The sequence below is a fragment of the Sciurus vulgaris genome, assembly GCF_902686455.1.
Source record: "Sciurus vulgaris genome assembly, chromosome: 5".
Classification (NCBI taxonomy): Eukaryota; Metazoa; Chordata; class Mammalia; order Rodentia; family Sciuridae; genus Sciurus; species Sciurus vulgaris.
The window spans coordinates 41984526-42056614 of record NC_136465.1 but is presented as its reverse complement, the minus strand read 5'-3'; positions in this window follow the sequence as shown (position 1 = coordinate 42056614).

Below are 72089 nucleotides of genomic sequence, written 5' to 3'. Positions count from 1 at the left end.
TATAAACAATTCTATGTTTTCTCAAATTAATGTAAAACTAAAAACTACAAAATGACAAGTTAAGCAGTTTGGTGATGAAAATATGCAGTCTGAGACACAAGTATAAGACCCACCACAGACAAGGGATAGAAGATATGAGCAGGCTTGGCTCTAGTTTGATTGAATGGGAGAATCTGACTTTGCCCATTGAAGACAGAGCCAGCAGAAGCTGAGGCCAGAAGAGATGAGGTATGCGGTACAAACCCATGGACTTGATTATGACATCAATGACTAGCTCCAGACTTCAAATGCATGGCTATGGAAGAAAAAGAAGGTTTTGGCTAATGGTTCAATCTCTATTCCAGTATCAACATAAAGCAAAAAGAAAAAAAAAAAAAAAAAAAAGAAGTCTAAAAGATTAATAGGAAATGAATAGGATCAAAGAAAACGAAGGATGGAAAGAGTTTGAACACTAAGAATTCACCAGTGGCCTGCCAGGGAGCATGCAGGTTTTAATGCCACTTCAGGGCCATAAAAATGAAATGTCCCACCATCTTAAAGGTTTGGAACTTCTAATAGAATAAGCATTTGATTAATGAAACAACATGTACTATAAAGAAGAAGGGATCATAAAAAGCTGGTTTTTAACAGCCTAAGTACCTTTTGCAGCTTGAAGTCTTTTATCACCTTGTAAATCACCCCTGGAGAGAAATAACCAAAGTGAGAGAAGTCAGACATCCATTACCAGCCTGTCCACCTTGGGACCTTGGCTTGAGTTTCCCAAACACTCCATCTCTGCTAGCATTCTGTGTACTCTGCCTCTGTTATGGAGAAAGGGGGACTGGAGTATTGAGGTGGTCCATTTTAGTAGAGATCTCAGCACAAATATGGCCTCCCCAGAGGTGCTTCTGTTCTGCGGTCAAGCATGCCTCCATTAGTGGAAATTAACAGCCATACATTCCAACCACCCAGGGCCCCAAATCTTGTAATTTACAACAAAAAACACTAGGCTTTTCTAAGGTGGTGTGTCATTCAGCTGTGGTGGAGTTCAGGGCTGTTGTACATGATTTTGATTTCCAGATCAGGTAAAAGAGCAGCAGTAGAGGGATGTGCTCTTCTCATGGCGAGGGCTGAGAGTAAAGGAAGACAAAGGAAACCTACCTAATGAGCTCTTTTGGAGCCTCTGGTTGGACGTGATATACTTGAGGTCTGCTCAGGTGCCAGAAAGTGGGAGTGGGGAAGAGGAATTATTTTTACCCAGAGACCAGATCTGGACCACAATGAGGAAAGAAGGATTGGAATTATTCCATGGATCACATTCGAGTTGTCCAAGTAAATTGATCACATGGGCACCTGATTACAGGGCCTGGGTACCCAGGTGACTATCTCTGAAGTCCAAGTGGACTGTTTCATCCTCAGGAGATATGTGCTTAGACTTGGTATATTTTAGAAAAGTGTCAGAAAAGAGCTTCAATTTTCAGACTCTCTTAGATTTATAATCTTGACTTCAAGCAAATTCTGGATGAAATAGCTCTTGACTTGAGGTAAATATGAAAAACTCAGCTAAGAAGGTATACACATGACCTCACTTTGTTCTCATAACAGCGACTTAAGTTGGCTATTATGTCCAGTTTTCATCTGAAGGAACTGAAGTTTAGAAGCCACATTGTACAGGTATCATCAAACTAGGAAGCCCAGAGATGGGATTTGAGCCAATGCCTGTCTGACTCCAAATTACTGTTTCATGTCAGAAGAATGCTTCAGGGCTTAAATTTAGTGAGAACCTGACAATCAAAATACACATGTAAAATTTGGTTCCATGTTCATAACTTTTACACCAGCAATTCCAGGACCTCCAGAGACTCATCTTAGGGAAAATGTCTTTGATATATATATATAAAAAGATGTTTGTAAAGGATGCTCATGGCAGTATTATTTGTAATGGAGAAGCAATGGAAATAATCTAAAGGGTAAAACATAGGAATTTATTAAATAATTTGATACATCTGTACACAGTCTTAAAACTATTATTTAAATAAATATTTAATGACATTGGAAGTGTGCATAGTGAAAAGGGACCATAAAATCATATACATGGTATAACCTAAAATTTTTAGAAAGAATTCTCAAATATTAATAGAAAATAAAGTAATTCTGGAATGTGCTTTAAAGTGAATCATCCTCAACACACTAAGTTTGTGAAGTGGATTTATATACATATATGTATATATATATTTTTTATATATTAACATATATATAGAACTCTAAGTAAGCAAACATGTGCTGTGTAATTACAGGTTGCTTATTATGCTACTTATCATAAAACTTTTAATTGTCTTTGGTTTTAAATGGAAAGGGCCTTTCAAGGAGAAATACCAATGACTAAGAAAAACACTGGTTTTGGGATCTGATGGTTATATGAGTCAGCTTTTCATAGCTCTGACCAAAATACCAAATACCTAATATATACAACTTAAAGGAGGAAAGGAGGAAAAGTTTACTTTTGCTCATGGTTTCAGAGAATTCAGTGCCGAGTTGGTTGGCTCCATTGCTTTGGGTTTGAAGTAAGGCTGAACATCATGTTGGAATGGCAAGGCAGAGGAAAAGCTACTTAGATTAGGGCAGCCAGGAACAGGAGACAGAGAGAGAGAGAGAGAGAGAGAGAGAGAGAGGGGCCAGGAAAAGATATAGTCTCAGTCCTAGTCTAGGTCCTCAGTCATTTACTTCCTCCAAACATGCCCCACCTGCCTACAGTTTCCATCTCCTCCCTATAGTCTATTCAAATTATTCATCCATTAAATGGATTAATCCATGGATGAGGTTAAAGACTTCATGATCCAATCATTTCCTGAAAACCTCACCTTTGGATATTGCTGGACTGGCGACCAGACCTTCAACACACGAGCTTTTGAGGGACTTTCCAGATCCAAACCATAATAATGGTTAGTGTGTTAATAAAATCAAACCAAAACAACCCCCACCATAAAATTCAATATTGCCTCATTTAAAGAGTTTTTGAGGAAGGGGAATATCTTCCTCATAAGTAATTTCCTTTTAAAGCAAAACAAAGAAGAAATGAGAACTAAAAGTATTTACAAATGTATACTTATTGTTTGTTTGCCAAAGGTAAAAACTTCTCCAGTAGGAAAACAGAGCTTTGGGCTCTGTAATAACTGTACTTATGAGAGCTAACTTTTATGAGATTATACTATGTATATAAATCATTTCTCCATCCAAAACATATTTTGGGGTCATTTTGCAATAACTAATTTCTGCATTTAGTTGATCAAATTTGCTCATTAAACTCCCTGAAAACATTGGATTGTTTCAGATCTGGTTTCTTTTCCTTTTGAAAGAATATTTTGAAACTTAATTTTATTCATTGGGTGTTTTTTTTTTTTTTTTTTCCTTTTCAACTCGTGACCTATTGGATGATCCTAGTCATTCAATCTGTATTATTGTAATTTCTTCTTATGTAAGGTGGTAATATTGAGTTCATTTTTACCTCAGGACTTCAATTACTTTCAATGAGCAATTTAGGGCATCATTAGAGTGAGATAAGAATTTAACTTAAAGAGTAAGTAGATAATATCTGATCTCTAGGATGCTTATAAACAGCTATTAGCTTTTTAATACAATGCTGAAAGCTTTACCAAACTATTAACAAGTCACTGAACTTATGCAAATGTTCAAGGGAGTAACCTATTCACAACTCTTGAGAATATAAAAGTACCATCTCATTTAAACTTCTAAAGTTTTGAGAAAATATCTGAGTATTAGAGTTCTATATAGAGTAGAGACAGAGGGAGGTCAAGTGAATTTGATAAAAATTTCGGACTGGGCTTCTGATAGTCATATTTTATATTCATTGGAAAAAGAGCCATCAAATCCAAACAGATATTGTAATTCTTTTGTTCTTTTTAATAAAATTAAATTTTTTAGTCAAGGAACCACAAAATTTAAGAGCAGAAATTATCCATAACGTTATAGATGAGGCAGTGGAGATTCAGAGAGATGAAATTTATTGTGTTGAAAGTCACACAAGGGTGTTGTTCCAGTGACTTTTGGCTCTTAGTACATTGACTTCTGATACTTAATTAGGAAGTCATTTGAAGGAGACATTTTGAACTTTTATGAAAAGATCGCTGCTCTCTAATATTTACCCTTATTGAAAATGTCTTTATTTGGAGAACCTGCATTAACTTCCATGGCAGTGAAACTGGAGATCTTCAGAGTTAATGTTCCATGTGGAGTTAACAGCATCACATGCTGTTCCTGCACAGGTAATCCCTCTATAAGAAATAGGAGCAAAAAGAAAGGGATTAAGAAATAACAAGCATTATTCTCAAAGAAAACTGAGGGAATTTGTTGCTTTAGTCTAAAATAAACTGGATTTTATTAGTAACTACATTCACAGTGCAAAGAATAGCATAAAAAAGAAAATAGTTTTATTTGCCGATAGATATTGGCCCTTTACTAATCCTTATGGTCCTGATCTGATCATGCATTGTATAATCAGTGTACAATATCACTAGCCACCTCGCTTTTTAAATTTAGGAGAGTGAAAGTCATGATTTCAGGCCACCTCACCTTTCTCCTCATTTTTCTTGTCTTTGAAAATAAAAAAGTATGCAACTTCACAAAAAAATGTTCAAAGTGAGTAGCTGAAATCAGTGAGCATTTTCCAGCTATCTGGCTTTGTCCTCTTGGTAGAGAACACATGAGTGATATGGATGTGACTCATATATAATGCCCTCTTTTTTCCTGTTATGTAAACATTCCAAAAAGGGAAACAACATTAAAAATTGAACCCAAGAAAGACGCATCGTTATGAATTATGATTTAGTGGCAAAGTCACTGCGGAAGAAAGAGAACCTGTCTCTCTTACCCTGATGGTACTTGCGATAAAATACAGGAGGATGTGGTACCACTCTCCATGATAAATTGAGCACTAGAAAAGCCATGAATGTGAAATTATCTAGCACATGATAAATCTGCTGTAATAAATAAAAATCCAATAGTCAGAAGAAGTAGGAACTGTGTGAAGTAAACTTTTGCTTCAAACTCTGCCTCTCTAACTTTGGACATGAAGCCAGGCTCTCTGGGTACTGGATAATTAGTCTCTTTAGGTCATGATTAGCACCACAAAAACTCTTGTCAGAAAGGAAAAGTCATGGAGATGCAAGTTTCACCTTTAAAAATATACCCAAAGGACTTGTCAGGATGAAAATTTGTTGCTACTTTCAAATGAACAGGAGTGGCATGGTCTCTCAATTGACCTTCGGAGAAGCAAGCACAAGATGAGTCTTTTAAACCTGTTCTCCATTTGCCTCCAAAACACCTGCTTTATCTTCCAGGCAAAAATGAATGCTACATTTTAAACAATTTTGCAAAATTCTAGAAATCATTATCAGAAAACCCCAATTTGCCCCTTCATTATTAAGCTTATCATCAAAGAGGTATGGAACATCTCTAAGACTAGCAGGTCACTCATGTTTTCATAACAACAAACAGAGATTTTAAAATTCATTTAAATTAATTATAACAATTTGTGAACAAACTTCAAGATTCAGAAGTTTGCTCATAATATATTCTAGTTGTTAAAAATGTAACTCTCTAATAGATTGAGTTGAGTAAGAGTTAAACTAAGTGATAATCTTTGTTCTACAGGGATCTCCAATGCCTTAGGAAGTTGTTGAATGGATAGATCAATACTGAGTTGCTTCACACTTATTTTTGGCTTCCAAAAGTTCAGGTCAGCAAGAATGGCTAGGCCTGCAGGTAAAGCACAAATGGTTTAAGAAAAAGGGTAGGGAAGTTTAGTAAATAAGTACCAAAGTATTCATAAGTTATTAAATGTAAACTGTGGATGCTTGTTTAAAATCTTGCTCTATATCATGCTTTTAATGTAGTCAAAAATAATTACTTTTAAATATAATATTTGCCTTCCTGTGAGTCTCTTACACTCTTTTCTCATTCTTTATTGACTTTATTTTTGGTGATAAGCCACAACAGGAATGACTACACATAGTCATTTATGTCCATTATGACTCCTTCCCACTGCTGCTGAATCCAAGCCTGGGGACCATTCTGTGTTCTTTGCTTCAGTTGTGAGATATGACAGGGTGAAAAATATGGTCTTTCTTTAATGTTATTTTTAAATATAAATACTGTTAGGGAATCAGTGAAGACAGGAAAAACTAGAAAAGCTCATCTGAGTGGGGGTAGGGTTGGCTAGTATTAAAATGAGCCTTCTAGAGAGAAAAGTTTTTTTTTTTTTTCCCAGTCTCCCAGGCATAGTTTTGGATTGTCTATAAATCCTAAAAAAGCTTTGTGGGATCTAAAAGCAGAGAGGACCTACACCTAAAGAGAGCCATGAGAGGTGATGGAGAGGAAATGGCTGCAGAGAGAGAGTCCGGGAATGTAGTGTCATAGACGAAGTCACTAAATTTTCCATGGCACAGAAATATGGGATCACCTGCTGAGCTGTCATAATGACCTTTCATGGTGTGATAATAACCTACTGTGGTGTCATAATGACCTGCCACGATGTCATAATGACCTCCTAATGTGACATAGTGACCTGCAATTTTGTCATAGTGATCTCACACGATGGCATAGTGACTTGCTATGATGTCATAATGATCGGCAGATGTCATGGTGACCTTCTGTGATGTCATAATGACCTGCTATGGTGTCATAATGACCTCGCACAGTATCATAATGATATGCTATGGTGTCATAATTACTTTCCATGGTGTCATAATAACCTGCTATATTGTCATAATGCACTGCTCTGGTGTCATAGTGACCTCACATGATGTTATAATGACCTGCGATTTTATCATAATGACCTCACATGATGGCATAATGACTTGCTGTGATGTCAAAATGACCTGCTATGATGTCATAGTGACCTTCTAAGGTGTTGTAATGACCTGCTATGGTGTCATAATGACCTCACATGATGTCATAATGATCTGCTATGTTGTCATAATTACCTGCTGTGATACCACAATGACCTGCTGTGCTGTCATAACGACGACCTGCTATGGTGTCATAATGACCAGTCATGATGTCATAATGACCCTCTTTTTTGGAAAAATATCTTAAGATGCATAAGGAGAGGTCACACCCACAGCAAAGGAGAAACAGTTCTCCTTCCAGAAAATTCTTTCTTCCTGTTCCTGGAAAAAAAAAAAATTAAAAAGACCTCAGGCTCCTGTGATTGACGCCATTGCATTCTGGAGGTCCCTCCTTCTTGGTGAAAACTTTTCCTCAGATTTACCCCACTTCTCCTAGTGGCTCCTGCAGGGAAAAGCCCTTACTCTGGACCCCTGCTCTCCAGCAGTATCTAATCCATCTACTCCTCATCTGGAAAGATGAGACTTACTTCAGTGCCCCTGAGGCAGGCCGGAAGCACTCTCAGGATTGTGGCACCTTCCACCTCCTGGCAGTCCTGCCTGGAACTCAGGGCTCTTTCAGGGTTCTAAAGGCACCTTCCTCTGGCCTGATCACATTTTCTTTCCTAGGTGTTCAAGTGACTCCAGGGAGATAAAAGACACACACACACACACACACACACACACACACACACACACACACACTCCACATATGGCTAGAAAGGAAGCTGATAATGTTCAAACATTTATCAAAACATTTTTAAGACTGTTATGATGCAGAAATGTATCTGCTTCTTGACTAATATATTAAGTAACAAGAATCAGCCACAAGTTTGATGATTATTATTAAGTTTGAAGAGCTGGTAATCATAAATAATATTTTGAGATAGCTATAAAAACTATACTGCAATGCTTAAATGTCTGTAATTTATATTGGAACAAAATCACAAGTACTGCTAATAATTCTGTGGTTTATCACATATTCATAATTGGAGGAAGTACTATAAATTTTAATGGGAGATTATAGAAAACAAAGATGAATTTTACCATTTAAGTCCATGGTCTCTCCCATGGATTTTACCAGGGAACAAAGGCCCTGGAGATGAATGAATTGCCAAGATCACACTGTTGGTTCTTGGCCAAGTGGGATTCACTCTTGGGTCCCTTGATTCATTTCTGTTTTTTCCTTATGCTCCACTGCTTCTGTTTACTGAATTAGAACATGTACTTTGTTGGTGATTCTGCTTTATGATTCTCTCACAGTTCAGTTTTCTCTGTTACATTTGATTCTAACAATTCCATACAACTCCCTTTCTCTGCGGTACCTCAATTTTGTTTGAATATCTGTGCTGTATAAATGCTGTACTCGATTTTCTTTCTCTCAGGATATGATGGCAGATTCTCTAATATTTTTTTCATTGTGATCAATCAACATACCATACTACTTGTTTAGAGAAAAATAAGCAGAATCACAGCAAATAATCACAGTAAAAAAAATAAAAATAAAATGAAGAGCATCCTTCTTTGGGCAGTGTGAATCTGAGCTTGCTAGATTGAACCTTAAGTTTGAGAAAGATATGATACCTAGAGAGGGAATAGAAGAGATTAGTCACATTAATAAAGACTTTTGAAGACAGAAATTTTCTTCACTCATCTGAGTGAGTCATTGTGAAACCAGAGAAAGGTAGACTATGCTTGGCTCAATGGACCTCAATCTCTGAGTCTAATTAAATAGAGCTTTTATTTTTTTCTGGAAGAATATCTTATGAGGGACTATATCACTTGGGGTTTTATGCATTTGGATTTTGATTAGTTACTTCACTATTTTTGGAATATTTTTCAGAGTAGGGTAAAAAATAATACTAAGTCTTGAGATCTTATGTTGTTATTCAATTTTTCTCAGGTATAATTTTATTTCCTCAACTGGACAATATGCTTTTTGAGGTTAAGGAATAAAATAGTTTAGTTCTTTGCAACTTTCTTAGCTCTTGTGATTTTTCTCTAAGTATGTATATACAGTTTAGTGGTAAGAGCATCAACTTTCCAACCAGACAGACCAAAGTGTGAATTCCACCTTTGCTTCTTTATTTTCAACATTTTAATCTAGGTCAGTTATGTCTTAGTTTCCTTATCAAGTAATATCTACTTATTCATAGCTCTTTAGTGGGATACCAGGTAGAAGATGGTCAAGACAGTGCCTAGAACACAGCAGAGGTTTAAAAAGGCACCCGTTATTATTGCTATTATTATGATTCAACAAATATTTGTTTTATTTGATATTTTTTACCAGTTAGTATCTAAAACGTCTCTTGTATTTTTTATGATAACAGTCTTAGAAAATGAGAGCTAAGTAAGTGAATGCTTGTGGCTGAGAGCACATTCAGCTCACATATACATTTTAGTGACTGTTTATTGCAGATGTGTCACGTCTGTTTGTTGTCTTCTCTTTTCAAAGAATTGATCCCATCCAGTATGGGTCATGTTTTCACTTCAGCTTTTTACAGCCCTGTTTACTAAGTCAGTGAAATTGTTTATATTGCTTTTTGAGGGCTGAGTAGAGAAACTATTTGAAAAGAGAAAGAATTGTGTTGGGATTTCAGAAAGCTAATATATAACACCCAATTTTTTTTTTAATCTTGAGTTCAGAATATATTGAGAAAGGGCCCAGAAGACAGATGAACAGAGACTCAAATTTAAAATATACATCATAAGTTTAAAACGTTTTAATCATGATGGAAAAGATGACTGTAGCATTGTGGTTTAATATTTCCTCTAAACTTATGCTAATGAATCTCCAAACCAAAACAAAACCCAAGAAGAGAAGACTATTCCCTTGCACATGCAGACGGAGCTTGCCCTGATAAACTATTCTTACAGTGGATAAAAGGCTTCCTCTCTCCAGGTTCACATATCTGAAAAGAGAGAGAGGAAGTTGCTCTGCTAAGCATTCTCAAATTCTTCTCCCAAGCTCTATCTCTCCCAGAGGAAGGAATAGTTGCAATAGGCAGAAAAGGGCTAAGCACTTCTCAAGGTTAATGATTCTCAAAATGACCCAGGCCAGAAGCATCAGCATATACCTGGGAGTGGTCCCATGTCACATTCATACCTTTGCACTGCTGTGGTGGTCCAGAGGTCTGTGTTTTAGCATGTCTTCAAGTCTATTCTGATGCAAACTTAAGTTTGAACACTTGTTTTTGACTCAGTGGTCCTTAAATCTGGTTGCACGTTAGCATCTCTTGTGAACTTTAAGAATCATTCACATTTGGTCCCAATAGGCAGAACAATGTTATAAATCAGGATCTCTTAGGGGAGGGCTTTGGGGACTTATAAATTTTGAAAGCTCTGAAGATGATGCTAGTGTGCAGCCAGGACCCAGGGGTAGTGCACATTCCAGCTCAAGCCATGTGCTGTGTTTGGGGAGTGTCCCCCAAAGTCTTATGTGTTAAAGCCTTGGTCCCCAGCTCATAGCGGTGTTGAGAGATGGTGAAACCTTTAAGAGGTGAGGGCCTTGTTAGAGGACATTAGGTCATTGGGGGTATGTCTTGGAAAAGGATATTTGGACCTTGGCCCCTTTCTCTCTCTTTTTGCTTCCTAGTTACCATCAGATGAGCAACTCCTCTGCCACATGCTCCCTGCCATGATGTTCTGCCTTGTCACAGACCCAAAGTAATGAACCTAACTGACCATGGACTGAAACCTCTGAAACCATGAGGCAAAATAAACCTTTCCTCCTTGAAATTGATTTTCTCAGATATTTTGTCACAACAATGGAAAGCTGAGTCACATCATGGAGGTAGGAGTCCTGGGAAATATCACAAAGAACATAAGATAGTTGTGACTTCAAATTCTCACCCACTTGGGTGTTTTCTTTCCTTCTATCTCAGCACCTGATATTGTGACCATTATGAAGTTGCCAGAGATGCAATCTTGCCCACCTTGTGGGATCCAGTGACTAAGTGCCTTATGGAGTAGTGAGTGACTCAGATACAGGAAACTCACCATTGCTGACACCTCTAAACTTATTACTTAAAACGTGTACTGTATTGCTTCAAGGCTTTAAAAAAAATCCAAAGTAGGCAGAAACCTAATGTATTTTAAAATGATTTCTTACATCTTTGAAAGGAATTCAGACTTGAGACTTTCCTTGTTGGCACTTGAGATTATGCTTTGGAAGGCTAATAAAAAAAAAGTAGAAGAGAAAGAGAAACCTCTAGCTTTATAGGATGGTTCTATATGTGGAAGAACAAAAGTTCTTTTTGGAGATGGTTTCTGTTGGAAGTGCATCAAGAGGTCTCCTGAGGGTAATGTGGCTAACTTTTTGGTGGTCTTTCTTATGCATTGTTATACGCATGTTAAATTCATGAGTAGTTTCTCCCCTACAAATATGTGTTGTGAATCCATTCAATACATTGCTCCACCTAGAATGATTAGGAAGTGAAGTCATGTAAGCCTGTACCTCCTAACATTCTTCTGGGGACCCACCTGGCAAAGTGCCTGTGTCTGTCTGCATGGGGCCACCTCTAGAACAGCACAGTCCCATGGAAATATGTAAACTGCAAATAGGAGCCTCTGTATAATTCAAAAATTTCCAATAGCCACATTAATAAAAGTGAAAAGCACATGTACCGTTAATTTCAATAACATTTTATTCAATGCAATGTATTGAAAATATTTTTGCTTTAACATGTACATATTAGAAAAATGTAGTGAAATTATTATAAGCTGTTCTCTCTTTTTTTGTAGCAAATTTCAAAACACAGTGTGTGTTTTGCATTTACAACACTTCTCAGTTTAGCTTGAGCATGTTTTAAGCACTTGATAGCCTCTGTAGGTTACTTATGATTATATTGGACAGGGAGTTTTATTACCCCCTTCATTTTTTTGTAAGGTGCTGGAAGTTGAACCCAGGGCCTTGCACATAGTAGGAAAACACTCTATCACTGAGCTACATCCCCAACCCTGAACCAAAAATTCTAGAACTTAGTCCAGGCATCAAGTTTGCCTCTCTACCTTTCTCATAATTTGCTGCTCTGTCAATTGATACCATTTCAAGCTTGATTTTTAAAAAGTAGCTTAGTGTTTTCCCTTGGTATTCTTTATTTAGAATCCAAAGAACACCATCAACAATCATTTAAATTAGCATTAAGGAAATTTCTTTTAAAAATCCCATTTCTCTTTTGCATTTCTCATTTATTTTGAAAAAATTAGCATTCTATCATAGCAACTTGGACTGTATCTTAAAAAACAAATCAAAACAAAAACCCTTGCTGCCTCCAGCTAGACAAGAATAAGATTGCTTGATAATGCTAACTAGAAAGAAACCTGGAATTATTTTGAATACATCTAAAAATTGGTAAGCAGTAGCCCAGGAATTCTACAGATAAGGACTAGAATAATATCTGATATTGCAACATGGCATGAACTGGAAGAGAAATTGCTGCAGGAAGAAATACAGATGTTAATATGTTGTTTGATGTATGATAACAATAGCGGTTCCTTAATTATTGGTTGATTAATATGATATTGACTCTTGAGAAGAAATAAGCAAATTGGTATTGCAAAGAACTAACTCCAATGCCAGGAGCAAGCGCCCTTCAGGTAAGCTTTGTTTAAATTTTCACATCCTTTTTGACAGTTGACAATGATCTTGGATTTTCTCAAGAGTCGTGGGAATGAACTACTTACCATATTTCATGCATTTTAAACTACATGGGTCTTTTCCTCACATTTCTGTTTCTCTGTAATTTGGATGCGTCTTAGTGATTATAATTTAATATTAATTGCTGTTTTTCCCCTCTGTGTTGCATAAAATAATGGTGTATCTTACTGTCTTTTATGTACTAGACTAGATGAAATGCGATTATATTGAACGCTTGTTATGTGTTGTAGTATTCTGTGCTTCCCTCAGTCTAAGACATGTTCTAGAAATGTCAGTTTATCTTCATTATAGGTCCCTTACACAAACGAAAAAAAAAAATGGAGGCTAAAAATAAGTAGAATAACTCACTAATTTTCACATATTTAGAAAATTGTGAAATTCAAATTTCTGATGGCAAGTTCCATACGTCAAATGTCTCCAGATGTCTGTGTTCTCCTGACTTCTCATATTTGAACTATATTCTACTTATGTTCAAAAATATTTTCACCTTTCTGTTTGACCTCCTCATCTATCCTTTGAAATTTGGATAGATGTAACTTCCTTTAGGATGTTATCCCTACATATCTGAATTAGGAGCACTGAATTAGTAAAATTTTCCACTACACTCTGTTCCTGTCACAAGTTGCACTTTAAATTTTTATTTCTTGTCTACTCCACCAGAACATGGACACTGTTGTGTTCTTTCACACTTGGCAGAGGGCTTGTTATTGAGCAGAACTTCCGTATACATTTTCCTTCTAATATGTGGTTATTGTAGTAATTGGTGACTGTTCTGGCCCATCCATAGTCTTCTCTTTTGGTTTTATCCCTTCCTATTTAAGTTTATAAATACTTTGCATCCTTTTTCCATTAAGTCACTCTTTAAGGTTGTTGAAATTCTCATTATACTTTACAATCTACATTATATTTTTACTCCTCTGTCCACTGGTAATTTCTGCGTAAAATCTTGGATATTTCCATCCTTCCAAAAAATATCCCCCTATGGCTGTATAATACATGATTCCATTTTTCAAAAACTATATTAAATTTTTGATATCATGAAAGAGTTTTATTTAACTACTTGACCTCATGTTAGCTTTTCTACTTTCCCATTCATTATCAGCTTCTCAGAAGAAAAGCAAAGAATTCTTTGAGGCTATCCAAACAGGTAATTCTACAGTAAGCTTGTATTTCTAAAAGAAATGCTTTTAAAATATTTTTATTTCATATTTTAAGAAAAAGACAAGAAGATGAGATGTGCAGCCAAAGATAAGAATTGATTCTTTGTAGTATATTATAAAAAGAGGTGAGAGAGAGGTATTGTAGGGAGGTGCTGAAAGCATTTGGTTGGTGTCAATTAAGAGAAAATCAAGTCTTGATTCTCTGAGGGCCTTGAATAAAAAAATGCTTCAGATTGGTTGTTCCTCCTATAACAATCATTAACTCTAGGGAAGTAGCATCAAGAGCCTCATAGGAAGTTGTTTAATTCTTAAGACATATGTAAAAGTTTTCATTCGTTTCAATTCCTAAAGGAGTTGGACTCTACAACATACTTCAAAAAACACAACATGGTTCATACCCAAAGGACTTAAAATTAGCATACTACGGTAACACAGCCACATCAATGTTTATAGCAGCTCAATTCACAATAGCTAGATTGTGGAACCAACCTAGATGCCCTTCAACAGATGAATAGATAAAGAAACTGTGGTATATATACACAATGGAATATTATTCCGCCATAAAGAAGAATAATATTATGGCACTTGCAGATAAATGGATGGAATTGGAGAATATCATGCTAAGTGAAATAAGCCAATCCCCCCAAAAACAAAGACCAAATGTTTTCCCTGTTAAGTGGATGATGATATATAATGGGGGTGGAGAGGGTGGCGGGTAAGAGAAGAATGGAGGAACTTTAGATTACACAGAGGGAAATGAGAGGAAGCAGGGTATGAAAAATGGTGGAATGAGACAGACATCATTACCCTATGTACATGTATGATTACACAAATGGTATGAATCTACATCGTGCACAACCATAGAAACAAAATGATGTACCCTATTTGTGTACAATGAATCAAAATGCAGTCTGTAAAACATTAAAAAAAACCCCACAACATCTAGACATAAGTTCTATGTTACATAAAAAGGGGGAGAAGAATGAAGGAAAGAAGAAAAGGAAAAGAACAAAAAGAAATGGAAGAAAAGAGAAAGGAGAAAAGAAAGGAAGGAGGAAATGAGGATGATGAATAGAAAGAGGCACAAGGTCAGGAAGAGGAAAAAAAGGTAGAGGAAGGAGGATAGGAATAGGTGCCAGAAGGTGATTGAGTGGTCAGCACAGAGACATATTGACCTGGCTTCAGCCTTCAGTCGGTTACATATCTCCCAATACACTTGGAAATAATGAACTCTTTGGCCTGTTTTCAGAGATATCTTATGGCTCTTCATTTTTTAACTTTCAGAGGTGCTGCACTGAATGGGATATCTTGATGATCCCACAGAGTAGATGTTACTCCATGACAGTCCTTTCAATGATGACAGCAGTATTAATTGGAGGTCGGAGTGAAATCAAACAAAAGGTTAGCTCTACCTCTGTACCGAAGATTTCCAATTCTGACTCCGGTCTCTTGAGTTGGAATTTATTGATCATTTGTACAAGGAGTCATCTATAAATTCAATAGATCTCTGAAAAGAAAAAAAAATGAAATGACATTGCTATATACTGCTGCCAGTAAAATGCTGAGTGAACATTGATAGAATTAATGTGCATTCAAAAGGGAACAGAGGATGCCTTTCACCATCCTGAGGATCAGACCTAAATAGGGGTTGTTTCAGCAGTGTGAATGCCAGTTGTGATACCTGAGTTATGGTTCATTGCTAAGTCACTGTCCCTGCAGATTATTCTGGCAGCATACTTTGGAGTGGCAGGCTGAATCTAACCCATCTATCATGCTGCTGGGCCCAATTTTCCTTTTTGATTTCCTTGGCAGACTTTGGGTTCCCTTAAGGAAACTGTGTGACACTTGCTATCCTTGGGAGATTATTAGAGGTTGATGATCAATCTAGTTATCCCTGAGATATCTGATTTATGTGCTTGAAATTTTCTATTTCCTGGACCTCATGATTTGGTAGAATAAGTTCAAGGTAACAAGAGTTAGGAGATATATACAGCAATAACTTTTAGTGCTCCTGTGTTTATTTTATGAACATCAGATAAATTCTAAACACATATAGTTCATGTCTTATTCGAATGCTCTTTGGTATACTGTGTTTCCACTAATCATAGGCTCGGGAGTTGGTCCTATAAAGAATGTGAGGCTAAATGATCTGCTCACAGGTTTAGTGCTGGGAAGCAATCTTAGCTGCGATTTTCATCTGGAAAATCTAGATTAAATGCTGGCACTTTAAATAAAGTTACCATTCTGCCTCTGTATTCATTAACTCATCTATTTTGGAAGAAGATTCTGGAGGCTATGGAAAAGGGCAGAAATAATGTATATAAGGGGTTTAAAAATAATGAGTAGTACATAGTGGGCATTCAATATGTTATTGCTTTCCTTTCAATAACAGTTATATTGTTTTTTCCAGAATATGATTTAAAGCTTAAAAACCTATTTTAACTTCATTTATTCACAATTCTAAAAATTTTTCTTATGTAGTTTGTAAGCCTACTGATCAGAAGCAGAAAATTAGGATACAGAAGGGGTTTGTTACAGAAAAGAACAGTGATAATTTTAAGAACAGATAGCTAAAAGCCCCCAAACAACGAAATCATAAAATTACAAAACAAAACTAGGAAGAGCCTACTGAGACCACCAAGTATAGGAGTAAAATAAATTATTAATTCCATAATCCTTGAGGTCCACTTTGTAATAATGTTCATTTACCAAGCATATGTAACATTGAGGTGTGGTCTTCTAATAATAAATCATTTATGTTTTTGCCTGTAAAGAAGTTATTTCAATCGTTTAGGTTTTTTTTTTTTTTTTTTTTTTTAGTACTTCAAAAATTTTACTCCACTGTCTTCTCATTTGCAAAATTTCCAGTGAGAGAGAAGTTTTCATCCTCTCTTTTGGTCTTCTGTGTATGACTTTCTTCCTTCATATTTTCCGGCTGCTCTTCTGGTTTTATTTTTATCATTGATTATGAACAATTTGGTTATCATGTGCTTTGGTATAGTTCTTGTTCCTGGGGTTTGTTGACCTTCTGGAATCTGTTTTCCTTTTCCCATCTTTAGGGACCTCAGTTAGACCAGTTGAAGTAGTCCCACAGCTCACTATTTCTCTGTTCCTTCTTAAAAATTGTAATTATTTTTCTCCATGTTACATAGCTTTGACTTCCCTGCTTTAAAATGTACTAACATTTTCAAGGGATGGGGATATAACTCAGCTGGTAGAGTGCTTGCCTAGCATGCACAAGGCCCTACGATCATATCCCTAGCACCACCAAAAAAAAAAAAAAAAAAAAACTAACATTCTCTTTTGTAATGTCTAATATGCTGTTATTTGCATCTTGTGGTGTGTGTGTGTGTGTGTGTGTGTGTGTGTGTGTGTGTGTGTGTGTTTGGGGGCGGGATACTGGATTGAGTCCAGGGCTTCACCCATGCTAATACTCTATCACTGAACAAAATCCATACCCTACTCTTTTTTTTAAAGCCCCTCAGAAAATTGTGATTGTGATTTTAATCTCTACCATTTCAGTCTTAATGTTTTAAATATCTAGAATACATTGATAATAACTTTTAAAAACCAGCTTTTCTAGTAATTCTAGCATCTTTGTAAGTTCTGGGTCAGATTCATTTGTTTGACTTTTTTTCTTTCCTTTTTGAAATGTATTTTCCTGCTTCTTTAAATGTTTGGTGATTTTTGATTGAATGTCAGACATTGTAAATGTTATCTTTTTATAAATATTCTTGAGTTTTATCCTAGGACACAATTATATTAGTTAGAAACAGAATTTTTTAAAAACACAGATCTTGCTTTCAAGATTTGTTAAATGGGAACAGAGCAGCACTTAGTCTAGAGCTAATTATCTCATAATAGTAAGATAAGACCCCACTGAGTTCTCTGTTCAATACTCTGAATGATGATTTTCCTGCTCTGGCTTATAGAAAAAGGACTCTCCTTATCCCTAGAAGAGTGCTGGGTATTGTTCCCTGCTATTTGGGCAATTATTTTTTCTTATCTCAGGTAATTTCCTTTCACAAATGCAGATTAGTATTTTGCTGAAGGGAATGTGATGGTTCACCTTGTGGGTCAGCTTGACAGGTCTACAGGATACTTAGACATTTGATCCAACCCCATTCTGGGAGTGTCTGTGAGGATGTTCCTAGGTGAAATTAACATACAAATTTGTGAATTGAAAAATAGATTGCCCTTCCTAAAATGGGTGGGTGTCATTTGATCAACTAAAAAACTGAATAGAGCTGGGCATGAAGGGGCACACCTGTAATTCCAGCATCTAGGGAGGCTGAGGCAGGAGGATCCCAAGTTCAAAACCATCCTCAGCAAAAGTGAGGCACTAAGCAACTCATTGAGACTCTGTCTCTAAATAAAATACAAAATAGTGCTTGGGATGTGGCTCAGTGGTTGAGTTCAATCCCAGGTAATCCCTCCCCCCCCCAAAAAAAATAACCTGAATGGAACAAAAAGGCTTATAAAAGAAATTCTTCCTGTCTGACTGCTGAAGCTGGTATAATGGAGTTTTACAACCTCTGGACTTCCACTCTTCTTGGGTATTTAGTCTGTTGGTTCTTAGACCACACATCTCCTCTCCTAAGTTTTCAGCCTGCAGATTGCACATCTTTGGATTTTTCGTCTTCATATCCACATGAGCCAACTCCTTATAATAATGCATTAACACAAACACTCTTTTTCTTTTGTGCTCTGCTCTCTGTATATTATAGAATACACACCAATAACTCTCTCTCTCTCTCTACTGCTCTGTTTTCTGGAGAACCCTAACACAACAGAGTTCCTTCTGGGACCCTCCTCTTCAGTACTTTAGACACCTTGGTCTACATAGACACTTAGATCCATCTTCAACTCTTAGATTCTCCTGAAATCTACCTGAGGGCTCATTTCTTGGGTAGCACTATGATTTCTTAATTGGCTCAATATTCTGAATATTGTTTTATGTGTTTTTGTTTGTTTGTTTGTTTTGTTTTTGTTTTTTGGTTATTTCAGGTGGGAGGGCAAATCCATTTCATCTTGGCTAGAAGAAATTTTTGATCAGGGCAAATCCATTTCATCTTGGCTAGAAGAAATTTTTGATCAATGTTATAAATTATAATTAAGGGTCATCAAGAAAACTCTAAAAACATTTTCTATCAAATACAGTATTTATAAAGACAAGAGTTGGTAGTATATTTTACAAACTATTTGAATCTTTGTTCAAAAGAGAAAACCAGCACATAGAATTGTAAAACCTCAAATATTTGGAAGTCTGATCTATAACTTATTCTGGAAGGGTTTTGAAGGTGGAGAATATCTAGGGCAACAACACATTTGCAGTATTTGGGAGGTCTGTGTGTAGGTGTCTCTTAGGGGAAATCTTTCTGTTTAAGAAGTAGAATCCAAAGGTCGAATGTTTTCTCTGAAAAGTGCATAACAATATATAACAAGGGGAGGGGGTGGTGGGGGAGAGAGAAGAATGAAGGAACTTTGGAAGGTGTAGAGGAAAATGAGGTGGAAGGGGGTGGAGGACAGAAAGATAGTAGAATGAAACAGACAATGTTACCCTATGTACATGTATGATTACATGAGTGGTGTGAATCTACCTTGTGTACAACCATAGAATGTGTACAATGAATCAAAATGCAGTCTGTAAAAGTAAAGATTTAAATTTAAAAAAAGGTAGAATTCAGCAGAATGGCTATTGGGGATGGAAATCATGGTCAGAAAATGCATGGTGTGTGTGGGCTCAGCCTCTGAGAACATGTCCATCATCCCATAACCCTTAACTCCTAGGCTGAAAACTACTGTGAGACCCATTAATATGCATTTTCTCTTTGATGTACACACGACCACTGTACAGCTCAGTAGTTTTTATGTCTTACTATTTAAAACGAAGCCTTAGGAATAACTGTAGCTGACTGGTCCTGGGTGGCCTTTACAGATTCCAGACTGGTTTCATCTGTGCCCTTTCTCTCAAAGCTTCAGCCTGGATCAGCACACGTGCACATAAAACTGAAGAAGTCAGACATGCTTCTGCCTATTTCTTGCATCTAGTTAGTGGAGAGGCTAATATCTATAATCAGGTGGAAGAAGAGAAAATTATTTATATCTCAGGGTTTGTCTTTAGTTTAATGAGAAATACTTCCACAGGATATTTTGAGCCACTGAGAGTGACTGTAGCTAGGTCCACCTAATTCACTAGAGTCAACTAAATTGTGAATAATTCTGTGTTTTTCATGATGCGAATGCCTGACAGTATTTTATTTTTAGATATAATCTAAATCTCCTTGCATCTAGAATAATAGGTGTCATGTGCCTTTTAGAATATAAATAAATTCATATAAAATTGTGATCTATTCTTGGGGAATATTCAATGCATGTTATCTGTCATAGTCATTGAATTTAGAATTTTACAAAGACATGGACTGCATCTTTATTTCTTGGTAGTCTAGTGTTTGTTGACAAAAAATATTCGAACAAATATTTGTACAATGGACAAAAACATTCATGGGTTATATTCACACCAAAGCAGTGTATTAACACTGGTAATGTTCACTGAAAGGAGCAATATATGTCGCACCTAAATATTATTAAGGAGCAGGGTTAGATGCATAAATTTGGGGTCCAATGGAAAAATGAAAATATGAGGCACCTTTTCAAAAATTATGTCATTTTAAGACAATGGCAATAGGACATTAAACCAAGTGCCTTGCTCTGTGCAACTGCAGAGATTCTACATCCATGATGTCAGCCCTATTAAGAAGTCTTAAAGTGTAAAAGGGAAATCTTATTTTCAAGTTCAAAGAACAAAACCAAACCAAAACAAACAATACTGCACAGATTTCTAAATTACCCAGGTTTGGAGCTGATTTGAAAATAGAAGTCTAGTTGATTTCCTATATTTAATACCATGATTATAGAAAGTTAGTAGCTGATGTCTTATACTTTTAAAGTAAAAGATATGTGGATATTTTGATGGCAAATATTGGGCTTCATATCTGGAGAAGACTTGAAGTCATCTTTCACTGCTGATTGGATTTGTCATGGATATTTGAGCATCTTAAATTGGTCGCATTACTTTTATACTTTCATTTTGTATCCTATCAAAGCAAATACAAAAACTTAAAGCTTTAAACTTAAATTAAGTACTGTGGCTAAGACTATTAACTTGAACATATGAAACTAGGCTCCTTGAAATATTCCACATGAAAGATCTTTGCTTTGGGGTAGCTAAATAATTTTCTTGGACACATCTTTTCTTTGTTTGATTTGTTTGGTTCAAAAAGAGTATTCCTATTATGGGTTAATATGCCATAAAATTTTGATTTAAATCTTTAAAAGCCAGAATAAGACTATCTACAAAACTGTCAAGATGCATTTGGGCTGCCTCTCTCCTTCCATTTTTTCATTTCTTCAAAGGATTTAAATGCAATTGGGATTATAAAAATCACATTAAGATTGAAAGACTGTAGGATAAGTTTCACCTGGGGTGCTTGTTAAAAAATGCAATTTCTGGTGTTTCATTCCAGATCCATTCAATGAGACTCTGCAGGCAGACCCCTAGAATCTGCATTTTTTACACTTTCCAGATGTTTCTTACACATACCGAAGTTTGAAAATTACTGCCCTCAAATTTTAACTGCCTTTAAGTAGAACTTTTAATGAATACAACCATAATTTCTGAATTATTATTGATTAAGAGGACCTGCTTTTAATATACACTCACTAAAATCCATAGCTGCATGGGCTGAAATATACAGATGTGTTGCTTTGCAGAAAAGAGGAAGAAAGTCAATCCTCTGACTCATTTGAAGTTCAGCTGTGAAATTTGATGGCTTTTAGCTGAATCTAAATGCTGGGCAAAATTTGTCTATATTCTCCCCCCTCTTCTCTGACACCATTTCACTGTCTGGAGGCTAATCTTTATGCAGGAATGGCTTATCGCTGCTCCTTGGATTTCTACAGAAAGACATGGGCTACAAAGTCAAGAGCTGCTGACTTCTCTGGGTTTCTCATCTGAACAGTCAGTGACATAGAGCTGTGTCAGGCAGAGCTTGCCACTGATTTAATTTGATCTTTCCAGGGAGGATTAAAAATATTGTTCTCACCCCAGTTCGAATGGTGTTGTTAAATTTCGATATGTCAGAGGCTTTTTCATTTTCTCAGTGCCAATGCTGGCTACGATGGTAAGTGACAACATTGCAGTATTTGCATTATCTTCCTTAGCTTGCACATTTTTCAACCATGTCAAGAAGAAGTGATTTGAAGGAAAACTCACAGAGGAAATAAGAAGGGCTCCTGGCCCATGCTCTAAAGGATTGCTGATTGAGCTGAGAAATGCCCAAAGGAATGCATAAAGCCTTCTATCCTATTCCAGCACCTTGCTTCGATGTGATTTTGTATGCCACAGGTTGATGCCATGAATTTGCCTCAAAATTGGAGATCTCAGTTAGGACTTTTATAATCAAATCCTAAACTGAGCCCATGCTTAGCTGTTACTGTATCTCTAATTTAAGGATGGTTTAATAATGATCATCTCACATTTGTAAAAACACTTCAGACTTGCATTCACCTCATCTCATTTAATTCTTGACATGATTTTGTTTGGTATGCAAGGAAGGTACTATTATTTCTACTTTGCAAATAAGATAAAAAAAAGTGCAGTAGGTAATAATTAGAGGAGCCAGCGTTGGTCCCAATGATTTTGAACTCTGAGTTATAAAGGAATCATATCTTTGGAAAGAAAATTGTTGTAAACAGTACACCTGGTTTCTGCGGGGGTGGGGGGAGACTGTTTGGCATCTATTTTGTTCTTTTACATCAATATCAGCGTGCTCTTAACTATGCCCTGTTGGCAGGAGGGTGGCGTCACCTCTTTCTACTCCAGAGGCCATGGGGTGATGTTCTTCCAGAATTTAAAATGCATCTTGGCTGTTTCTTAGGGTGCAGCATTCATTGTTCTTATTTGTTCTTATTTGTTACAGAATGCGTGATTAGAATTTTAATGGCCTTATGTTCCAAAATTCAAAATGACATATTCTTAAAGTTCTTAAATGCTGGTCTGATGGACTGCTATCACAGTTCTCTGTTTACAGCTCTGTGGCCAATGGGACATCCCAAGAGATCTGAGTACCTTCCCTGTCCACAGCATAATATAATATTGGTGGAGATTTCTGTGATCAGAACTTATTAGGCATTATTTTTCTAATACCTCATGCTTGTGGCACAAGATGATAATAGGAATTGAAAAAGCCACAACGTGAATCTATGCTCACAGTCAAGGTTATAATGAGAATGGAGGAAGCTGCAGAAGGAATCCATTCTCATTATGTTCTGAAGCTGAATTTTCTGTCCTTAACATGAATTGTATTGTCTGGGCTCTTTCATCAAGAATGTTCCATTCAAAGGAGTGCCTTATCTAGCAGAAAACATATATTCCACCTTTGAGCACTGATTGTGGAAGGATCTGTTTTCTCATTCAGTTAACTGAATTGAAATAAAAACACTATTACAGAGGCCTCAATGTAGAAGATAAGCATGTGACTATGTGTCGATGATCATTGCTAATTAAAGATAATATTTGATGCAAAGTGTGGCTCACATTGCCCTTCACTTATCACACTATTTAAAAGGACCTGGACTATATGCTCTCTGCCCAAATTATTTTGTTGTATTTATCATGAGACTTCCAGCTGTGATTAGTGGAAAAGAATTTAGTAAATGTTGAAACAAAAATATTCCATTAATTTTTTTGTTGTTGTTTTTGTTAAGATTGCTTTAGGTATTTGTGATTTTTCTTTTCCTCTTTGGAATGGAGTCATTATTGAGAATAATGCCTCATGTCGCTTTAGACAATGATAAAACATATTATTTTATTTATTTTCCTTTCATTGGCATTTGAGAAAGTTGGCTGGTCAAACATTCCTGTAGGTTAGTTGGTGCCCTTTTGAAGCACCCAGGCTAACTGTGTTTTATAGTTGCAGATGTGATAAAGCAACCGATGGAATCCAACAGGAAGTGTCAGACCAAAGGTGATTCTGCCTGTCCTATAACTTTATAAATTGGCTTTCGGCTCCACTTTTGTGGGAAGATAATTCAATTCAGAGCAGTGCCACCTTTGAAGTTGCTTTAGGTATGATGACAATGAAGTATTGCAAAGTCAGATCATTGATATTTTTAATATCGTAGATAACGGATATTGTGAAGGATATTAAGTCCCAGCATGTCTAAGAAAAACTACATCATAATCGGTAGTTCTGTAAATCCCGTCTCATGTGTGATGTCATCTATGACATATTTTCAAGTTGGAACATTTTTACTGATTAAGTTTCCATGACTTCCTCTTCTTGAGTTATTCTCCAGTGAATACTCATTGATGTGTCTTCCTAAATGTGAATGTTGTGTATTTGTCCATGGTGTATTCAGCGGTCCGTGTTCCTTCTGTGGAAATGTTATTGAGGTTGATAGGCATGGCTGTGGGGGAGGACTGGAGCATGTAAAAGATAATGGGTGCTGTGTTGTTAAGTTAGTGTGAGGGGGAGGAACAGGGCATGACATGGGATGAGTAAGACAGCACATATGTACTTAAGTCTGAGCAGGGTGGGGAGGACTGGTTTCGGGTGTTCACATTTGCATAAGTTGCACAGAGGTGGGAGTGGGTGGTGATGAAAGGTGGGAAAATGTGCTATTTGGATGCAAATAACAACCTAGAGATTGAGTCATCCCTTAGCTACAGAGTAGGATGCTCCTTCTGCCACATCAGTGAAAGGTCTCTGTCTGTCTTGCTCATGTTCAAACCTGTTCATGTGGTATGATTTTATGACTTTTCCTGCATTATTGACAGCTAGAGTTTTAAGAGGCAAGAGAGACAGAGGTCACAGTAGAATCAATATTTCTGATATAGATAAGAAAATCCCAGAAGGAGAGCCAACATAGATTCATCTGTATATGACCAAACCCAGACTTAAGCATCTTTTGACATTAATACTGAGATTATGTCTCAAATTTAATTTTAAATGTCTTTCTGGATTCCCCTTCACTTTATTTTTGCACTCTTCTTTTTTATCCCTCCTTGACATGGAATTGGACAATAGTATGTTTTACATTTAGAAGCAAGGATTATTAAATCATCATTTCAACTGCTATCATTTTCAGTGAAATTAAATGCCTAAAGGAGTGCTTTGTTAATTATTGGTGAAAATTGACTTAGAACCCACAGGTCCTGATTATTAATCTCCCAATTATTAATCCACCCTCTGCTCATTGAGTCCTACAAAAGACTGGTTTTTATTCAATAGAGGAAAACAGTGAGGGTGATGGGCAGACAAGGAAGAGATGATGGAAGCAACAGTTACTGCAGTTAGTTCACTGTGTATCATCCGGGCTTCCTCTGGTTTAGACCCTTTGACTGAAATCCCATGACACCCTGCACCTTCATCCATCCCTAAACTAGACATACTCTTCTATTACTAACTTTAGCATGAGGGAAACACTCCAGCTCAGCAAGTTTCCTTGGCTTTTAAATCTTAGGAGACTTTCCTACTCTGATTTAATGTAACAACTTCTAATCTATCTTTGGTTTCCTTACTCAACCAGTGGAAAAACTAGTATTCATGTGGAAAGTTTAGGGAAAATATAATTAGAGATACTGCTAGGCTTTTTTCTTTATTGAAGAATTACAAAATTTATCTCCTACATTAATAATTTCATATTCAATTTAAACAGATCAATCTTAAGTTAACAGGAAAATAATAAATTGATCTATTTATCCTAGTGAGATTTAAAAAAATCCCTTCCATTTCTGGTCCTACTTTGAAGACAGCAAAGATTCCTGCCTTTTGAAAAACCATATTTGAGTATAGTAACTTTCAAGGTCCTAAGTTTATTGGCATAATTTAATGGAAAAATTTATGCTCCAAAGCATTCATTTTTCTTCTTAAGCTTTGTGGTTTCCAATTTCTCAACTACTAGGTGGTGTTTAGTTTACATGGCAGAACAGAATCTTTTCTTTTTTGATTATTTTAAATAAAATATGCAGTGAAAAACTAAGCCAAACTTTGAGTTAATCAAGGGTATGATCTCCACCTTGTTCTTGCTGAAATGCAGTTATTCCTGTATATATTTCTAAGTAATAATGCTTAACATTAGTTGTCTTTTTTTTTTTTGACTAATTTCTTTCAAAAGTGATTAAACCCAAATATAAATAATAAAATAAAAGCTAAAACAGCAAAGTTTCCTGTACACAAGAGCATTAATGCCATTGTAATTTCTCAGGATTAAATGACATATTCTCCTCCTCATTATTTTTCTTCCCTTCCTCACTGAATACAACACTATCTGAAAAAAAAAAAAAAAAAATCAGACAAGGCAAAGAGATGTTAGTTTAAATGTTGCTACTTCATGTCAAAGTATACTATCAAATCAGCATTTCTGAATTTACTGAAAGGATGTTAACGGATTTAAATGAAAATTAAAGTATTCTATTCCATGAAAATTACTGGAGAGATAAGGGTATAGATCTATAAAGTAATTTCAGAGACGACCTCTAGGGGCCGCTATAGGCCACAGTTTGGTTTCTGGAAGCTGCTCCCACTTCACATCTAAGCCACAGGTAAGGCCCCAACCCTGAAGTCCTGAACCACCTCTATAGGCTTCTCTCTCTCTCTCTCCTTTTTCTTAATTTTTTTTTCCTTTTTTTTTTTTTTTTTTTTTTTGGTGTTCTAAACAAAACTTTTTGGATCTAGGTGCATTTGATGTACATCTCAAGCATATATAATAATTCTTAAGAGCCCTAGAATGTGATTTTTATTACTCAGGTAATCACTAAAGACTGGCAATACCTTCCAGGTCTGGTGGGGGCCTACTGTGAATCATTAAGTTGTCCAGGCCAGAGCAAATATCTGATGTGAATTCTGTCATTGTCTTTCTTTCCCTCTAATATCAGTCAAGTTTCATGGCATTGGGTCAGGTATTCTCTAATTTATCGCTTAGTATGAAAAGTAACCTGGCATTGTTTTGTTGCCAATAATATGGGTAGTTGTGTACTTACAATTTATGGACTGATAAGAAAGTACAAGATAGAATATGATTTGGGGCAGGTCCATGTGCTGCCCCTCTGTAGCAAGTATTCTGTAGTAAGTATTAAGTATTTTGATGTTGGAAGTGTCCTTAAATTTCAGGACTTCTTAAAAAGAAAATTGAGACCCAGTAAGATTAGGTGGGCTATTTTGTGGCAGAATTAGTGTTCAACCCTGATTCAAGTTATCAGACCACCTGTGTCAGATACAAATCTTTTTGAGAATCTAAGAAACACTTAAGATTCTAGGTGCAATGAAGATTTGGTTCCACTTTGAAATGTAAACCACTTTAGTAGCAAATACTATGAAGGAGCTTTAATATGCAGTCCTCTGTCAAGTTGCCTTCAACTCAAATGACTGTGTTCAAAATAGCTACGTCTCTTCTAGAAGCCAACTTTGTTTGATCATAATGTAGACCATGGTTTCATCCCGTTGTGAAACACATTGATTGTAGGTAGCTATATTTATTATAACAGTTGAAAGGAGAAAGCCATAAAAATAAAAGTCTCTCACAACTAGGACACTATTTCATCTGATTTAGAATTGTGGAAACTGAAAGCAAAAATAACTGAAAGCTTCCTTAAAAGAAGTTCTAGAAAAGAGAGACAGTGCTTTATTCCCTCCAATGATCTAAGTAATGACTCTAAAAGTGGATGCAATTTTGGAATGTCTATGTGTATTCCAAGTGTAATGTCCCTCTTTTGGGGACATCACATATTTCTTTTACTTCTTATTCTTTCTTCCACTAAGCCAGTGAAAAAAAGGCCTGGACATATTTCATGCTTATACCAAATACAAGTACCTTTTTTTTCTTCCCCTGTTCTAAGACAATATGTCATTAGGTAGGAATGAGTGTGCAGAAAGTGGGAAGGAAAATTTTTACTATTATTGTTTTTTGTCTACTGCTTTTGTCTATAGCAAGATGTGAAGTCATTCTCACATTTTTGTGTTCAGAAGAATCATCTGGGACTTATTAAGAGTACATCCCTAGACCTGGCTTCCAGGGATCAGTTCCTTCTGGAAATACCCTGTATGGTGATGCCTGTGGCTCCAGGCATTTAGAACCCTCTTAAGAGTCTTGGTGTTTTCAGAAATGACTATGGCTGGAGCTTTTTCAAATACTTCACTTTCTGATCATAGAGCTCTCAGTGAATTGGAATTCCATATTTTTGCATGTGTTTCTTCTGATGTTAAATCTTCCCACAGTTGAATCTTTAATGGCCAACTACAAAGAATGCAAATATATCGAGTTTTTACATGTCAAAGGAAAGGATTCCTTGGCAACACAGAAGGAGATCCAGAATTTAAGTTATTTCCTCCTATTTAGCTGTGCAGCATATGCAGAGGCTGCTGGGAAAGCTGCATGAAGTAGAGAGAGGAGGAGAAATTCCCTTTTCTCCCTTACTTCTGCTCTCGGGCCTCCTGTCTGGGCTTTCCATTTGCCAAACCCAGCCAGAAGCCTGCTGAGCCTGGGAACACAGCGAGGAAGGTTCATATCCAAGGACGCAGAGCAGAGCAAGGGAAGGGGTGGGGGGTACAAATCGAATCTGAGGACAAACAATCCAAGGACTTGGAGAGTAATCTTCACCTAGTAGAGAATCTAGGGCAAGCACATTATCTAGGGCAACTATATGGGTAGGCCAAACCAATCTCAGGGAAAAAGAAGAATCATGTCCATTCAAAATAGAGCAGTCTGGGCACTGTTCTAGAAGCCAGAGGGAGGCACCCCAAGAAGACCCTCTACCGGGAAAGCCTAGATTTATCAGAAGAATAGGAACATCTTCGCTGGCTAGCCTTCTCATCTCACCTTAGCACCAAGGCAGGCATTTTTAAGCAGAAATACCCCAGCTCACCAGAGCTGCATCTGGCACACTCACTCCGTCCCCCATTCTCAGTTTGTGTCTAATATCTATTTGGAATGTCTGATCGCACTCTGTCCCTGTGATTAGAATGTGCAGAAAGCTGTGATTGGATCCTGTGGGGAAGTTAAAAAATAAGCAATCTAGTTAAGAATGAAAAAACAGCAGATGTGCCTTGGGTGAGTGTTTATTTTCTATGGAAAAATAAATTCAGTTCTTATTTTCTGACTCCCCTCTGAAGGCTAAGAAAATGAATTTAGAGTCAGGTGGTAACTAAAGAATTTGGATTCTTTTTTTCTTTTCTTTTCTTTTTTTTTTTCAAATTACAAAGCTCTTTAAGGACCAGCATGTAATGAAATCTGTGATGAGTTCATAAAACCAAATAAGTGACAATTATGAAAACCACAGTCTGCATGGCTCTTCATAAATTCACACCATGGAGAGGTGTCTAAAGGCATGTTTGCAGCCCATTCAACATGGGCTTCAAAGGTTCCTCCTCCCTGGGCTCCACTCAGCCTCTTATCCAGAGGCCCCCTGTGGAGAAGACAGGCAGCGCCTTGCAAACACCTGGCCACCCATCTTTCAGAAACACCCAGAAGTTTTGATGTGGCAATTAGCACAAGTCCAAACATCATTTCTTATAGTAAGTTTGGTTTTAACTTTATTTTTTTTGCAAAATAATTTCTTGTGTTTCAGGCAGATGTAACCTTTTGCTTTTTGACTGAGGACACCAGCCAGGTACTCCAGCTGACTTTGACTTTGGGATATCCATCCTTGGTTTTTTTTTTTCTTTTGCCAGTCTTGTTTTAAAAAAAATTTAAATATTGCTTGCCCTGTTCAATCCATCATTTTACACTTGAAAAGGTCATGTTTCTCTCATCAGGAAACTTTTGAGAAATCCTTGACTATGATTTATCTTATGTTGCATGCCCTGATGGAGATTCTCAGGAAGCAAGGTCCATTAGTTTCTTGGAAGGTCATTCCTCTGCTGTCCATTACAAAATGAGTACCAATTGTGCATGCTTTAGTTTGAAGCATGCTCTTGGAGCATTTTAAAGGGATTGAAGGAATGATTGACTTGTGTGTATCACTCACCTGTGCTGGACAGGTGACCTATGAGACAAAGTTTCCTTTGTAGGTACTACAGTGTCAATGTTGTACTTATATTCAAATCTGCTCCTCTGATATTTGGTTGATAAAGATAGGCATACTCTAAAATATTTAATATTTTATTATCTTATTATAGTCACATTGTGTGACTATTTAAAAACCCTTTGGCATGTTGTAATCAGATGGTCTTGATTTCTCCTCTAAGCATCTTAGAGGCATTAATCATTACTGACATGAGAAAGTAAAGCAAATCTATATTATTTTTTAAAATCACAATATTGAAAAATAATGTTTAGTAAATTTCAGAGCAATCGTTTCTATTGTATTCAACACTAGACAATGTTTAGTAAAAAGTCCAGATTTGGAGAAAAAGAAGCACCATGAAGTCAAATGATTTGTTTCCATGTCTGGGAAGATATTTTGAGGAAACCTGGTTTTGCTTGTATGATTTCTTTGTGATAAGGGAAAAATCAAATATTAAATCAAAAGCATTTATGATGACCATTCAATTGTAAAATCTCATTATTTTCCCTCTGTAAAATCTCAACCACCTAAAATATGTCAAGTGTATATTTTCTGTTCTATCTGGATATATTCTTCAAATGTTAATTTCAGCCAGGATCATTTATTAGAGAAGTAAGTACTATATTTCTTCTGTGTATGCAGTCTTATGTTGATTGCTGGAAATGAAACTGAATAAGACACAATGTTTCACCTCAAAGAGTTTTCAAGTATAGTGGGTCTCCTGGCATTAAGTTCTGCTAGTAGGATAGACACATAGTTGACTGTAGAAGAGAAGCTTGTTAAGAGGCAGAATTCAAGTTCAAGTGTCGGTGGTGTACCTGAGATCATTTCCCATCTGGCCTTGTGTCTGCCATGTTCTTTTCCATTGAAGGGGTACATTTGTTTTACTCCCTACACATGTTCTCTCCAAGGTGACCATCAAGCAAGGTGTGAAGTTGCAAGGCTGTTTAACACTTGACTTGATGTTATGTCTATAGTAAGGTCACCAACTCAAGGACCGAAACTAGAACCTGAACTTACTACTGCAGTTCAACCTGTTACAGGACTGGGAACTTCCAGGAAACTGAGGCAGTGCAGAGCCTCCCTCTTCAAACCCAGATTCTTATGATCAAGTCAGAAGGATTTCAGGTGTGTTGCTCAGAGTAACAGACAATGAGTTTATTGAAGGGACAGGAAAAGGGAAAGAGAACAATCTAAAGGAAGAGAGTGGGTCCTCTCAGCCAGGAGAGAGACAATATGCCTTTCCTACACTCCAATTTTATTGGGGACCCCAGAGAAGTTTACAGAGAGTCCTTCCCAGTTCACCACTTGACTTTTGACTGACAGCAGGATGACATCAGACTTTCAAATCTCCTCTGCTATGAAAACTCTTGGTTCACTTTGGCCCATGCTGACTGGTTCCAATTAGATTTTTAACCATAAATTCTTACAGATTTTGTGGTTAGGAGGAATTATCCTTATCTCCCTGAGTTTTGGGATCTGGTTTATGAAAAGGGTCCCCAAATCTTCCCCTTTTGGGTAACTTGGGTTTCTCTTATTAACATTATTTTGGACCTACATTTCTCCTGCAGTTAACAGGTACTTGCTGAGAAATGTGATGTATGCTGTTCATTTAAGCCAGGCAGGTCTGCAGGTAAATTTCTTCCTGGAAAAGAGATCATGCGGGGGTCAGCACAGTGGGCCCATTTATAGAATTATTCCCTTAACCTTGTGTTCCCATCATTCACATCTGTCTGCTCCTATCAAAACCACCAATGTTAATAGTTAACAACAAATTACATCTAAGGGCTTAAATGGAAGAGAATTCGTGGATTACCAGGTGTCAAAAAGACAGGTAAGTGTCTTCTAGGATGTTTATGTGGTCCTCATACATGCTTTAGGAACATGGTTATTCTTCTTTACTTGCAAAGCAGATCATATACACTGTTAGTTATTCTCTTTTGTGTTTTCAGTTTCTGTGTTTGTGTTGCTTTCTCAGCTATGACAGTGAATGAGGAGAATATCAAACTACATACACAAATGATACGCAGAGCTTTTCATTTGAAGCATTTTTTTTGAAGTTACCTAAGCAGAAGAATATTTTACTGGAAAGTTCTTAGTTAGGTTTCATTTTATTAATGATTTGGTCCTATGAATGATAGGAAAGAAACTTGTCCCTAGTTCTTAGATAATTAAAGCTTATGTTGCCACTTATGTTTGGTGAACTAAATATAAGGGAAAGAAGTTTTTATTATGTAATGATTCAAAAAATTGCAATTAGAATTTTAATTGGCCATAGTGGATTGGCTTACTTAGTTCCTTGAAATATTTGACTTTCTTAGTTCTCCCCTCCCTCTTCCTTAAAAGTAATGTGCTGTAGTGGAGTGAGGATTGGATTAATATTTGGAAGCTCAGATTTTAGTCTAGCCTTTCAGCCAATCTCTAAAGTTCTTTGATTTCAATTTCCCCATTGATTTGAAAGAACTAAATGATATAACCTCACATAAGACAGAATCTCAAGTGGGATAATTGGTATGAAAATATTCTTAAAAATGCAAAGTATCATGTAAGTGTATTATAATTTCTAGACTCTGGTTTAGTACAAGGTACTACATACATTATACATATAAAAATAACCATGCAGTGCAAAAAAGTATACATTTTCATTTTTAGTAGGACATAGTTCTCAGTGTGTGGTATGCTATTGCTTGAGATTTAAGGAACACTGTTTGATGAATTTTCTTGTTTTTTGAAAGTAGAAATGAACAGAAATCTGCATGCTGTTGGTTTGCTGAGCCAGTGAGTTTCTCAGATGTGTGATGAGGTTCATGGAGCACCTCCTAAAGGGCTGGAAATAACATTGCCCAGGAACATGGCCTTTCAGCAACAGACACAATTTCACATCACACGTTATTACTTCTTGTAAAAGCTGTTGCTCCCCTTTCTCATCTCTAGATCACTGGATGACAGCTCTGGCAGAAACAAATAGCAGGTGGGATGACATGTATTTGTGGATTTTAGGTGATAGTTTGGCTTTAACATGTTGCCATGTCTCTTTTTCCAGACTTGCCTTCCTTTAGAAGGCTCAACACCTCTTTTTAACATAATGATTAGATTCAAGGCCTGCAATTCAGTCAAGATGTAGTCACGGGTCACTGTGCTCCTATTATCACAGCTGGGGCTGCAATCCCACTTTGCCTGGTCCAGAACAGCGATGTATTCATTTCAGCCGTGCCATCCTGGGCAATGTCAAATGCTCCTCACATTCTTTCCCAAAGAGCTAGTCTCTTAGGTTTCTTTTGTTTTTATTATTTCAGGGCCCATGAGGCATGTGTCAAATGTCTGCCTTTCATTTGTGTGTGTTTGCCTTAGATGTCAGTTTTCAATTGGACACAATCCTACTGACCACAAACCAGAATACAAAGAGGACAGGGTTATGGTCATGAAGGGGAGGAATTTGCAAGGGTAACATAATCACTCAGTTTTCACCTGCCCATAGGTAAAAGTAGATCATAGTCATGATTACTATTCATAACATTCTATCTTTAACGATGAATAAAGTACCCCTTTAAAATGTTTGTCTCTTAAGTCTGATAAATACACTTGTTGGAAATTTTGGTTATCGAAAACTAGTTCAGCCTAGGAGGCAAAAATGAGGAATCATTACTGATAAGAGTCAAAGAGAAAGACAATCAGGTCCATTATTTCAACATAAATAGAAAGGAATTAAGAACACACTCTAGATCCTTAAGTGAACACAGAAATAAGACTGTGGGTATTTATTCAAGATGATGTTTTGTTAACGTGTTATTGGTGCCCCCCTTTGAAAATCAATATTCTAAAACAGTCATATCATAGGGGAATTCTCAGTAGAGAAATTTAACACAGTATGAGCACAAAATAGGGTTGAAAGGCCAAGGTTTTGAGTGAAGGTAAGAATAATTCTTCTGTTTATGAAAATCAATAAAACAGCACAATGATTGGACTACAAAAACATTTTACAATCTTAAACTAATGAGCAGTGTGATTGATTTCCATTTATCATCCCAGAATCACTAGATATTTTTCAGGATCTCCTTCTGCAGTTTCATAAATATGGCTGGAATTCATTTTGCTTGGATGCAGAGATTAGGTGCTTTGAGAGAAACTGTTTTCTCTGAGTCAGACGTTCAGGTGTCATTGCCATCGTGATTCCATCACTCTGAAATGATGCCTCCTCTCCTTTCACTTTTCTGGGACCATCTTGGTGTGAGACATGGAATGACTTGGACTCTTGAGATGAGGAATGTTGGTGCAGCTGAAGAGCGGTTTCAGAACCCTCATCTCTGATAGGGTCGCATTGCTTTTGTTCTGCTGTGATGACTCCAGGTGTCTTGCCCACAGACACTGCAGTGCTGCTTGGGGGAGTGAGTTTATTAGGCACCAGCATTTTCCTCTCCAAGCTCCACAGCTTATACCTTCCCTCTTACTCATCCTCATCCATTCACTGTCCTCTCATTCTCCCTCACCCAAGTTTCAGTCTGGTTTTCTGACTTTACAGTTTTAACAATCGGAGTGACTCAAATTGTGTACTTATTGAAGATGATATTTCTGTGGTTGCATAAACTATTTACAGAAACATATTCAGGTTCACTGGAGAGAAACGAGAATAATACTAATGATAAAAGCATAACATGTGTTTAGTTCTTAGCCTCTGTCAGCCACCCATTGTCCCCCTTTGAACTTTTTTCAGCAATTCAGTAAGGTTTGCTGAAAAAGTACCAATATCAGTGGTATTTTCACCTTGATTTTGAAGGGAGTTAGGTTACTGGGGCTGGGGTTGTGGCTCAGTAGCAGGGTGCTTGCCTAGCACATGTGAGGCACTGGGTTCAATTCTCAATACTGCATATAAATCAAATAAAGGTTCATCAACAACTAAATATATATATATGAATAAATATATATATATATATATGAAGCTATGTCAATTATTAGAATTACACAGAGAATAGGCAGTATAACCAGAACCATGCTATATCATACTTACTAACCTGCATGTGAAGAAAAATCATACTGTGGAAGATAAAAGTAGGGAAAATTTTAATCTGTAATAATGTCCACTAACTGTACCAGGAACAGTACTTTTGTACTAAGGAATGTTTGGATCAGATTACATAATGGTCTTGTCCTTTAAGAATTGTTCACTGTGTTTCTTAATACTTGATTCTGGGTTATTTACTTTTTGAGATATAATATAAACCCAGGAAAATGTATAAAATAGCCACCCAATAGATTTTTATATGTATAAAATAAATACATATGAAGCCTAGATGGACATATAGAACATCCGTAGTGGCACTGTTAGTCTTCTTGCTGGTCGATAGTGCTCCCTTCAAGGTCATTGCTATTCTGAATTCAATAATCATGTTAGTTTTGCCAAATCTTGAACATCATGTAAGTGAAACCACAGAGAAGGTATTCTGTAGTGCTTGGCTTCTTTCTTGAAATACAAAGTCTATGAATCATTTATGTTCTTGTGTGAAACAGTAGTTAGTTTGTTTTTATTCTACTGTTTGAGTATTCTTTCACTCCTATAACTGTTCTCTTTTCAAAGAATATTTGTGTTGATTTGGTTTATGGCAGTGTCCCAAATTTGTATCTATAACTGTTACTTCAGTATCCATTTTTAGACCTGGCATAAGTGCTTGAAAACTAATCCCAACAGACCCTGTCACCTCGGGACTAGTTAGAACTCCCCATCCCCATGTGGTTGTTTGGGAAATAGCCCACTTATTCCTCACCTCACTGACCCCAAACCCACATACCCCACAGCTGCTGACCATGATAACACCTAATGGTCAAAACCAGAGTTATGTCACTAAGTTTCCCCTTTAACAACATTTTTGTTTCCCAGAACTGGCCAATCCACAGTCCCCACAGGAAAACCTAGGGAATAATGCTCATGGACCTTACTAACAGCATAATCCCATGTATGCATTTTCCCTTTCTTTCTCCTTCCACCCACTGGTTGAGTTCTCTAACTCCTCTAGACTTCATGTTGACCTTCCACAGGTGCCTTTAACCTCTCTGGGACCTCTGAGAAACACATTTCTTCTGTTCTGTGCTTTTGGGTTTCCACTTTCTCATTGTATCTCCCGATACACGCTAACTCCCAACCCCCTTGTGATGGTTAAGTTGGTTTGTGAACTTGATTGGATTGAGAGATGCCTCAGATTAAGACACTTCTGTGTGTACCTCTGAGGGTGTTTCCAGAGAAGACTGGCATGTAGTACAGTAAACTGAGAGGGAGACCCTCCCTAAATATGGGAAACACAGACCAAATAGGCTGGACCCCAGATAGACCAAGAGACAGAAAAGGGAGGGAGCCAAAGTGGACACAAGCTTGATTCCTCTTGATGGGTACTCCAACTGCTGCTGCCATTGCTGGAGGACAGTGAACTCCAGCTCCTTCCTTCTTCCAATGTGAACTCTGAACAACGATTCTCAAGGTGAGTTTCCAGGCCTTCAGTCTGGGACTGGGGCTGCAGCAATTTTCCCTTTGTTGAGTCTCCAGCATCTTAGAGAAGCTACTGGTTTCTCCAGCAATTTGATGTGCAGTCACTATAGGACTATCCAGCTCCTGATTATGTAAGCCAATCTAATAAACCCTTTTATAATCATACATATGCATAACCTGTGAGTTCTGTTCCTCTAGTGAACCCTGATTAATACATTCTTATCAAGGTCCTTCTAGAGGGTGGCTGTCTTGGCTTATGACTACTCTTGAGAGACACTTCAATCAACTGAAAAGGAACTATAAAAATAGACATTGCCACAGACTGTTATGGATAAAGATGATATAAATGTTTTCAAAAGATGTTTTCTGATGGACTCATGTGTTAACTTTTTTGGGTGTGTAGCCAGGAATCAAATTGGGAGGTCAAAATGTAGGTATATGTTAGTGTTCTCATATATTGCCAATGGAGTTATAAAAACAAGTTTATTCCCACCAGGACTGTACTACAATTTCTATTGTTTCACACTGTCAACTACATTTGGCATTAACAATCATTTTTATTTTAGGCATCCTGGTAGGTATGTAATGGTGTCTCACTGAGGTTTCAATATAATTTCTTTTATGAATAATGAAGCTTACTTTTTTGTACACATATTGACTTTTTTGAACAACTGCTTTGCTTAAGTGTCTATTCTACTTCTTTGCTTATTTAAAAAAAATCATGTTATCTTTCTTATTGACTTGTAGTAGTTCTTTATGTATTCCAGATATGAATTCTTTTGCGGGTATATGTATTGAGAATATTTTCTCCAAGTCTGTTTCTAGCTGTTTCTCTAATTTAATGCTTTATATAGATAGAAATTCCTAATTTTAACACAGTCCATTTTATTAAATATTTTTTATGTTCAGTGTTTTTGTTCCTGTGTAAGAAATTTTGCCTGCCCTAAGGTCATATATATTTTTCCTCCTATCCTTTCTTCTAAAATAGTTTCTCAAATTTCTTGGTTCATGGAGATTTTACTTTTTCATATTTTTTCATGGAGCTGCTAAGTCAAAAGAAATACTTGATGGTTCTTTGTATTAGGTAGTTAGGTCCAAACAACTTAATAAGGATTTATGTCCTAAAAGCATAGCAAGTGTTTAGAAAAATAGAACAAATAAAATAAAACTAGTATTTTATTATTAAACAACCACAGCTATTTAGTCATGGGATATGTGCTCTTTTGCATTGCATAATTTCATAAATCTTGGAATTGGTTTGAACACCATCACTCTTATATTCTCTTCCATGTCAATTTTTTGCACAAAACTTGTTTTTTATTGTAACCACCATCAAACTTTAATTTTGCAAAGATATGTTGTAGAATGAAATGTAGCATAACTTGGTGTTGAAAGTGTGAATAAACTGCATTTGGTAGCTTGGGAAGGATCTGACAGAAGTTTATATTGCTCTGTTTACCTCATAAATGTAAAATATCCCATGAACATTTTGAGTTTGATGCAGCACAGCAAGATACCTTGGTGCAAGTTAATTCTATATTAATTGTTTAGTATTTCACATTTAGGCTTATAATTCATCTCAACCAACTTTTTTGTGCATCATGATAGATGGGTGTTGAAATAGTTTTTTTGCCATATAGATATTTAATTGCTTCAATATCATTATTTGTGGTAAATCAATTGATGTTATCTATATGAATCTATTTCTGGACTGTATTCTGTTCCATTGATCTATTTATTAATGCTTGTGGCATGAAAACAGTCTTAATTACTATGGCTCTACAGAAAGTCTTGAACTCTGATGGTATACATTTTTTATCCTTGTCCTTATTCAAGATTTTCTTGGCTGTGTTTAGTCCTTTGCATTCACATGTAAATTTTAGAATTAGTTTGTGATGTTCTGGTAAAGAAATTTCTTCTTTCCAATGTATTTAGACCAATCTAATATTGCTATGATTTGGCATGTGTATCTGGGGAAAGGGGGGAAGTTTATGGACTCTTTTGTATACCTCCTTTCTTTTTCTAGGTGGTAGCACCTATTTGAGGAAAATGTGAAGAAAATTAAATTGAAAAAAATCTCCTTAATTAACCAGGAAGAATGAGTTCTTCTCTTTGACTGTTGTTGTCTCTTTGGTTGTTTCTGTTCCTTATTTCTCAGTGAGTGCTGATTGGACTTTGAGGTCTCTAAATGGAGGTATGTAGAACCTGGTTCTTCCACTAGGACAAGTGTGTAGACTCTGCCTAGGGCCACATGGGGATGAGGACCTCCCTACTGCACAGCTCAGAACTGACCTTTTCTTACACTGCCCTTCACCTTTGCACAATTAGCTTTCCCCTCTTCGTCATCTCTCCTTCTGCTACCATTATGTCCTTTCTGCTGTAATCCTTTATCTAATGTGACATCTTGAGTGAAATGCTCAACGACTTTGTATGGTTCTACCACCCTTACAGAGAGCTCACACTTTTTTGTCTTCTTCTTCTAAGAGTCTCTTTTGTCATACTTGGTGATACAGGAGATAACTGGTAAGTACAATGGCTAAGCCAACACAGTCAGAGAATGAAATGCCAATCTTTCTTGAAGGCCTCAACCATATTTACAAATGATTATTTTGGAATGTTTCTTCATGTTTTGGAGGAGAGTGGAGAGTCTTTCTACAATAACTTTATTCTAATAATACCCCTAGCTACAAATTCATCTCTTCATCTTTTTTGGTGAGTAATGGTTGTATCTGGGGTCAGATTAAACTAGAACTTCTCAGTAAGCTGAGTAACACTGGTCTTAACTATTGCCAAATTATTGTAAGAATTGAAACTGGATGTGTGCTGGTAAGTAACCAATCTTCAGTTTTGGATTGAATTTGTGATTTCCTTCTTCTAAACAATAACTTGTAGCAGAAACAAGAACAGCAATTAATTCCATGTTCTTTTTAAGGACAGGTTGGTTCTAAATTCTAAAACAACTAAAGATCGTTCTTATATTTGCCTTTAAAAGCTGGTAATCTATTTTTAGTAAGAAATTGTTCTATTTTTTCAGCTTCATTGTATAGTAAGTGCAGTTATTAATGAGACCAACACTTTGATATCCTACAAGTGGTTTTATGTTATGCACTGGTCTAATTTTTAGGTCTATATCTATCTGATTTCATGCAGATAAAATTTGTGTTATGCATCAATATTTGAGTTTTAGCTGAAACATACCCCTAAGACCTTGAGAATATTGATCTGCAAGAAGTCCAGTTAGTTTATTATTTTAACTACGATCATCTTCCTAAAGTAAGTTATTTTTCATGGGAGTAACCAAAAGGAACATGCTGGTGTGCATCTACCTGAAGGAGCAACTCAAAAATATATGACCTGAGGATACATCAATTGTGATCTCCTTATACAAAAGAAAGCACATTAAATGGTGAAAGTCTGAGATGACTGAACTTCCACCCAAAGTGATTTTTCACTGGAGACTCTGGAGACTATAATCATGCAGTCAGCAGTAGGCCAATAATTCACTTTTACATTCCTGGAGTTTCTTTCTTGTTTCTCTGAAGTAGAGAAACAAAGAGTGGATGCACTTAAGATAAATAGAGAGAAAGGCAGAACAAAAACACTGTTTACTTCATTTAGTTTGTTAACATAAGAAAGATAGGAGAAATTTTCAAAAAATGTATATATAACTCATGCTTTGATTTTATTCAAAACTTGCAGGTTTTTGGGGAACTGAAAAATATAAAAACATGTCAAAGTCAAAGTTAAATGCAGTCATAGTTTCCCTGAATGTCTAGAATAGTTAAAAAATAATCTGCATCTTCAAATGAAGTTCTTTTCTTTTCCTCCATACTTCCCCTCCCTCCCTCTTTCATCCTTCCTTTCTTCCTTTCCATTCCTTTCTTTTCCTTTCTCTCCCTCCCTCCCTCCCTCCCTTCCTTCCTTCCTTCCTTCCTTCCTTCCTTCCTTCCTTCCTTCCTTCCTTCCTTCCTTCTCTCCTTCCCTCCTTCCTCTTTCTTTCTTTATTCAGAGCAGCATCCACTACTTTCATTAAATATAATTCCCTGCATCTTCCCAGACTGGTATTTTTAAATAAGATTTTAATTTAATTACTGACATCTAATATTAACTTAAGAATTGCTATATGGATTGACCAATACCTTATATTTTATTATTTTTCGGAGACTCTCATTAGAATTTTTAGTTTTTTATCTTAGTTGCATATTAAATAAAATTAAATAATCAATCTGACTTGAATTCAAACTGATTTGAACTATGATCGATTGAGACCTACTACTTCTTCATTAAGATGTTGGAAAGTTTGTTTTTATATTCATTTCAATATATAAATTAATTTGTCTTTTTGTTCTCATGCAAATCTGGGTTTTGCTTTATTCCTATGAAAAAGGCATGGCAGTAAATTATAACCTTGATTTTAGATGAAGTAGATGGTCCATATCATTGATATGTACAAGGTAAGTCAACACCACTTTTTAGATACTAAATCAAATAGATGAAGTGTTTCTCTCCTGGAATTGGAGAGAAATGTACAAATTACAAACAATGAAATTTTACCTTTTGCTGTTTCTTAATTTGATAACTTGAAGATAATGCATCTCTATGCAGACATGAGACTTCTTCATATTTTAAATTTTCTAAGTAGATCCCTTTATGTTTCACTTTAAACTGAATGTTTTTGTGTCCATTCTGCAGATTAGCAGATTGGCAGCTATGATGATTATTGCATTTTTGTGAGAAGGCTCCTCGAAAAAGACCCTTACTTCACCCTTTCAGCTAGAAACTTCTCCAGAGTTTCACATATGGAGACCCCCTACTCATTTATGGAAAGCTTCCCCCCCCCCAAAGAGTAATTAAAATGATTTTGATATGATGTATGGAGAGGAATTTTTACTCTTAATCATTAAGAGAAGGAATTCGGTTCAATAACTGTTGAAAATACTAATCAGGAGTCCAAATTCAGAAATATTTTATTGAATTTTGATTTTACTGACAAATTTGAAAGGCAAATTCCTCATCCCTGCAGAATCAATAATTTCTGAAACCAGAGATGTCATATTTAGAATTATTTCTTATCTTCTATTTAGTCTCACATCTCTGAATAATCATAACAAATTTTTCAAAAAGATATACTATCCTTCATATCCAATGAAGGCAATAGCATTGCTTGGCTTAACTTCTGCTTAGATGATAAGACTGGAAATGAAATCCAGAGCTAATATGAATTTGGAGTGGTGCTGGGAAAATAGCACCTTTAGTTTCTAGTAACTAAAATGCAGAAAACCTTCACATGAAAGTTGGTTGTTTAGTCTGTGCTCAGAATGAAATAATGAACCAAGGGAGTAACGAACATAATGTCACAAACTACTAACCACTCTAATTTGTTCAGAAAAAGAAAGAGAGAGAGAGAGAGTACACAGTCATTAATGTGAGGCTAGTTCTGTCTTTTTGACAATATAATTTAATTGTGGATAAAATTTAATATTTATATAGACTAAATGAAGTTTGCAGATTTAAAGTTATTTTTTTTTGCTCCATCTTTTTCTCTTGTTCATAGGTATTGTTTCTAAAATGAGGATGTGAGTGAGAACTGGGATCTAAAGGATTGTGGTAATCTCTTCTGTTAGGAGTTGTATTCACATGGATTAAATGGATTAATGCAGTAATTAGGTTACAGCTCTCATAATATAATCATTTCATCTTGGAACATTCCTCTATTAACAGGAGCTTTTGGGGGATACCACATATCCAAACTATAAGAAGCTGTTTCTCAAACTTTCCTTGTTTCTTATGACCTTTGCAGTTTTCAGGAATATTGGTCAGGTATATGAATAAATAACTTTCCATTGAAATATGATGTCATTCTCATCATTAGTCTAGGTTTAAGCTTTGTGGGGAAGATCACAGAATATATTATCTATTTATCATATGATATCAAGGGCACATGCTAACAACATAATTTTTGGATATTAATCTTAAAGTTAATCACTTGGTGGAAGTGGAGTTCATCAGGATTCATCATGTGAAGTTATTCTGTTTTTCTTCTTTTCATATTGTACTATTTGGAGTATGCTATACTTTATTATTCTTTTTTGAAAGAAGTTACTCTATGCCACTTTCACTTAAGTAGAGTCTATAAATGGGAGAGTCCTTATTTTTTCTTATAAAATTGTCTCAGATTTCTGAGTTTGGAAAATAATTGCAGCAAAGCTGATTCTAAATCTCCTATAGACCTTTTCCAAATATTCATAAAATTCACCAGAGAGCAATTAAAAGCAAAGAATATGAGCATTCTGTATTGTTAGGAGGCAGAGAATATAAATATTAAAACCTTCAAATTACCATAAAAGAGAATAAAATACACAAGTGCCAACAGAGCTCTCAGGGACCCCATTACACATCTGAGGATGTAGAGTGGAGGGGATTAAAGAGTCTGGATTAAAAGGTTAGATGGAAGAGAAAGATGTGAATAAAATTCAAGAAAAATTACTTCTCAGCAAGGAACAGTGCAACGATCTATGGAAAAAGATGGAATAATTGTTGAGACAGACAACTTAGAGAAACTCCATTGAAAAGGAGCTTGACAGTATGACAAAATAAGGCCTCATAGAAAGATGGCTACTGATGGAGAATCAGATATATGTGTATGAGACCTGCTGGAGACAAGACCAGAAAGCAATAGGAAATAAGGGGTCACACAGAAAAAACTAAGGATTTTGTCAGTCCTTTCCTCCTACCCATACCATCACCACCACCATTAACACCCACAAAAAGAATTGCCTAACAAAATGTAGAACTGCCAGAAGAGGGAACTTTCAAACTAGGTATTCTACACATGAAATTAGTAGGAATAGGTAAGAAGCAGATTATATACAAAACCTGTTTAAAAATCAGAAAGTGCAAATAAAAGCTTCAGTGCTGATTCAAAGTCATCCAGAAAACTATAACCCAATACTCCAAGCTGAATACATATTACGAAATAAGTATTTGGGAATACGACAGAAAAAAATAAGAACAATGATAAATGATGGCAAAAAAGGAGTCTGAACCAGAAAAAAACAACAACACAAAAATCAATAATAACTAACCTCAAATGATAAAAACACAGGAAGTGAAACAAAAGTTGATTAAACTTGAAAGAAATAGAAGACAAAAGTCACATTATAAATGTTGGCCTAAATAAAAAGGCCAACAACATAATTAATTTAAAGGAAAATGTAATAATGGGCAGCTGTAGAAAAGAAAAAAACAACAAAGAAAATGAAGATGATATAAAGGGAGAAGTAAAAATTAAAAAGAATGATAGTCAGCAAAGAAGGTCCAACATACATATAATTGTTGTCTCTGAAGTAGAAAATCAAAACAATAAAACAGAATTAATTCTTAAATCTATATACACAAAAAATTTTCAGAAATAAAATAAAACTTGACATTACAACGAATAAGTTTAATTTTCAAGATAAATGACCTGAAATAATCATATTTGAGATATATCATGGTAAAGTTGTTAGACATTAGAAGTAAACACAAAATTCTTAGAATTTCTAAGAAGAAAAGTGAAATAAGAAATCAAGAAATAAAAGAAAACCAGATAGACTTGATTTTTTAAAAATAGCATAGAAAGGAAGTTGCCAATGGAGCAGCATTTTTGTGAAATTTAAGGAAAGTGTGAATCAAAGCTATTGACCTGGGTTGTCCTTCTTATGTCAAAGCATTTTTTCAATGCAGGGAATACTAGACACAGTATTGGCATTTACTAGAGAATATGCCTCATCAAATACAAAAGCTCCTGAGGAAACTTTGGAAAGAAGAATGAGTAGGTCTTGTATCTAACTGCAGATTTAAAAGTTGCATAAGAGTGAGGTAGAAAAATTATATGCATCCACTACATATTATGTGTTCTGACAAAGTAGAAGGAATAAAACCAATGAATGGGAGAAGGGAGAGAGAATAAGATTACTGATTTCTTTATCAGATTGAAATCAGTGGACACTATTTGAAACCAGTGTATCAAATAATAAAATAAGGAGAAAAAGATAATTGAAAGCTTATAAAATTTTTAATTCAAAGTTAACTAGTAAAATACAAATTAAGATTCAAATCTTAAATACCAGAAAAAATTTTAAGATGATCAAAAAGGGCACACTAAATTTCATAGTCACGGCAGTTACATTAAATAACAAGAGAGGCAGACTTGAGAACAAACATAGCAGTCACATTAATAAGTGTGAATGAGCCTGACTTCCTTAATAAAATAAACTATTTTAAAATTGACTTACAAGGCAAAACTCAATTCTTTGCTACATATGGGGCATACTTATACTTCAGAGTTTTAAAATGATATAAGTAAAAGAAAGACTAAAGATTTACCAATTCAGTTGAAACAGTAAGAAACTAAGGGCGATGATCTTGGTACTACCATAAGGCAGAATTTAAGTCACACTTGATAAAGCAAAGGACACTTCATAATGTTAAACTCTACATTGTTAATGAAAATACAACTCATCAATTTTTACAAACCAAATAATATAGTAAATGTCCATAATAAAGAAGAATTGTAAAGATTGCAAAGAGAAATTGATAAAAAAAAAATGTTGATTCAGTAGATTTTAAAAATATACCACTCAGTACAAACAGGTAAGTCAACAAAATATAAGGATATAGGTCCTGAACAATACAGTAAGGCAGAACTTTTGGGCATATATTGAATAAAACACCATTGACGCCATCCAGTGGAGTCAATTTGGCGCGGGAGACAAATGGGTAGCAAGACTCTTGAATTTGAAGGAGTTTATTGATGATTCAGGAACCCGGAAACCTGGAACCCGGAACCCGGAACACCCGCGCTTGAGGAGAGCTGGCTTATATTCCCTCCAGGGGCTGGAGGGTAGGGCACGTTAGTTAAGCGAAGATCATGTGAGGAGCTAGCTGTCCAATCACAGTAAAGGTCAAAACGAGCAGGAGCAGGAGCACTTGGGAACACATGTGCACTCGTTGTGTGCGTGGACTTATTTGAATATGGCCAATGATAAAGCACCTGGGTGTATTTATGTTAACCAACTTCCTCACCATGATGTGATCAAAACAACTTCTGGCTGGTTGCCAGGCACCATCTTGGTGTAGTCCGCATGGCATAGCTCCCAACACACCATGAGAATGAGAATATCATCTTAAGCACATATGAAATGTCAAAAAAAATCCTGACCGTATACTAGGAACTATGAGAAAATATCTGTAGGTCCCAGAATGCAGAAATATTCTGAACAGCAGATTCTAATCACAATGAAGTAATCCTGAAACTGAAAAATGAAAAGGCCTTTCCATATAGAAATTGAAAGACCTATTTCATAGGAATAGAAATGTAAACATTGAGAATTTCCAAAAGTACAATAATAAAACTACTACAGATATGATAGTTTATGAAATTCAAAAATTTAAGGCAGTCATCAAAGCAGTATTTATGACCTTAAACAGTTCTTAATAAAAAAGAAAGAAGGTGAAAAAGTGAAATTCTCAGTCAGCCCCAAATGTAGAACAAACAAATGTATAAAAACAAACAAAAACCAAGAAAACAAAATTTAGAAAAATTATAAGGATAAAAGCAGAAATCAAAGTGACAAGGTCAAGGAAACAAATAATTATTAAATCAAAACCTGATGCTTTAAATGTTCAATAAAGTAGGCAAATTACTAGCTAAATTAAGGAAAAGGAGTAAAATAGGCAAATTGATAAGAAACTAAGGAGAACATAAGTATTGATAAAGTTTTTTTTTTTTTTTTTTTTTTTTTTTTAAGAATTACTTTGAATGCCTCCATACAACCAAAATTTGGGTAAAAAACAACAAAACAAAAAAAAAAAACCCCAAAAAGGATAGATTAGTATAACTCATGGTAATGTTGCAAAACTCTTAAAATAATTAGCAAACAGACACTAACAAAAACCAAAAAGGAAATGATAGATTAGTATGACTCATGGTAATGTTGCAAAACTCTTAAATAATTAGCAAACAGACACTAATACTAACATTAAAAAGATATACAATAGCCAGGGCATCAGCAAGATAGAAAAATGGAAGCCTTAGACTGTCCTTCTTATGGACTAATTCAACAGCAATAGGTGGATCAGCTCCCTTTTCAAGAAGTCCAGTAATTAGTTGAGAGGTCGTTACAGCCCAGGGAAATGCAAAACCATCCACATCAAAAATAGTTGGAAAGCCAGTGTGGTGGTGCACACCTGTAATCTCAGGAGGCTGAGGCAGGAGGATCACAAGTTCAAAGCCAACCTCATCAATGGTGAGAAACTAAACAATCAGTGAGACCCTATCTCTAAATAAAATACAAAATAGGGCTTGGGATGTGGCTCAGTGGTTGAGTGCCCCTGAGTTCAATCCTGGTATCAAAAAAAAAAAAAAAAAAAAAAAAGAGAGAGAAGAAGAAGAAGAAGGAGGCAGGGCAGGTGGAGGAGAAGAAAAGAAACAGCTGGAAAAGTAGAGACACCCTCCCATCAAAATTCCTCCTCCTGCCACAGTACCATGTGACTGGGAGGAAAATAAGTGCTACTAGGGGACCAGCTTCTTTTTCAACTGTCCCACATTATACCTAGTATAATGAAGGCATCTAGGCTGACAAAGAGGGTGTTTGAACAGGTAGTCATTCATCACAATCTTCTTACTTGTTCAGTACAAAGTGAGTGTGTGGAAAAGGTCCCAGATCCCAGCTCTTTCTGGGGAGAAAAAAAGGTGGACTACATGTCAAACACTCCAACATTTTCTGAGGTTGACTTCTGGGATGAGCTTCTGGTTCCCTTGTCTCAGGCTGCTGATGATACTCAGCATACACTAACTATATGGCTGGGAACCACTGATGGAAAGAAATTAATTTAAAGTAGTACATAAATTCTTGCTCCAGCCTCTCCCCTGTCCCAGTGCTGAGCAGTTGCACACAAAAACTCCAACTCCTACCTTCTTCATGGGTTGGAAAAGAATTATACCATGTATCCAATGTTCCAACCTCTCTAAAGACTATCTGAGAGAGTGATTTCTTTGTCACCTGATTTATGAGTGCTGAAAGGCTCTAAAAATGATCTAGGTATCCAGAAACTGCTAAGAATGAAGATGATGTTTTGAACTAGCAGGAAGGTTTGAGAGGTCCAAAGAAGCTCTGAGGTTAATTGGTGAAGTCCTTCTTCTGTACTACATCAATCTAGGAAGACTGGGAGAGGTTTTATGTAATGATGGACACTAATACAAAGCATCAAGAAAATTGAAGAACCAGAGAAACATGATCTAAACGAAAAAACAAGATAAAACTCCCATAACTAACCCTAATGAAATAGAACCCTATGAATTACCTGATGGAGAGTTAAAAATAATTGTCATAAAGTGCTCAATGATCTCAGGAGAACTGTGTTCAAAGTAATGGTTATAATAAAGAGATATAAAATTAAAAAATATATAAATCTTAATGTTGAAGAATAAAATAACTAAAGTGAGTCCCATGGTAACCACAAAGAAAATATCTATAGTAGTTCTACAAAAGGGAAAGGAGTCAGAGCGTATTATTTCAAAAATAAAATCAATGAAGCACAAACGTATACAGCAAGAATGAAAGAGGGAAAAAGAACCAAAAAGTAAACATAAAACAATGGAAAAGTACCAATAGTAAATCCTTCCCTATGAATAACTACTTTAAAAGTAAATGGATTAAACTCCCTCATCAAAATATATTCAGTAGCCAAATGGATTCTTTTTAAAAAGGTCCAATTATGTGCTGTTGACAAAAGAATCACTTAAGGATACACATTAAGTTGAAATTGAAATTGAAGGATTAGAAAAAGATATTACATGTAGAAAGTAATCAAAAGAAAGCAAGGATTGCTATACTTTTATCATACAGATAGACTTTTAAAAAGTATTGCAAAAGATAAAGGACTTTACATAATGATAAAAATATTAACCCACAGGAAGACATGCAGTGATAAATATATATGTATTCACATTATGATATGAAAATATATAAATAAACATTGACAGAAATAAAAGGATAAACAGAAGTATAATATTAGCAGACATGAATTCTCCAATTTCAATAATAGATGGAACAACCAGACAGAAAATCAACAGAGAAACAGTGGGCTAGAACAGCTATATAGACTAAATGTATCTTATAAATCTGTTCAGAACATTCTAACCAATAGCAACAGAATATACATTCTTCTCAAGAGTATAGAGGATTATCCAGGATAGATAACATGTAACAAAACAAGTCTCAGCAAGTTTAAGAAGATTGAAATCATGTCTACTACCATTTGACCACCATTGAATGAAACTATAAATGAATGGCATAAGGGAAACTAGAAAATTTATAACTATGTGGAAACTAAACAATGCCCTTTTCAACAGTCAATATTTAAAAAATGACTGGGGTAACTAAAACCATGGAATAGTAAATAAATAAAAACAGATAATTAAGTCTAACATTATATATCATATTATATATTATATATACTATATACAAATTAATATATATTATAATATATATTATAATATATAATATATTAAGTACATATTATATGTTATATATATATAATAAATAAATAAAAACAGATAATTCAGGTCTAATATATATTATATTATATATTATTATATATTATTATATATAATATTATATATAATATATTATATATTATTATATATTTTATATATATTAGCACTTAATTATCTGTTTTTATTTTATTTATTATGTTATATATATTATATTAGACCTGAATTATCTGTTTTTATTTATTTACTATATATGAATGAGAGAGAGACAGAGAGATACAGAGAGGGAAAAGATAGAGAACAGCAAATAGATAAAATTGAACAAAAAAACTTTCTCTGCTTTCTGGCTGTCACGGACTGAGCAACTTCTATTCACCACAAAATTCCACCATGATGTTCTGACCCACTTTGGGCCCAGAACTGTGGAATCTGTGGATGATGAACTGAATCAATGAAACCAAAATCTACAAGTGATCTGGGATTCAATACTCTAGAAAGTTCTGAAATCTGCAACTTAGATTTTGTTAACAAAGCTGAAATATTTGAAGAGGAGCAGAAGCCAGCTGTTTAGAGAATCCTTTGCCACAGAGAATGTTCTGCATCCATTGATGTAAATAAGGACAAGTTGCTGAAGTTCTGTAACACATGAGATTGAAGGTGGAGGTAGGAGGGATGTGCTTTCCCTTGAAACCCTCATTTATCCTGACTGGTGTCAGTTAAGTGTTTGAGTTTTATGTCTAAAGACAACACAAAATGAGGAGACAATATATTCGATTATACAGGAAACCTGATGTTTAACATCAGTTAATTATTTCTACTTTCACTCATTCAGTTGTGACAGCCCCAGGTTACAGGCCAATCTAAGGATCTTAGGCCAGTCTAAGGATATCCTCCCCAGTTCTGAGGGTCCAGTGTATCTGTTAGGATTTCTCCGTCTTTTTAGAATCCACTAGAATCTTGAGTTCTTGGATTGATGTGTTTTTTTCTAATAACAGTCTTACTCAAATTTTTTTTTATATAAGTTAAAAAAATTGAGGAACAGATGATTTTTATTAAGGGTATGTGAGTGTTCTTTTCATTAATCTTATTCTAGCAGTTATTTCTTTATATTTGAAATTATTTTTTAATTAAAGTATTTAAGTCTCAGAATCTGAGTTTTAAGTGTTTATGAAAATACCTGGGAACAAATTTGAAACAGTCCACAATACTTCAAAATAATTTTTAGTTAAAAAAGTATGTCTTGAATTATTTTCATCTTTCAGTATAAGAAATTGCTAAATATTTAGACAGATTATTCTCATCAGGGCTGAAAATTGGTGGTGGGAGGGACAGGCAGAGGTCATGGAGCAATAAAGGAAGCTTGGGTCAATAGAAAGTGAACTGGGCTTTCATGATATTCCAAGTCAACTCTGAACTCTGGTGAACAGCAATTCAATATAGGCTCAACCCAAAACTTCAGAACATATTGTTCTTCAATTATTGGGTAAGCTTTCAGCAAATCAAACATTACATTTGGTCTTTGAGAGTATGAGTTATTCTCCATTTCAAGAAAATAAAATTCTTCCAGAATGTTTTTTAGAATTTGCATAACATTTTGGTTTTGTGTGACATCTAAAGTATTTCCCTAAAGAAACCAAACAAGCAAGAAAAGAAGAAAAAACCTCTATGATTTACTCATGGTGATATTGGCAATTGTTAACTCATCTCGCTTTCATATCTTTAGTTAATATATACATAATTGCTAATATATACATAATTATGCATATATTATTCTTCTTTCCTTTGTGAATTGCCTTTTTCTTCTAAGCTACCGATGAGTGGAAATCAGATCCGGATGCTGTAGAGTCCCCTGAACATTTAAGGGTGAACTGGGCTCTCCTCCTCTTTTATCTCAGCATTTATACACTTTTATTACCTTTCAAGTAGATTTCAAAGATCATTAAAAAAAGTGTTGATCAGTAACACTGGTCAAACTCTATATTCCTTTCTATAATTTCCCTTCATGTTAGACTTTGAGGAAAAAACTGGACATTTGTGGTATATAGATGCCCTTCAAAAGGAAAAAAAAAGGAGAGAGAAATTAGAAAGGAAAGACAGAGTAAATATGTTTGCCCTCTGATATTCAATAACTGGGTGATTCATAGTTTGGCATTTTGATTGTCTTAGATTTAAAATATTAGGGCTTATAACTAATCTAAAGGTCAAATAGACTTACTTCTTCAGAAAATGAATAAATGAGGAACTATGTTGAAAATTAAGAGTGAGAAAATTAACTGGAGTCACAGATGAACCAATATAAAGAACCAGAACCAGGGACTTTCTTTGTATGGGATGGTGTAGGCTGGAAGTTGTATTTGAAGTTGTTTCCTCCATTACATTCTGACTGCTCTGCCTCTCTTTCTCTTGCCCAAGTCAAAAACTTAGGCAAATGGGGCAGCAGAACTGCTTTGTTGGAACTCAAACTGCAGAGTGACAACACCGTTTTCAGGGCTGAGGGAACTTGTTGAGTTTAGTGATGGTAGAGATAGAAAGCACCTTGGAACTCACCTATTTCAACCATTCATTTTCAGATTAAAATCTAGCAAAAACATCAAACAAAGAAGTTCATGGTTGGTCAAAGTCGCATAGTAAAATGATTGGGCAAATCAATCTCTCTAAACATTGGGTTGCTCATCTGTTGAAAAGATGCACAGCCCTGTTGGAAAAAAAAAATTTAAAAGATTACGTTTATAAAATGCTTAGTGCTAAATTAAATTTGGCTTAAGGCTATTTCTATATTTTGAGTTTCTGTGTAATGAACAGCAACCACACTTAGTATGCAAACAAACTGAAATCTAACAGTCAATCTTCAGCCATTCATGGCAGCCAACTGATCAGACCGTGTTCTGATCAAATAGGGCAAATGTTTAGTAGTAACACTGCAGAGCTGGGACCTTCTGAGAAACTAAGGCAGCACAAGACCTGCCCTTCAAACCCTGATTCTCACCTTCAAGTCAGAAAAATTTCAGACGTGTTTCTCAAAATAATAGGAATGAGTTTATTGATGTAAAAGGGAAAGGGGACACTCAAGGGAGAGAGTGGGTCTTCTCAGAGGAGAGGGACAATGTGCCTCTCCTGAACTCCAGTTTTATTGGGGATCCCAGAGAAGTTTCCAGAGAGTCCCACTCAGGTCTACCTATTGATTTTTGACTGACAGCGAGATAACATGAGAGTTTCAAGTACCCACTGCCATGATAATTCTAGGTCACATTGGCCCATGCTGACTTGTTCTAATTGGGTTTTTAATCATACATTCTTACAGATTTTGTTGTTAGGAGTTAAGAGGAATTGTCCTGATCTCCCTGAGTTTCAGGTTCTGGTCACAAAAGTCTCCTATGTTCCTCCCATTGGCATTATCTTGGGCCTACATTTCTCCTGCAAATAACATGTAGTTTGCTGAGGAATGTGACATATCCTGTCCACTTAGGCCAGGCAGGATGCAGATAAATTGCTTTTGGGCAAAGAAAGCATATGGGGGTCAGCACAGTGGGACTTTATAGAGTTAGTTTCTAAGCCTCATGTTCCTACTGTCTTCATCTGTCCCCTGACAGTAACCTATCAAGTTGCTTCCAGACTTTACTTTTTTCTTTTGCCTATAAAAAGTTACTTCTCTTCCCTTACTGCCACCTTGCAGAGTTTGCATGCTTTTGGGTATAGAGTGCCACCAGAGTCTCAGATCACTTTGTGCTCAAATAGGGTATTACATTGCGTTTGTTTAAAGCTTTTCTCTTAACATTAGTATAGTAATAGACATTATGAAGCTGTCAATGAATGGGGCTTTATTATTACATTTGTTCAAATTGTGCCTTGAGTTTTAATCTCATTAATCATAATTACATTTGTCAGTGGCCCAGTTAAAAGTAGTACCTAGGTCTTTTGACTCCAGGCGGTGTGCTGTACCTACTCCCCAGCACTCCCCTTACATTTTGTAGTCTCACCGCTTAGGATGTGTGTTTGTTTGAAAGCAGGGCCTTCCAAAGTTAGAGTGGTGGAATTGAAAAAGAGAGGTCTTGTTAGTATGAGCCTGAACTCTAATCAGAGTTGCAAACGTCTTGAGTCCAATACCTTGTCACACGTGGTCAGATCTACTCTCATTTGAAGTTATGATCAAAGTTTTTCATGGTTCGTGCTGAGAGATTTTTTTCCCTTCATCTCCCATGTGCCCCTTGCATTCGTTTTGCTCAGCTTTAAAACATTTGTTCTATTTACATGAATGTATTCAACAGGCAGATTGTTCCTTGCCTGAGAATTCTTCCCTTGAATGCAAATAACATTTCTTAATCTCTCACAGCTGGTTCAAAAAATATGCTTGATGAATCACCTAGAGGAGATTAAAAAAAAAAGGGTAAAGAGAAGAAAAACAAATGCAGAACATTATACAACCCTTGAGTAGCCCATTAATGATTTAACTTATGCAAAATATGCACTCTGTGAGGAACTGCTTTAGAAAGATGCCACAAAGCTTTCTCTTGGGCCATGGAAAGACAAGGTCAGACCTTTGATACTTTAAAAATGCAGAAAGCTATGATCAGATGAGATTTCCATAACAATTTTGTGAAGCAAACTTGGGCAAAAATAAATCTTTTTGAAACTATAAACACTATGCACAAGTCAAAACCCTTCCCCTGTTGGAGAGGGAAAGTATTTTTCTCAAGATACATCTCTCCCAATCTCTTCCTATAGGTCTTCCCCAGTAATTTTCTAGGGAAATTTGGTAATTACACAAGCCACTATCAATCTTTAATTTTATTTACCAATTAAAAACACATCCTACTGTAAAGTTTGCTGCTCTGTCCCTCAGAGAGGTGTTAGGAAGTTGCTGGAAGCTATAGGCACCCTTGTCAGCAGGCACAGAGGGGCATTGCTGCTGGGTTTGCAGAACTATGTAGCATTTTTACACAGAACGGAAGTAAAGAAATGTGCATCCTGCTCCCACGGAGTTTCCATTCCAGTGGATAAGTATCCCCATAATGGGGCAGAAGACTTGCAGCAGGAGATGAACCAATTGCAAAATAGTTCTTAAAAAAAAATCATATGCAAAAGCCTGGCAGCAATTTCATGTGTTGCCATACATTTCAAATGGTAGCTGTCAAGGGGTAGTTGTCACATGGCTCTCTTCTCTCAGTGAGTTCTGCATGTGGAAGAAGCAGTTGCAAAGGACCAAAGGGACTGAGGTTCTTCATCTAAGGTGGCAAAGAGAGGACAGTAATATATGAGTGCAGAGAGGGCAGAAGAGATGGAACTACAGAGGCACAAGCTGTAACTGTAGGATTGGCAGGAAGTCCATTCACTTATCATTCCTTCCTTCGTTCTGCAAATATTTACACTAAAACAAACTTCTCAGAAACTTGTGACCATAATGGTATGGTTCCTGCCTCCCCACAAACCCCATCTTGTATCCTCCCATTCTTGATTCTCCTCTTTAGACACACTTTTCCTGTCAGATTCAAATGCTTCTCCCTATAGGAAATGCTCCAGCCCCACCCCATGACACACCCTGCATGTCCTGGGTGTGGTTGCTCTCACCTTTCTCAGCTACTCCAGGGGACTTCCTCCTGACCACTCTACCTAAAGCAGGTATTCCCCGCCTCCCCTTTCATCTCTATCTTAATGCTCTATTTCTCATCACAACATGTGGTTGGATTTGCTTGGTTATTTCTTGTGTGCTTCTATCTCTAGACCACACACACCGAGAAAGCAACTATGCCCAACTTGTTCCCGTGTATCTGCAGTACCTGGCAGTGAATCGGTGCTCAGTAATGAATGAATGGAAGACTGAAAGTTGCAGAGGCTGGGATGGTGGATGACTGTAGAAGATGCTAATCAACAAAATTTCATTATTTTGAAAAATCCATCGGCAGTTTTCATTTCTAAGCTTCTTCAGGGATGGAGGCCTTCAGGAGGAGCAACATTCAGCTTCTGGAGGGATCACTGGAGTCAGGTGAGCCTGATTTATCTGGATCCCTATAGATTGCTCGGGAATTCTGCTCTGAATGTCTTAGTATTTATAAGAACAGTGTTTGCCAAGATAGGTTTTATTGTTACATGTGGTACATTGGTTTAAGAACATTGTAGATTATTCCCATTTTACCAAGAAGCTAGAGTGCTGATATTACAGTTTAAGCATGAATTTTCTGCTCTTGATCTCTGACACATCAATGAGCCCAGGCTAGTGCCTGGTTCTCCATCCATGCCTATCTAGAGGGCAGACCCAGCGATGTTCCAGAAGTCACCATGTGCTCTGTCTTCCATGGAGTGGGTCTCCAAAGAAGGCTGTTTATAGTTGCCAGGTACATTGAGGAAGCAAGTGTGCAGATTTCCAGACTGCTCCTTTACTTTCCTTCCTACTCAGCTCCCTTCACTCTACCTGATGAACGTGCACTCCCCTCAGCGTGGCTTCCTCTCTGACCCCTCAGACTGCCACATCTCCAGATTGTTACATGATAGCAACTATAACTTGTGCAAACTCAGCGTTTTGAAGAACCTGGCATACTCCCTTCCTTGAGCCTGTTCCCTATCATGCTCAAGAATAGATATGCAAATCAGTTCCTAAGACTCGCTTGCTTTGGGAATCTTAGGGTTCCCAAGGTGGTTATGCAAAGTAAATTCTAATAATGATTGCTTTGGCTTTGGTTCCTTTGTAGATTAGTGCGAATTTAGAAAATGAGAGAAGGATTCTAGAGACTGTTATTTCAGTTCTCCTTTCTGTTTCCTAATATCTTCCAGCCCTAACATACAGATAGGGCCAGAGTTGAGATTTATAAACTTCAGGCAACACACTGAGTTCCAAAGGTAGACGCTGGTTGAATTCAATAGAATATAGTGTCATCGCAGTGCACCTATCTTGGAACAAAGAAAGAGTGGCTGCTGTGTGAGACAAGAGGGGCATATGCTCTTTGAGGCATGTCCTGTGGGCTGGTGACTGGGCTCCTTTGTAAAGAAGCCAATGTGCGTTGGCAAAAAGAATGGCATCTCTGCTCTGCTGTGTTCAGTGAAAATGAATCTGCATGAAGAGGCTCCAAGAAAAGGCCTCTTCTCTGGAGATGCCTAAAAACCTGTACGATGTGTCAGAGGAATATAAAACACTGATTTTTAAAAGCCCAAGAATATTTCTTTTTTTTAAAAAAACTTCCTTTCTTTCATGCAGAATTAATAGCGTTTCCCACCTGGTCATTTCTCCCAAAACAGGGAAAATTGGTTTTCTGTTGGAACATGAAAGCTAGTGAGAGCTGCACATATCACAGAAATGAAGACACTGTGCAGTGCCTGAGTAACAGTGAAAGGAACTCCCAGGCTATTTATAAAACATCTCAAACCAGTTTTATATCAGAGTCATAATTTCTCTAAAATGCATCCCTACTGGGTAGTGACTAATAAGCCGGAGGACATGTGATCATCTACACAGTTTAAATAGCTGCGTAAACAGGTGTTCCTTTGAGTTCTCAGTAACTCATTTCCACTGGTCTGTTTATATAGTTGTTGATCAAGGAAGTCTCCAGATCCTGCAGCAATAAATCAGAATTTCAGATGATAATTAGGGATGGCAAAAAGAAAAACCCTGAAGATTTAGTATTGTCTAATATATAAATACATAGTAACTGCTTAATGCATGTTAAACAGTGTTACTGTTGATGTCATTATCATTTCTATCAGAGGGACCTTTGGCTCCACAGTCAAGGCAATCTCTTTCCTCTTATCCTTGGGATTCTTTTGGGAAGAGAAGTCCTTGTGCTGTCCTTGATTGAGTAGTGCTACCCCTTCCAGCATTCTCTGGGTATGAATTGTGAGGAGAGAGCTATGTGGTTATCTTTTGTGAGATTTTTAACAAATTGCTATACTTTTTACTACCTTGAGTCAGAATGCCTAATGTCTTAAGATTAATTATGGAGAGATTTTATCAGTATTTTATAAATTTAACTAGATGGATTGGATTCATTTGATTAATTGAACTAACCTTTAAGACCCCCTAAATTTATATTAATATTTGTTTAATTTATGTCGGGTCATATAGAGAACTTTGAAGAACTTCTATGAGCAGCCAAATTTTATGATAGGATGAAATTAGTGCACTTTCTTAAACTAGTTAATAGTTTCTTAAACTAGTTTACAAAATAATAATAGTAAAAACAACCACCAACCATGTCCAAATTTCGATGAAATTGCTCATATATTGAATTTAGTTTTTTAAAGGACAGTGGCTTACTGTGATGAGTAAAACACAAAATATCCATGATGGGGAAATGGCTATTTTAACATCAGGTCTTCTTTCTCTAAGTTAAGATTGTAGCTGTTTTTCCTTTCCGTGGGTAACTAAATCTTAAATCAAAGTAGAGTTATAATTTGATCAATGGTTTTATTTGTAGAAGTTCAACATTATTCCTAAAATTTTCTACAAAAATTATCTCATAAAGAGACTCTGAAGACTTGTTTGCTTGGGAATGTATCAGATTGTCTGAGGCATTCTGGGTTATATCTCTTGTCCAGGTGTATCATTAATACTACCCCCTCTCCTTTCAGAAATGTCCTGGTTTAAACAATAAATTATATGGCCACTATATTTACCTGTCACTGGTAGATAAAACTCTAAATCAATATCAACACCAATAACAACGAGATTAAAAAGCAGTATTTATAAAGTCACAAGGAGAAAACTAGTTTAAACTGGGACATAAATAAAACCTAGTATTAAGGTCAGTAGGGAAAAAATAAGGAGAGATCAGCTTATCTGCCTTGGGCTATGTGAGCTATGGAGGAATAAGCAATCAGGCTGGATTACTAGGGTCCAATTATGTGGCCAGAGCCCTTAGAAAGCCTTGCGGGGTCGGAGCTGATACAGTAGGAAAGAGAAAGTCATTGAAATTTTCTGAACAGATGTGTGAGAAGTGAAAGACTTCTGTAAGAAAGTTAGCATGGCAACAGTGTATGGTAGGCGCTGGAGTGACAAGGGGTACTGCTTCTAGACAAGAACCACGGACAGGGGAGCCCATGGGCACTATAAAAGGCATCCTTGGAGCAATAGCAGGCAAATCACCTTATACGGCATCCAGTGGACTCACCCTTCCGCAGGGGCTGGAGAGAGAAAGACATTATTACCAAAACAATAATGGAAGCTCAACAGAAACACAGTTGGAATATAAAACTTGGATAATCTGGCAATTCTCTGGTTATTCAGTTTCAGAGACCTTTTTACAAATTATTTTTATAGCTAAAGATAGTCCTTGAGGATTTAGCTCAGGACCTAAATAATTGTTCCCTTTCTCAGGGGATAACAGAGATAGCAAATTACTATACAGAGTTGTATTTGAGGCATATTGAAATTGAAGGGTTAACAGAATTACAAATAAGAGTGAAGTCTATTTTATTTGGATTTTATTTCATAAGGGTATATATATATATGTGTGTGTGTGTGTGTGTGTGTGTGTGTGTGTATTTAAAGAAAGTTTAAATAAAACTATGGATAAGTCTAATAACCCATTTGAGTTGTTAAAGATTCATTTTGTATACTCAGGAGACCACTTGATCTTTGAAGCTCAGCATCATGGAGAACCACAACGATACTCTCTCACAAATCATATTCTGTCTTTGACAGAGACAGTATGCACTGATCACTGTTACTTTGTCTTCAACTAGGATTTATTTCTTGTATTCTTATGTTAAAGAGCTGTCTGCTGCTAGAGCAAGATGCCAAAAAACAGGGAAGGGAAAGCTAATAGGACTCCACATTTCAAATGTCGGGGTCCTTTTTTTAAGGTGGTAAGGATTCAATTTTTATACTCTATCAATGCCCCTATCCCTTATTTTCTTTCCTTTTAAAGTATCTGATTTTTGGCCTCACTAGCTTAGAGCTAAGCAGTAGTGAAATCTTGTGGAAAGTGGAAGTCAAAGGCATATTTTAGGGAAATATTGGAAGGGCATACTTCCATGTGACTTACATAAACATCTTATAGCTTGTCCTGCTGACAAGTCAGGAACTTCCTATGTTTGTGGGTAGGTAGCAAAGGTGAAGGGGAAACCATCAGAGCCAGTGAAAGAAAATGTCCCTAATGTGGACAGCAAGTCTTACCCTAACATAATGAGTTTTCAGTTTTATAATCATGAATGAGTTCATTGTCTTTTATTTAGCAGATTATAGTAGATAATAGTCTTGGATAAGTACTCAACCAGTATTTGTTAATTATCAGTAAATTCAAATTCTTCTCTGATAAAAATTATCATTAGTGTCATATTTTTATCATTTAAAAAAGACATTTTCCTAAATACATATTTCATTGTCTCATAGGTAACTTCAAAACTTTTAAACTTCATTTTTCTTCCCTCAGAAGATTCTGGCTATTTTTCAGAAGTTCAAATGCATAATTATGTGTCATCATAATTTTTAATAATTTTTCTATAGAAAAAAATCTGTAGAAATCCTAATAATTTTTAAATGCTCATAATCAAAATAAAAAATGAAAGTACAATAACTGAGGCAGAACTTCCAGAATACTGGACTGAGAATCTCCATAAATGTACTCTAACATAAAAAGCAATGAAAATCAGCAAGGCCAACCCTTAGAAATCTGGAAAACAACCAAAGGTTTGCCACAGTCTGAGGAGTATTTACTCAAGAAAAACTGGAAGTTTAGTAAGAACAGCAGGTTTTGACATTGCAATCTACTCCCCTCCTCTTCTCAGCTTTGTATTAGCCTGAGACCTAGCAACTTTACAACTGAAGCAGTGAAAACTAGTCACATGCAGCCACTTGATGGGGTGCTGTCCAAAATCTCATTCCCAGAGCAATGCCACTCTTAGATCTGTCTTGCAGCTCTCTGAAAAGCTTCATTTACAGGGGCTGTCATTATTTGACTCGATTCAATATTCCCTTTATGGGAAAAGATCTATCCTCAAGGTGTGTGTTGAAAACAGTCAGTGAAATGACTTAGAACTGTAGCTGACTGGTTCTGATACTACTTTGGCACAACCAAAAGTTTGGTCAAAAATCTCAAACATCTGGGAACTGAGATGTGCGCAAGGACCTTGGAACAGCTGTGCCATATCCCTGGGGATTCGAAAGGCCCTGTACTTGTCTTGACATGTGTGCATGCCACTCTTGAAAGGTCCTAAATCTTTTCCTCTAACTGACCTGTGAACAACTCTTTGCCAAAATGTTATATAATTTAAAGAAAAGTGATAACTTTCTAGAAAGAGTAAACTACTGAAATTAACTCAAGAAAAAAGGGACAATCTAAATAGACACTTAATAAGCAATGTGATTTAATTAGCATTCTTAAAATGTGTTATAAGGAAAAATTCAGGTCAAGCTGGCTTCAATGTATTCTATGAAACATTAATAAAAAATGAATACCAATTCCTTTACAAACTCTTCCAAAAATATAAGAAAGAGCACTTTCCAACTAGTTCTTAAGTGATTGAGATTACCCTGATACTCAAACGGGACAAAATATTACCGAAAGGGGAAGGGAGAGAGAGAGAGAGAGAGAGAGAGAGAGAGAGAGAGAGAGAGAGAGAGAGAGAAGGGGGGGAGAGAGGGGGGAGAGGGGGTGGGGAAGAGAGCAGGTAGAATAATATCTCTTTGGAGTATTGATGCAAAATCTTTAACAATGTATTAGCAAGCTGAGTCCAGCACCATGTAAAATGGATTTTGTACCATGACCAAAGGGTATTTACTCCAGGAATGCTAGACTGGTTCAACATTCAAAAATTAATCATAATATATCATATTAGAAGAATAAATAACAAAAACTACATGATTATCTCAATAGATACCAAAAATAATTTGACAAAATCAAGATCATTTTGTGATTAAAAACATTCAACTAAGTGGGAGTAAAGGGGAGTTTCCTCAACCTGATAAAGGATATCTATGGAAAGTACCTAGTTAATATCATACTTAATCATGAAAGAATGAATGATTTTCTACCAAGATCAGGGAGTTGACATGGAAATACATTCTAGCCACTTTATTCAATATCTCTGATTTCATTTATCTGCTGGTTCCAGGTGAGCAATCAGGTCTTGTAGTCTTGTATTATGCTATAACTTTTTTTGGTACATCTTGTGTTCCAAACTAATTCTGCATTATTTGAGCACCCACATATTATACTTCTATCTAGTTCCTTCAATGCTGTACACATAGTGGGTGCTCAACATATGTTTTTTTCTTCATGGCATTTTTTTTCTTGCTTGTGAATTAAAAGTATGACACCCATTTCCTACTGTCTCTCAAAACATTTTGTATTATTATAAAAGAAAGAACAATTCTTCAGGCTATTAAAATACCAATATTAGATTATAGCAAAAGGAATTACTGTTCTTTTACAACTTAGAATAAAATCTTATAGCATCTGCCAACAATTCCATATTGGCCTCAGTCTGTTATCTGAACTTTCCCATGCTCGTTAGACACTTGAACTTAGTTTATGTGGATGAGATTAAACAGATTAGACACTTGTGTGGGGATGTAGCTACAGAAAAATTTCCTTCAGCCCAAGCTTCCAGTTGCAATTCAATCTATGCACAGTATGAGTAACAGGGTTGGACAGGAGGAGGATGAAAAATCACTGAGTCACTGCAAGTAATTTAATTATAAATAGAGGTTTTATGAGCAGTGTTAATGTGTGCTACCTCAGCTAACCTGACAATAAAGGTTTCACAAGCTACAATGACATCTGGAACCAAATCACATGTAGGAATTATGCAGCCGCAATAAAAGCCACTTAATTAGCATTGCAAATGGTGTTCCAGCATTTATGAGATGTCTGCAAATTTGCATACAGATACATAATTACATAATTTGCAGCTGTTGTGTTTGTTCCATAAGACCTTGCCACTTTATTAGCAGAATATGTAAATCAGGAATTAATTCTCTTTATCTTTCTTATTCCCTGTCTTCTAAAGATGTGTGGTGAATCATGGTGACTTGGCTTGACTCTTTCATCTGGACTTCATCACCTTGCCTTTGACTGGCTTTAGAACAAAGACATACCCCATGACTTATTTAGCAATTGACTTATTTTGAATGAATTGTAAACACCATTTGCTAATGAATGAATATCATTTATTAGTTAACTTTGACTTTCACAATTCATCTTTAAAATCCTTTACTTGCTCTGTCACCGTAGAAATATGACCTGTTTATTTCCTACTGGCTTAAAGAGGCTAATTATATATCGACTTTTATTTGTATCCTTCAGATAGTTGTAGCTATCTTATATTCTAAATTAATAGAGTCCATTGGAATGGAAGAGTTTAATCAAAATGGAGTAGTATCTAGAGACGGTTTTAGATACAGAAAGCTGAGCGAATCTGGCAGCTAAATCCAGAATAGAAAAGAGGTGTAGCCCATTCAATTTATTGTCAGTCCTTTTGAAGGAAATGCTAGTTGAACTAATTTAATAGTTTTCAGTACAATTTCAAGTACTAGGTTCACGAGATTTTATATTTCAGATCTAGAAGATGTCAAAAAATTTACCATGGTTTGCAACTTATTATCAGCTAATCAAATTAAAAACATGAAATTGAAGATGATGTGACAGATTTAGATAGTCTGAACTTAAGCATAGTAAGTACAAAGTATATCTGGGATGTCTAAGGTACTTTTGATAAATAGGGAACTTCTGTCTGACTTCTTTTGAGCTATTCCAGGATGTCAGATTAGTCATAGAAATAAAGAGAAGAGTCTGAGGAAAAATGCTTGTATAAAATGGGACTAGAAAAAGTAGACTCTACTGTTCATTCATCTATTTATTTAACATTTATTGAAATAAGTGATAAGGAAGAAGAAGAATTGAGCTAGGTTATTAGGCTGAAGGCTGAGGATAAAGAAGACTAATATTCTAAGTCTGACCATAAAAAGTTTACAGTTTAATATTCTCAGTCCCTGTCAAATATGCTGTCTGAATGTTCATCTTTATGGAGTGCTAAGCTGACTATAGTTTACTTTTTCTCCCCCCAATGCTAGGGATCAAATATAGGGCTTTATGCATGCTAAGCAAGCGCTCTACAACTGAGTCACACCCCCAGATGTAGAGTTCAATTTTACTAAAATATTTGTTTCAACTTACTAGCATTTTAATTAAAGGAAAAATCCATGTGCAAAACTGGATAACTATACATATGTTAAACTATGATTGATTATGTGCTTGTGGTTTATTGGAGGGACATTTCATATTTAAATGGAATTAAGGGAAGAAAAATCCTCATATCCTTTGATATTAGGTCTCTTGAAGTTCTTTCTATCTTTATGATAGTAGCCACTAATTTAATGCACTTAATCACTGAAGAGAACAAATATCTTTCTTGGAGTTGAGCACAGAATCTCTGTAGCCCTTTCTAGCTTGTCTCTAATCTACTCAATCTTTTAGAAAAGAAAGTAATACGGCAATTCCCAAGTACACCCTGTAGTTGAGATGGAGCCTCTGTGCTCAGGGATGATATTGCTCAGACCAACTTTCCACCTGTCAGCAACCCAAGGGGTGAAGAATAATATCATGGTGTCTTGGCCTTAACTGTGGAGTATAGTAATATCCTATGAAGAGCTGAAATATGGCTTACATGCAAATTTTGTATAAAAAAGAACTTATTAGTGCAATATTCATTCTTTTGGTGGCTCCTTCATTCTTTCTTTGTAGGACATTTTTGTTCTTTTGCATATTATTTAGCTATGATAATAAATTCCTGATTGTTAGTATGACATTCCTTTAAAATTATCCTTGTAATTAAGTTGTTAGTGGAGTAAATAAAACAGGAAGGATCCTATCTCAGTCAACAATATTTACTAGGAGGAAAGACCTCACTCCTACAAGTGGCTACTGGCCACTTCACCTGCTAGCACCATATATGTTCTGAAGACCAGATCATTGGTTTTACTGGTGTTGCTGTTTCAACATTGTCATAGTGACTACTCTCTGAAGTAGATAAGGTGAGCACACAGAGTGATGGTCAAATTTTTCTATAACTGTCTAAACTTGTGCAATTAGCTTTTCTCCCTTCTTTCTGTAGGTAGTACAGGTTAATTTTTGCAGTTATGCAACTGTTATAGCACTGAACGCACAGACAAGTCACAGAAATGGTCAGCTCATTTTCTGTGTTGAACCCTGACGTTTTTCATGATTCCATCTGTGATGGCATCAAAGCTATTGCATCCATGGTAGGTCAGCATGCATCTTCCTCTCTCTCTAAATGCCCATGGATTCGTCTTCAGACATGAAATACTTATTCAATCTTTCCCCCCATTCCCCTCTGCCAACTGCATTCTTCAGGTTTTTCCTACTAAATGCACTTGGAAAAATGGAATGATTATTATACTAGGTCTGGTGCATCCTGGTGAGAGTCTGAAAGGATGGGGCTACTGGGTCTTTTCAAGCTAGGATCCCTGGGGATTGCCTTGACAGCAACTAGACCAGAGACTGAAGACTTGCCCTCTAGAGCTATTATGTGTACATTGTTCATGTTCTTCTCCGGAGGATAGACTGAACTTCTTTGAATTGGGCAAAACTCTCTTGTCAGTAGCTTTAAGGATGCATGTGAACCTCTAAACACTTGCTCTTTTTTCTTAAATATCGGAACTAGCAATAAAGATAATTAACATTCCTCTAATCGAAAGATGAAAAAATAAAGAAATGTTTACAGGGCCATTTGGCAACACCCAGCTTAAATAGTGGAAATGAATTAAAACTATGTCTAAAATATATGGATTATTATAGCATTAATTAACAATTTTCACTATAGTTTTAATCAAATGACAAAGTGTTTATTTCCTGAATTCAGCAACGTTTCCTAAAAAAGCACAGAAAGTATCTATTTTATGCCAGAGCAGGCCATTAACCTCTTTGCTCTCACCTATTGCAAAAGAACCAGTTCTTGAATTTTATGGCTTCTATTAACTTATACAGTGAAGAAATCAGGTCCAAAGCTTATAAAGTTGGATATACTCCAAGGAAACAAGAATATTATTAATTCATTTGATTTGGTAATAGCCAGAACAGCATCTCAACAAGTCCTGATAACATAATTTTATATTTCAGAAATATCTTATTTTTATGTTTATGCCCTGGCATTTTCATTTGAGGTAGTAAAAAATACCTCATAGTTAATGAAAAAACAAAGTTTAAAAAACTTGCTATTACATTAAAAATAACCATTTTCCAGGTTAAGATGGGTCATAGAAAGAAGAAAAATGTATTTATATAACAATTCTGTCCCCAAAGCACAAATCACACTAGGTGTTTCAAGCAGGATGGTATCTAATCCAAGGAATGAAATGCTTTTGCACACTGTGAAGTGCTGGAAGAGGGTAAGGGCAAGCTGTGAGAATTCTAGATGAACTATAAACTTTCAGGTAACCAAAGGATCATGGATCCAGGAAGTAGGTGCCTGTGATTAGATTTTTCTTCAATACTTCAGATGATTTCCAGGAGAATACTCAGAGGCCACCACCAAAACCTCATCTTTACCACATGTTCATGTTTATAGGACATGCCCAGAGAAATGTCAGTATAGCTTATCCATTCCCCACCTGCCTTGTCCCCATTTTTTACTAGAGCTTCCTCTTGGCAACTCTGCTAGCCAGGGATGATGGTGAAAGCATTTCCCAGGTTTTTAAAGTCTGTGATGTCAGGAGGGTGCAAAGGGGCACAGTAGTGCTATGGGGTCAAAAGATAAGGAGGTGCAGTGTGATTTATTATCAGAGCTCCTGAGTTTCTTTTTAAGACAGGGTATCTCTCAGTTGGAGGGATTGGACATCACTCATCAAAGTAAATGGCATAATGAAATAAAGCAACAGCATGAACCCTGCTTGGTACTGCATTACTAGTGTAATTTACTCAGAGTAAGAAAGCCCACCCAACATGTTCGCAATGGTAGCTATCATTGTCTGATTTCTCATCATCTGCAGAACACAGTGATCTGTACATCTGCTTTTCCCTGTATCTTTCTCACTCTTATTCACCTCCTTGTGCATTTATTGCACCTATTATATAGGGTTGAATCTTCTGCTGTTTCCTAATGATTTCTTCCTGTATTTCTCTCATTTCTATGTGGAATTTTCTCCCATTTGAATCCTGTCTCATCCTGGTAATTGATTTAACACCATGGTCATGGTTAAGATATTTATATCCAGGAAAGATCTGTGAAATACTATTTCATCTACTACTGGATGAATGCCAGACGTTTTAATTGGGCAGTTGGTGAGTTGAACCCTTTCCCTTCTTCGTTGCTGGTGATTTCTAGCTCTGTTTCAGGAAAAACAAAGGCTAAGGAGAGATACAACATTCACTGTTTTTCTCCTGTAAAATTTTAGATGTGACTTGTCCACCACATCTGTCTACTCTTCTTTGAGTTCTTTTACTTATGCAATCTTTGTATCTGCTCCTTAAACACCACTGTCTCTTATAGTAGTACTCTGAACTTGACTGTTCCCAGAATAGCTTAATATCTGAAATACATTCTCACATTTTCCTACTGAAGTTTACTGTCTGTACTTCCCTCTTTAATGACTTGTTCTCTGATCTCACCTGGATCTTCAGTTCTTCCTTAGTCTTCTAATGTATTATTTACTTCCCCCTCTACTCTTTACAAATGCTATTTCACTTGAATCTTGGATTATCTTGACTTGAAATTTCAGTATGTAATGTTAATTCCTGAAGAAGGACAAGTTGAGTCCAATGGATTATCATTTAAAAGAAAATCTTATAATTCCTCATCACTAGTCTAGTGATTGACACATAGAGAAAACTCAGTTTGTTAAATGAATAAGTGAACACAACTCTCTACTTTCTGTACTTCTATTCCTGGGATACTAAAAAAAAAAATCATGTACCATTCAGACAATTCACAGTTCCTATTTTTAACGGGTCCCTTAGTTACAATCTTTTTGCCTTTTCCTTGTTGCATATTGTCTCTTCCTGGTTCCCTATGAAATACATGATTGAAGCCAATATTAAGAGCTCTATTTCTTAAAAGTATAATTCAAGAAAGGTGAGGGGAGAGAAGAGTGAGACAGGGAAGAAGAAACTGGAAATCTAGAGGTGTTGTTGCTGAGCTGGTCAAAATTATGTCTCACAGATGTCATCAGAAAACTACTAGAGTGTTTCCTCTCCAAACAGTCCATCCAGAGCATGGAGGGTACCTGCATTTATCTGCTTGTATCTGCCTTCATTGTGCTGTCTCCTTCCCACTTCTAGGGTCCACCCATAAGGACAATGAGAATGTCCTATGGCATCTTGCGCTTTAGCACCAACAAAAAACCCTGGTGAGACGGAAGGGATCATGGGTTCAAGTCCAGGTAGATGCCATCAGGTGTAGTTCATGAGTGACATGTGAGACCTTGTGCAGCTAGCCCATGAAAGCCCTCTGTCTTGTTGTGGCAGGTGTAGCAACCCGGCCCTAGGATCAATGGAACAGCACAAGCTGTGGCTGGAAATTCTCTGGCAAGAGCACAAGTCAAATGCACAGATCCGGGATGGCACATGAATTAGGCTGTCACTTTCATTCCCTATAGAAATTTTCACAAATTATTATTACTAGTTTTATCAGGTAAAAGGGAAGTCTGTGCCATAAACTAATTCGAGTGGTATATTCATGATTTTTTGATTAATGAGATTTTAAAAATTATTTTTAAGGACAGGATATGTTATATTTATATTTTATATTATATTTACATGTGATTGTGAGTTTTTGGCAAAACAACTCAATTAGTAGGTTTGTATAATATTACTATACTAACTTTGAGAATGAGACAGAGACTCAGAAAAGTCTTGTCCAAAGTCACAGATTTGGGTGTTTTAGGGAAAAGAACTTGTGTTTGGAACCAAAAGACTTGAACTTTTATTCTAGCCCTGTATTTTACTTTTATATTGTCATTTTTGAATTCAGAAGTATTAATATCCTGACCAATCTGGAGTGATGGACTTGGTAATTGTTATGGTTTGGATGTGAGGTGTCCCCCCAAATCTCATGTGTGAGATAGTGCAAGAAGATTTACAGAAGAAATGATTGTGTTATCAGAGCCTTCACCCAATCTGTGAATTAATCACCTGATGGGATAAATTGAGTGGTACCTGAAAGCAGGTGGGATCTGCCTGGAGGAGGTGGGGCATTAAGGGTATGGCTTTGGGGTATTTATTTGTGTCTGGCAAGTGGAGCTCTCTCTCTTCTACCTGATCACCATGTGAGCTGCTTCCCTCCCCCATGCTCTTCTGCCATGGTGTTCTGCCTCACCTCCAGCCCTGAAGAATGGAGTCAGCTGTCTATGGACTGAGACCTCTGAAACCCGATCCCCCAAATGAACTCTTTCTCTACAATTGTTCTGGTTGGGTCTTTTAGTTATAGCAGTGAAAAAGCTGAGTAAAACAGGAATCCTTTGATCTCGCAGTGGGCTCATTGAAAACCTCAACCACGTTTTATGGATGTTTGTGTATTTACACAAATAGAATTAGGAGAGAAAAGGAGTGAGAAAAAAAAATGTGGATCAGTTGTCTTATGACTTTTATCTGTTAGAAGCAAAGCAAGCCAGTTTTCTCCATTTATTTTGAAAATAACCACAGGTTGAAATTGAAGAGAAATTGATTCTCACTAATGAAACAAAGCAAAGCAAAGCAAAACAAAACACATAAAGACAAGATCTTTCCTCCTCTCATTTTGTCTCTTCTGACAGTGAATCATTTTGGTTTTTAAGTTGCAATAATTTCAATAATCAACATTATTATTTTAGAAGCATGCATCCCATTGAGTGATTGCTTGAGGACGAAATGTGTAAATTAAATTTAAGTACCAGTGTTTTTCCTTTCAAAAATATAGTCTTCAATAAAATTTCACAACTAAATATTCTCTCAGAATATTATAAAGAACTATGATCACAGGTAACACAATTTAGTATAACTAGTTTGCAATTGCAAATGATCCTGGTCATATTGCTGTACAAGTATAAATAAATGAGTAGAACATGATGAAAACATTGGCCTTTTTCAGTTGCCAGCGAATGATGTACTTTTTATGTCTTAAAAATATATAGTTTTCTCCTTTTCTGGTGCAAATAGTCATTTAATAACAGAGTTATCTCTGCATGTCCAAAATAGATTGAATTAGTCCCCATTACTCAAGCTGGATACTGCAGACCATTTATCCTGTTTGTCTTTGGTTTCCTCGCCAAGTCTTTGCATTTACATCCGTATTATAACTTAGCTGGTGCTGACCTTCCACAATCAATCATATGTATTTGTTGTTTTAAGTATTTCTTAATAACAATTTTCCAGAATGATTTTATTTTCTAGCCAAAAAATAAAGTAACATAAAATAATGCAGGCTTCTTGCCAGCATCAAATATGGGTGTAAATTAAACGGCATAGTTGGGAGCCAATTCAATATTTTTTTTTTCTTGATCGAGAAGAGATAATTAGCACATCTGTAAAAAGCACATAATTTTTATTATCTGTGAAGACTTTACCACAATGAATACATCATTACCTGCACAAATAAAAAAGTAGAATGCTACAATTCATTTTCTGAGCTGCTATGATTGGGGAAGAAAAGCAATTCGACCTTATCTTTTCCTTTATAATTAGCGTTACTGAAACAACTTTAAAAGCAGAACCAAAAGAAGATAAAAATGTAGACCAGTAACAAGTTGGGAAGAGTTTATTATAAAAGAGGCCTGTAATTATTTAAAGAATGTACTGAATAGAAAGACTTGTGCTTTAAAGTGTGGGGAGTTGAGCAATAGGAAGTTCCGGACCTGCAGATACTATAGTAATAAGAGAAGGAACATAAAGGAGGATTTAGGCTCCCTTAGAAGCTGAGCTCTGGAAAAGGAATATATTAATGGCTTGACAATGAAATATGCAAATGCATCCTTAAATTGCTGATAGAGTTCACAAGGCCAAGCTGCATAACAGAGCAGGAATCAGGACCTTGGGGATATAATCTTTGATCTCGCACCATTGTTTATGTTCTTCATGAATCCTGGTTTTGTCATAAATAAAATTGTGATAAAGACTTTGACATTTTCCAATTTGCCAGTGGGCTGCAGGCCAGGAGTGTTTGGATCACTAAAGCCCAATTAAAGGGATTTGTACATTTTCTCAGGGTGTGTTCTGACTTGGGGTGCTGGGAACCCAGAAGCAACCCCTTCCTAAGTATCCAATGGCATCCATGCTTAGGGCAGGGGAAACTGCCCTAAGTGTGCCAGGTGAATGGAAGTGTGCCAGGTGTGCCAGGAAGTGTGCCAGGTGAATGGAGATGGACTCTTGAACTTAGATACTGAGGATTAGGCACATTAGTATTTTCTGTCATAAAAACCCCCAGGCTACATCTCAGTCCTCATGCAAGTCCTAGTTTTCTCTCCCTCTTCCATTTTTTCCTCTACAAGGTCATGGGGCTAGTTTTTCTGTTCTTCTTCCATCATGGACATTTGAAGTTTCTCATCATGACTTCTCTAGTCCTTTACCCATTGGAGGAAGGATCCAGTGAGTAACCTGTTCTTCTTACTCAAAATAACCTAAAGGTCCTTTAAAATTTTAGATCAGTTTTTACCAGTAGCCCACACTTATTTTTTGTATAGTACTTTTTGGGGAGGACCGACTGTGTTCCAGGTACACAATTAGATAGTAGCAACATAAAAATGAGTATGAGTCTGTACAGTTGAAAAGGCACAGTTCTGTGTGGAAGAAAATTAGTGCCAGAGAAAAAAAACAGATAATTTAAGCAACATGTGATAAGCTCTCATATCCTTAGGATAGCTGCAATTTAAAGAAACAAAACAAAGCATCAAATGAGAAAATATAAGTGCTGACCAGGATATAAAAACATCAGAAGCACTTGTGCACTGCTAGTGCGAATGTAAAATGGTTTGGTCACTATGGAAAACATTAAGGCTATTTCTTAAAAAATTACAAATAGATTTACCACATGATCCAGAAATTTCACTTCAGGACAGAGTATAAAATAATTGAAAGTGGAGTCTCAGAGAAATATTAGCATACAGATATTTATAGTAATGTTATTCACAATAGACAAAAATGGAAGCAACCACATGTTGATTGATGGATGAATGGAAAAGAAAATGTTTTATACACACACACTGGAATATTTTCCAGTCTTCAAAAGATAGGCAAAACTGGTACATACTACAACATGGATGAACTTGGAGGATATGAGCCTAGGTAAAATATAAACCTGTCACAAAAGAAAAACATGGTATGACTCTAATATGAGGTAGGTAGTGTAGTCAAATTCATACAAATGGCAAGTAGGACAGTGGGTATAAGGATCTGGGGTAGGGAGAATTGTTTAGTGGGTATAGAGTGTCAGTTTTATAAGAAGAAAAAGTTCTGGAGATTGCACAACATTGCGAATATGTAACACTACTAAACAGTGCACTTAATAATGGTTAAGATGTTAAATTTTATCTGTGCTTTGCCACAATTAAAAATGAAAACAAACTAAGATGTGAGAATCTATCATAAAAGTATGAATTCCATAGGATTCTGAGAACACAGAGAGAAAACACCAACAACTTGGGGGCTGAGATGGGATATGTAGAAGAGTTGACTTTTTAAGCAGTGAATAGGACTCCCCGGAGAGCAAGCAGAAAGGCATTTCAAAAAGTGGAATTAGCAGGTAAAAGCAAATGCCACAGTGTGCAAAAGCAAAACCTGTTTGGATATAAACAAAGGGCAGAAAAACAATTACAAGGTAAGTACAGATCCTGAAATTTCTTGGGATAAATATTTGCATGTGGTTTTAATTTACCACTGTCATTTCAGTTGAATTTTATTCTTTCCAAACATCTTGTGAGTTCCAATAACCACATCCTCACCATCACCATTAAGAGCCACTGGGGGAGACTCAGACTGAACGGGAGTAGTCAGCACATACACAGGATCCAGGGAGAAAATGGTGGAAGAAAAAGATTAGAAAAAGGAAGTTAATGAAAACACAAAGCCAAGGGGCTCACACTTCCTCATTCAAAGTTTGCAATTTGGACCCAGCAAGTAAACAGGAGCTTCCTATAAAACATACAAGATTAATCAGAAGATATATTTAATGTGAAGTTTTTGAAATATGAATTGCTTTTGTGAATGCAGATCATTGTTACCTTGATAAAAGAGAGTTGACAAAAAGGTAATTGCATTTTGAGATACAAAACATCAATCATAAATGTGGCATGGAATTTTTAGCAATACTGAACTTGAGGCTGTCACATGACTTTTTTTACATAGTTCTCAAAGCATTTTGGGTCTGATAATTGTTTTACCTATTGCTGCTCTGCCCAAG